Raw genomic sequence first — 72089 nt, forward strand, 5'->3', positions numbered from 1 at the left:
CTGGTAGAAATTTTGGATGGGCAACATTGCAAAGCAGTCAAATTGTGTGTCTTAAAATTAAGTTTTGAATCTAGTGTGACACCAAATTCTGACAGACATAGTTGGCTTTCCTGAAACAGCCTGAACCCATGCAGCTGTCAGAGTGAACTGGAGTATAAAGTATATACTTTTTTGATCCTGTGAGGGAAATTCGTTCTCTGCATTTATCCCAATTCGTGAATTAGTGAACACACACAGCACACAGTGAATACACAGTGAGGTGACACACTAACCCAGAGCAGTGAGCTGCCTGCCCAACAGCGGCGCTCGGGGAGAAGTAGGGGGTTAGGTGCCTTGCTCAAGGTCACTTCAGCCGTGGACTGGTCGGGGATCGAACTGGCAACCCTCAGGTTATAAGCTCGAAGCCCTAGCCAGCCCACGGCTGCCCTAGTCATTGTTTAGCTCTCCAAATAAATGCTTTACTTACTTAGCAGTAACTTATGTCTATGCTATCAGTTATAATTGCCAAAAAAAAGCACATCATTTGTGCCATCATGTTTTCAATAGCAGGACAGACACAGGGGACAATGGAAAGGCTACAGTGTCACCAAGGTTGCCGTTCCGGTGGCACAAACTTGCATGCGTGGTGTTTCCGCTCAGAGGCGCTAGGGGGAAGCGAGACAGTCGTCATTCAACCAGAAATAAGTCGAATAACCATTCCAATGACTCCAAAGCTGATTAGTTAAGGCAAATTAAGCTTAAAAAAAACTTGCACAGTTCACCTTTAAGTGGGCATGCGCCTTGTGTCCATTTGGAATTTCCAAAAAGGACGTTTCGTAACCCAAAACGCACACAAACTATATCTAAAAGCATATTCTGGTGTCAAATAAAATGTTATACTATGTTATACTCTGTGTCATGTTGCTTGAACCTGGAGTGCTTTGCAGTAGCTGTGTCATGAATTCAGATCATTCAGAGAGGTATAGCATTATTATGGTGGTTCATGATTAGGTGGCTAAAATGCATTTAGGGTTGAGGTTGAGTTAGAGGGCGCTACTGTCCTGTATTCGGACACCCGTTAGTCAGTCACCCGACTGTTAATTGGATATTAAAGTGTAACTCCGGCGAAATTTGACCCAAGGTTCTTTTTTCGGCCTGAAAAAAATAAAATAAAATAAACCGCGGTGACAATATTTTTAATGGATCGAACACTACAGAGCTTGCACCGGTGTACGCTATAGCTCAAATGGCAAACAATGGATTAGCTAAAGGCCGAGAGCCAAATACTTTCCAAATAGCATTTTTTTAATCCAGTAATATTGTTTAAAACAGCAACAAACTCATCAGTAGCTTGCTCAGGGCCCCTAAACATAAAATGAAGTACCAGCAACGTAGTTAGTGTACCCAAAGTTTATTACAGAAAACTGTAAAGACACTTATCAGCTGTCCCCCTACCAGCTCCAAGTCCATAGAAGGCGATTTTGTCACATGATATCTCGAGAGGAGAGTCGGATGTTTGGTGGTACAGTAATAGTGCTTCAGTTTTTTGTCCTTGCACAAAACAGACAAGTTGTTGCCTCATTACTGAATGACAAAGAATGAGTCATATTGTGTACTTGTCTTGACATTTGCTACCACAACTACCACATTTTTGCAATAGCTCCATACGCATCTTGATGATGCTGCGCACCAACTTGACCAAGTTGTGGGCTTTGTATGTAAAGTATGTGCAATGTACTGTATGTTATTAAAAGATGAACAGACACTCAAAGCCATTTATTGAGAGACCACCATTTACCATAATGGTACATGACGTGTTGGTTTAGGCTACATACAGTATATGAATGAAGGCATCGTGCAAAATAATAATCATTAATCAATAATGACTTACTGTTCTGAAAGAGACACTTTCACTGAAATAATATTGTCAGACTGATAGATAGGGTTGGGTATCGTTTGAATTTGAACGATTCCGATTCCGATTTCGATTCCTTGTTTCGATTCCGGTTCCTAACGATTCTCGATTCCGATTCTTGTAAGAGGCAGGGTCAAAAAAGTTTGGATATTTTAAATGAGCTAGCTGACCAACGGTTTGATCTTCTCCATCAATTTTAATTCTATGAACTTTTTACTTTTTATGAACTTTACTATACATTTCTCACAGGGCTGTTTTCAACTACAATATAAATATCAAATCTATGAACTGTCGTCTTGTTGCCTCAGCTCGGTTATGCAAACACCTTCTTCGTTGGTGTTTAGCGGCTTCTCTTTCCGGTTCACGGACTGGGAATCGATACTAGGAATTGAAATGTAAACTTTTGAACGATTCCGGGAGAATTGGAAAGCTAGTCCCGGTTCACATCGATTCTCGATTCTCGATACCTAACCCTACTGATAGACATGATGTGTGTATGTACACAAATAGTATGGGCCTATTTGGAAGACAGTCCAGGGTCTTTTTTTAGTCCAAGTCAGTCCCTGGCTGAGTGTGTGTGTGTGTGTGTGTGTGTGTGTGTGTGTGTGTGTGTGTGTGTGTGTGTGTGTGTGTGAGAGAGAGAGAGCAGGTGGTCAGAAGCATAGGACTGCACTGCACTGCAGCACTGTACTCTGTGGCATTATAGGGAACAGTAAGCTACTCTCTCCTTCACACTGTATTCGAGCAGACCTTGAAATCCTGTTTTACAGAGAGTCTGCTGTTGTGGGGTGTGTGTCAGTTGTGGGGACAAGATGGTGTGCAGAACCATGGTGAAATTCATGGATTTTTTCAGTTTGAACTTAGAGGTTTGGAAATTGTCCTTAGGCTACTGCCCATCAACATTCATGTTGTAGTGGTGGCTCTGATACAAAAAAAAGAAAAATAGGCTATAATGTTGGGCGCCAGGCAGTGATAATCTGCCTGTAGTGAAAATATGTAAATAAATACATTTAGGATAGGAATATTGTAAATATGAAAAAAATATTCTGTCACACCTTTTCACCCTTAGTAGGCCTATAAACAAATCAGAATCAACGTAAGGCGGGTCTTGGCGCCTCTAACATATCTTTCAAACACAACAGCGCCGACTCCGTCAATTAGATTTAAAACGTTCTCCTGCTTGCTAGATTTTGTTCACTGTTGATTCGCTGCTTCTTCTTGATTTTCCAAGTTAACATTAAGGCTGCTAAGTCTATCATTGTCCTATACTTGTTGCCAGGGGTTAAATTGGGATTGGTTATGTGGGGGGGCTCTGCCCTGTACCCGCCTCCGGCCTGCCCAAATATACTTTTTGTAAATTGTTTATTGTTTTGAAGAAAATTATGTGGGGGTCTGGGGGTCCTCCCCCAAATTTTTTTTACTATCATACATGTTATTTGCTACATTCTGGTGCATTCTCCCCGTCCAATGTCATTCACTGAAATGCACGAAGTTGCACATTAGAGATGACAATGAGAGGTACAATGACCCTTTCTCATATGATGGACAAATTGGTGTATTAACACAAAATGAAAGTGAAACTTGCTATGTTATCAGACCATAACCCATTCAAAGCTGATGTGGAGAGAGACTATGGGACTGATGTGCGTTGTAGGGAGTCATGCTCACATATGCATCATTTTGGCACACCGACTATGCCATTGCATGTCAATGTTGCAGCTCCCAGTACAAACCCCTTTACTACAGCTCACAGGGAGTTTCAGTCATAGCACTCCTGCCTCCTACCACCCCCCACGCCCTGCTGGCCCACAGTCACACAGCCATTATAGTAATTCACTGAGGAATGTTACTTATACTCATCCATTACAGCAAGATGATAACACTGGGATGCAATTAGGCCCCCCTCACCCAATATATGAACCGCATAAGTCACGTGCGCGTGGCCAGAATTCACGTTCTGTACACCACCAGGCTTCCTCTGGAAGTGAGGATGACTATGACTCTAGCGAACGAGTCCCCACCCTGCGTCCTGGCCAGTACGATGGCACCGCTCCGTGGAGGGAATTCCTGCATCGGTTTGAGAGCTGTGCCACAGCTAACCGTTGGACTGAGGAGACCAAGACCATTCAGCTGAAGTTCTGCCTGGTGGGTGCTGCAGGTGCAATTGTCCACAGAAATCCACGGTCAGCTCAGTGGGACTACAGTCACCTGGTGAAGGAAGTTGAAATGGCATATATGGCCCATCGTCAGAGCACGCTGCTGCGGTGGCTATTGAGTTGAGACAACGTGTCCATATGAATCTCTCCATACATTAAGAGACGACATATGAAAAAGTGTCAGTGGCATACAGTGATAGGACCGAAAGAGAGCAAGATGCGGTGCGATGAGGTGTAGAGGTCTTCACTCATGCCATGGGTGATAGAGAAATCGTGCAGAAATTATTAGAGAAGCGATTACACACATTAGCTCAAGCCTATGACATTGCCCGCCGTTATGAAACCACTAAGCGGGCAGCGTCACATGTCACCAGCCTCACACAAGCAGGGGCACGTGGGCTGTCTGAACGAAAACCCTGTAAGGCTGTTGTGAGAGAGGGCGACGAGAGAAGAGAAATGGATATTGTGAGGGCCGTCCCAGAAGTGAGTTTCACACCAACTGCAGGCGGATGTCAACGTGCATCAGCCCCAAGAGGCAATAAGGACATTAAGTGGGAAGAAATCCGCTGTCATAATTGCACAGGAATCGGCCACATGAAGAGAAATTGCCCCTCACCTAGGAAAACTACCAGAGGTCAACCTCCAGCTGTTTTCCATGACAGTCCAAAGCCCACTGTGCTTCATTTTAAAACAGTCAGGAAATGACCATTAATCTGACAATCAATGGACATGATATCTGTGCTGTGCTAGACAGTGGGGCGCGGAAGAGTGTGCTGCCTTTGAAACACTACAATGCCATCCACCCTGCCGTCCAGACGCCTCTTCAGCCGTCAGCAGTGAAGACGCTGCTTGGTGTTGGACCTGGTGACGTTCCAGTGGTCGGTAAGGTCCACATTCCGGTACAGATAAACAACCGACAGGTGAGCGTCCACTTAGTGGCTGACATTGCAAGCCCCACAAAGGGTTTCATTGAGAAACATAAAGTGTTAGTTGCTCGTGTCCTTGTGGAGGCCCGGTCTTCTAAAGGTGTGCCCCTCCGAATCTTTAACCCTGGACATATAGCCGTAACCATCAGAAGGGGAGTTATTGCAGGTTTCCTTCAGCCTGCGGAAGCCCTGGAACCGGCCGACACCACAGCCACGATCAAACTGCTGGGACAGCCTACCGTTCCCCAGCACTTGCAAGAGCTATATGACCAGAGTGCAGCTGAGCTTGACCCTGATGGACAGCTTCAGCTAGCCCAGCTGCTGTGCACTTATAGCAGTGTGTTCTCCACTGGACCTGGTGACCTGGGCCGCACCAGTCTGGTTCAACATGACATCATGACCCCGGCAGGAGCCGCTGTCAAGCAACCTCCACGTCGGATGGCGCAAGGGAAGCAGCAAGACGCTGATCAACAAGTGGAGCAGAGCCTTGAGGTTGGTTTGGCCCATCGTAGTCATAGCAGCTGGGCCTCACCCATAGTGATGGTTCATAAAAAAGATGGAACTTACCGCCTCTGTAGGAAAGGGTTGTTTGAGTGGAATGTGATGCCTTTTGGATTGTGTAACGCTCCGGTCACTTTTCAAAGGCTGATGGACCGGATGTTAGCTGGCCTTCAGTGGGAGACGTGCCTTGTGTATTTGGATGACATTATAGTGCTGGGTCGTGACGCGCCAGAGATGCTGCAACGCCTTGGTCAGGTGTTTGATAGGCTACACCATGCCAACTTGAAATTGAAGCCGGCCAAATGCTGCCTTTTACGCCGCCAGGTAGCCTATCTGGGTCACATTGTCTCGGAAGAAGGAGTGACCACAGACCCCAGGGCCGGTTCTTCCTACATCATTACAAAGTAGCCTGCAAAGCGGAGCTAGCGTCTCCAATTGTAACAAAAGTGTGGTCTCATTACTAATTATAGCCCAATAACAAAACCCATGAAGAAAGACCCGTCCGGCGTATGATTTCGACAGGCTAATGTGTGTGTGAGCGTGTGTCAGTCCATCGTAACAGTCTGCATAATCTTTGCAACGTTACATTGGTAAACATAGTTGCAATGTCATATCTGCCTCGTTTTAACGTTTAGCTATACAATGCTGAAGAGAAAGTCATTGTAGGTCCGGTTCCAATAAACAAAACTTATCTAATAGGAGTCCCATGGCTGAAGCGTATTCTTATAAAAAGTCTTGTCTTCCAGACAGTTAATGTTCGAATGTTTATTGTAACAAACAGCACAGTTCATACAATTGACACGACCAACACGGCCAGAAAAACCGTGGAACTCCTAACATCTCATGCCGTGCATCATATTCAATCACGTTCTCCAAAAACTAAAACGTCTTAAAGTGACATGCACCTGATTAAACAACATGTCACCTAGGGCCTACAGTGTAATCAGACTAACTAAAGTTACACTAAATTATATCCTGACATCAAATAAAATTAGAAAACATCAGAATTCTTTAGCATATTACATTTCAAATGAATTATTCCAAATCTTCAAACAGAGGCCTATCTGACGGTTACAGTCATCATTCTAAATAACCTGTGAGTTTTAATTGTTTTCATGCATGTCTGGAAAACAGGTGAGGAATGTTTTGGAGACATACATGTGTTTTAGGCACATCTAATCTCTGACCTAATCTCTGACTGAAAGTGTGCAGAATTTATGCATTTACATAAATGAAACTGTTTGTCTATCAACATCCATTAAACTATCTGTCAACATTCATTAAACTGTTTACCAACATCCATCAATATCTGTGTTTAATTCAATGGCAACCTCCATAGCAAGCAACCCCAAAAAGGCATCTTATAACAACATACTGTAAATTACGCTACATATAAATCCCCATTCGCTCTCTTTTACCGCATCACTTTTTTGCATTATTTGTTGTAACTATAGATTATAATTTACATTTCACTTTTAGCATTTTTTTTTTTTGCACTGTTTGATTCCTTTGAATTTAATTTTTTGTTCAATTTTCTATTTTTGTTAGGTTGAAAAGGTTGAAAACTACCACATACAGTATGCTACATGTTTTCTCCATTGTCGGTATTAATAACGTATGGAGATGTCCATGTGTAACCTGCATTGTGTTGAACCTGCGCGGGTCAGCCCTGCAGCCCCCCAGACTCAAACCCGCGAACAGCAGCACCTCAGATCGTGAGTCGAGCGTGCTAACAATCGAGCCAGAAGCCCAGGCTATGAGCTTTTATGCCAGCAGTCTTGAGGCGTTGGGGAGTGAGGTTTAGGCTACCAACATTCCACACGCACACCTAAGCTAGCTGGCATCTGACCATTACACATGTTCTGTAGCCTACCTTGTGTTTTACTTTAGTCAAGTGGTGAAATCTGGTAGCCCTGCATAGGATAATGTTGACGTGAGCCATAGTATTTATGGTAATCTAAAACTATGTTATGTTTATGCAGGGATTAAAGCAAAAAAAAATCCTGAGCCTGAACTTTTTTAGACTTTGTATGCGACTCTATACGACACTGTTGGTCGATCGATTGGAAACCGGTTTACTTTTTGGAGTGTTTGCACACGACACAGGCCTTGTTTGTGATGTTGGACCCCAAGAAAGGCAATAGTAGTCCAACACACTACAATATGCTACATGTAGCATTTAGGATTTCTTTTTATATCAAGTTTTGCTGCTAATCTTTGTCTTTGACAGGTTACAAATTCACCTACAATCATAGGTTGTCATGTTGTCAGGATATGTGAAATTGGAAGGCAGGCATTTGAAGAATAAGATTTAGTTGCAACCATTTAAGTTAAGGTATTCAAAAAAAGACAATGATTCTCTTTCTAAAGAGTAGCCTAATAACAGTGTTTCCCACAGATTAGAAGGCAATGTGTGGTGGTCGCCTCATGTCTGACTTTTTTATCACTTTGCTTTCATATAATGTGAATTTATTTATTTAATGATTTTTTAACAAGATGTAAAGCACACACAGACACACAGACACACACAGACACACAGACACACACACACACACACACACACACACACACACACACACACACACACACACATGCAATTATTTATACATTCTGTATACTGACATTTCTGATATTCATAACAGCAAACTTTATGCAGCTTATAGCCTGCTATTCATATTACAACTCCACCTCTTAAATTCAGCTGTTTGATTGAAGCCTCAAAATATTGTAAACAAAGTAGCATAGTTGGCTAGTTTATCATACTAGCTGGTTGGACTGCTCAGTGTCCCCACGTGTGTTTAAGTTTCAAGGTAAGCTCATACTTTTTCTCCTTGGGACAGGCCCTTTAAATCTTGGAGTTGAAAAACATTGGTATTGAGATGGTCAGTCAACTTGAATGCAGAGTTTTAATCAGATGTGTGCAGCATAGCCTACTAATGCTAACCGTATTTAACAATAATTCCGCTAGTCGTCTTCGGTGCGTCATTGCGTTCACGATTGTGAATGTTTTGTTTGGATTAAATGTGCATGTCGAGGGGCGGGTGTCCATTGCGCACGAGAACGGGCCAAGGAGAATTCGTTTACTTCTATACGGTTTGGTAAAGTTGCACGCATAGTCTACAAAATTTGCGGAAGAACTTATGCTTCCACCCGCAGCGTCAGGTGCATTAGAGCGACCGCGCTTCCAGGGATGATCTCGTTATGGAGACAGACGCGGTGTGCACGAAGGGAGCTGTGTCTGTCTGAATGTGTGTGTGTGTGTGTGTGTGTGTGTGTGTGTGTGTGTAAGTGTGTATTAAAGAGTGCGTGACGGGTGAGTGACAGAGAGGGAGAGCAGGGAAAGGAAATTCATCTTAACGAATGCTGCGTGCTTTTCAATAGCGTTAACAAATAAATAATATTTTAAAAAATGAACGCAGTCAATGGCCGCACGCCAGAATTCCGGCACGGTGCCGGAAAACTTTAATCCCTGTTTATGTCTCCAGAATTTGAAAAATGTCCAACCTGGTTTTAAGGGTCTAGGCCTGGGTGTGCTCAAGAGCGCAATCTCAGTTTCATCCACCCTGCTTCTCACACTTTTTTTTGTTCTTGCACAAAACAGAGGTTGTTTACGTACATTTATAGTTAGGTAACAACTACCACACATTTACAAGGAATAGCTCTGTTAGTTCCCTTTTGGTGAGAGCTTTTGATGGTTTTGGTTGGCTGACCCACAACAGTGCTAACTGATGCAATTGATGTTGGTCTGTGGCGTAGACTCTATGCAGCTGCAGTCCCAAAGCTAACGTTAGTTGAGTAGGCCAAACACATCTTGATGAGATGGTCACAGGTAAGCACATCTAGCAAATTCAACATGATGCTATTTCCTATGATGCTACAGTCCCAAAATGTAATGGTTTCTTCCTTGGGTCATGTCTGACCTTCCCTGAAAAGCTCATCGAAATTCATCCATTACTTTTTGAGTTATCTTGCTAACAGACAGACAGACAGACAGACAGACAGACAGACAGACAGACAGACAGACGCCAATGAAAACATATACCTCCTTGGTGGAGGTAAATAATGAGTTGATAATCAGTTAAAAATATTCCATATGCAGAATATACAGCCCTTGGAGTCCTTGAACTGAAGATATTTGGAAGTGAAGCGGAAGATGGAGATGCTTATAGATTTCCAAGAGTAAGTGAGTGTAGAAAGTCAGTGAATGTCATGTTGAAAAATAGTCATGTTTTAATATAAACATCACATAATATCACATATAATAAATAAATAATACTCAGGAACAGTATGGTGACATAGCACAGACAGATAATGTTTTGCTAATGATTTCAGGGGAAGAAGTTGAGATTGAGGCAATGAAAGGTCAGGATGAAGAAAACAGAGAGGATTATGAGCCTGAGGAGATAGATAGAAATGTGTTACTTGAGGATGGCCCTTTTGTAAACATCAAAAGGAATAATGATATTGAGTGGCGTCGCATCGCCTTTATCCCAGTAAACATGACATGGGAAAGTCCTGCTCCTGCTACTGAACCCCCTGAGCCACTAACACCATATGGTTCCTTCAAGCAGTATGTTCCCAGTGAGATGTTCCAGCTGATGACAACAATTACATCTATGCAGAGCCCTTGTTGGTCTACATTTGGCAATCGGGGCACTGAGTTTGCCAAGGGATATCCTCGTGCCTCGTGCCTCGTGTTTTTTACAGCTTCGTTCCAACCTGCATGTGAGACAATGAGAGGCCTTCTGAAGACACGGATGTGTTCTGCAAGATCAGACCACTCTATGATTCCATAAGGAAATGCTGTCTAGAGCTGCAAGTGGAGGAACATCTCGCTATTGATAAGCAGATGTGTCTTTCAGAGGGAAACTCTCTGCTTCAGTATAAGCCATGGGGAGTCAAGATATATTTCCTCTGCGGCAAAAGTGGCCTGGTTATGACTTCCTCATCTATCAACGTGCCACAACAGAGCTCTCTGAGCAGAGCAAGAAGGTTTTAGGACATGGGGCAGGTGTGCTTGCCCACCTGTACCAGAGAATCCAGACTCCTAACCACAAGTTATTTTTTGACAACTTCTTCATGACCTACAGTGTCCTTGAAGTGCGGACAGAACAGAAAATCCATTCGGCTAGCACAGCTAGGGATGGCCGCTTTGCAAAGCCTCCACTGAAGAGAGACAAGGAAATGACAAAGAAAGAGTGAGGGAACCTCAATGTAGTGAGGAGTAGGGATGGAGAGGTGGTTTTAGTGAAGTGGTTTGATAACCGCTCTGTTGTGCTGGCCTCCGACTTTGTTGGTGTAGGAGATGAAGATGAAGTTGCTAGGTGGGAGAAGAAAGATGGGCGGTTTGTTAAGGTCAAGCGAGGTGGTCAAGAAATACAACGAGGCCCTGGGAGGAGTGGACAAGCTTTATCAACTCATCAGTCTTTACAGGATTGCCACCCGGTCCCGCAAATGGTCACTGAGCATGATTACTCATGCCTTTGATGTTCCTGTGGTGAACATCTGGCTTGAGTATTGCAGAGACAAAGAACAGCAGGGCACCCAGCCACAGCAAGTCATGGATCTCTTTGACTTCACATTGAATGTGGCAGAAACTCTTGTGCATGTGGAGAAGCCCCACACATTGAGAAAACGAGGGAGGCCAAGCAGTTCCAACACACCCAGTCCCAGTCCATGCAGAGTCCAACTCACCATTAAGAGCCACCAAAAAAGAGAAGAGCCATGGAAAAATGGCCCATGCCAAATTATGATGCAAAAAAGAAGCAACAAGGTGCAAATTGCCAGGCTGTTCAGGAAAAACACATGTCTACTGTGACAAGTGCCAGGTGCACTTCTGTTTTGTGTCACAGAGAAACTGTTTCAAATATGCCCACAGCAAATGAGGCTAAAGTAACCAAACCAAAAAAAAGAAGAAGAAAAAAGATCTCTATGATTGTTATATTGTAAAACTGTTTGTGTAACCTGCGTTGTGTAGAAACAGTGCGGTCCAGCCCTACACACACCTGGACTTGAACCCGCGAAACAGCAGCACCTCGGATCGGGAGTCGAGCGCGCTAACAATCCAGCTAAAAGCCCAGGCTATAGCTTTCATGCCAGCAGCGCTCTTGAAGCGTCGGGGAGTGAGGTTTACTAACGTTCCACAGCACAGCTAACTAACTTGCACCCGTTACACTTAAAACATCATTTGAAATGTTCAAGTTCATTCTCTATGTGATGTCAATGTGACAATTATCAGACAAAACAATAGGTATGATGTTGGTATTTTAACAACTGTTTGGACCGGATGTTCACTGAAATGGACAAAAGAGAGGTTGAAAGAGTTAAAGTTTTGCTAAAAATATATTTTCATTGATACTAATTTCTGGTTGCATTAAGGATGGTAAAAGGTCATTATTACATTTTTTACAACCTTGGAACCTTTTTTTTATTAGTCTTATTAAGATTAGATTAGCAGAGAGTTTCCCAAAAGGCCATCCTGCGCTTTCTTGGTCACTTGCTTTGGGTGGTTGAAATGTGATGCCATAGACTGAGAATTGTCTCTGGATGGTAATGCACAGTGCCTAGACAAATAGTTAAATTTTTGTTCCATCACACCAAAGATTTAGCCTAGCTTCTCATGGTCTGAGAGTCACTCAGATGCTTTTAAGCTCTCAGTGTCTGTTGATGCATCTGAGCACTAAACTTTAAAAGCCTGAATAATGTTATATTATTGGTTGTTGTTCTGTTCTCCCTTCTCTACAAAGACTGTATCTCATGTGTAATCTTTAAATGCTATTCATAATGACCCGTGGGATCGTGGTTACATGTCAGACCAAGAGCTTCACTTATAGCTTGGTTCGGCAGTCAGAATTCTTAAAAGAGCTTTATTCACAGCACTTTGTGTGGCTAACAAACGCAATATACCGATACAATATAAAGATACACTTTTTTATACATTCTTGACTAATGATCCCCATATGTGGTATGCCACCCAGTCAACAACACTACAACAAGTAACCCCACAAGTTTGTATCACAAACAACCGCCTGTGGTGAGATGCCTTGCTGACATTGCGGCCATGGACATTCTGCCAGTCAGTCACTCATAAGTAGGCTAAAGCGCTATTGATAGTGACGGTGTAAATGTTGCTCTGTCACAGTGTCCTTCAGTTTGGCATTGGAGGATCAGTTGAAGAAGCATCTTAGCCTGGCTAACGCCACCACTTATATTGAATCTTAAATCGACCAACCTGTTTTAAGATTTGGCCTACCTGTTTTAAGATCTGCCTACCTGTTTTAAGATTCAATCTATGGTCCAAGAAAAGGTCAGCCATGTTTTTTTGCTGACCTTATGGTTTGAGCAAATTTGAATTTGCTCCTCAGGTCTGCCAGCAAATCTTAAATTCTCAGAGATTTCAGAAATCATGAAAATCCAAGAATCAATCACATCAGTTTAATCCGGCATGGGGTGGGTATGATAACAACAGACATAGGAGTATGGTTAGGAGTGCTGCCAATGTCTGCGCTGATGGCATTAGTTTATATACTGTAAACACAGACTTTAATCAAAAGAAGGAGAAAGAAGTGTTTGCTGTATTGCTGAATACATTCTGTAGGATTTTAAACAATCATTTTAAGGTTCATTTCACTGCTGGTTACATTCTCTTGAAATTGTAAATGTTTAGATTGGTCTTAGGCAGACTACTTATGACCAAGACATCTCAGATACTGAAAATAAAACTGTTTTTTTTTGCCACAGGAGGGTGCTAGTGCATAAGAAACGGGAAGGCTTTTGAAAACGTGTTGAGTCAGTATTAACCTGACTTTCGCCAGATCCTGTAGTTCGCTGTCTGCTTCACACAGGGATCTGGGACTTCTCGATAGGAGATGTATTTCTGAAGGCGGGTCCTTGTAAAACATCCTCGCATGTGATTTGATAAACCACTTGCCTGTTATCTTGAATGACGTGCTAGGCTTCTTCAAGCTCTTGCCAAACCCGGTCGGAAGAAGAGTAAAAACATCCTTGCCACCAATAAATGTCTTCAAAACTATTCTCTGTTAATCTTTTAAAGAATGAATACTCGATAGATTCGACAAAACGGTTGAAATAGCAGAATCAATGTCAGCACAAGACTCCTCGCTGCGTGCCGCCATTGTTATTTGAATCAAACACTCGCTTCGGCGCTCCTGATTGGTTGCTCATTTTTTTATCACTGGCACAGGGGTTTGGATTGCCCTCGCGTCCAGACCCTTGTGTGGAGCTCAGCGAAACGCCTCTGGTGGAGCATGGCGGAACTACAAGGGTCTGGCGAGAGTCAGGCTAAGTCAGTATAGCCAGCGGGCTGGAACCACCGGTTAGCCAGACTAATGAGATAAATTACCAAGACATGTCAGACACTGAGAAAAGAACAGTTTAATTATTCACCACAGGAGAGTGCTAGTGTATAAGAAACGGGAAGACTTTTGAAAACTTGTTGAGTCAGTAGCCAGCAGGCTCGAACCATGTTAGCCAGGTTACTGAGATAAACAACATACAGTAGTTGACAAAAATATTATATATACAGTATATTGTATTATCATTTCCATTTGATGGTGTGACATTCTGTAACATGCCTTGAGAAAATAAAATCCCCCTCTCCACGTTACACCCCCCCCCCCCCCCCCCCCTTTAAATACACCATCTGAATTGGTTAAATACTGATAAAAGCAGTTTATTTCTTCGCCAAAGGAGGGCGTTATTGCATAAGAAACTGAAAGTTGGTATGGCCAGCAGCAGCAGGATCAAACCATATGTTTTGCTTTGCTCATACAATTGTTATCTATAACGTATAAAAGGAAAAAATGCTAAGACACTGTTCAGAAATTATGTTAAGTGGTGCACAAAATCGATTAAACAATCGTTGGTTGCAAGTAGAGTCAGAAGGGGAACAGGCCTTGTACCCTTCCTGTCCATCCAACAGGGCAGATATCTGCATTATAACCCAGTGTTTTTCAACCACTGTGCCGTGGCACACTAGTGTGCCGTGACACATTGTTAGGTGTGCCATGGGAAATTATCCAATTTCACCTAAGTGGTCTAAAAAAGAGTGAATAGAAATAATTTTCTTTGTGTTCATTTGATTCCAATTCAAGACACTTTGACAAGAATGACTTGATATCATTAATGCGGGCTACAGATTTGTATTTAATTGAATTTTCCATAAAATTTCATTTTATTTAACATTTTTGGCTGGTGGTGTGCCTCAGGATTTTTTCAATGAAAAAAGTGTGCCTTGGCTCAAAAAAGGTTGAAAAACACTGTTATAACCATGGAGGTATTATATATAACTGGAGAGCGTGACTAAGTCCTGCCCTCCATACAAATGAATGGCCGATGCTAGGCTAGTAAATCCGGCCAATTTTCGTCAACGCCATATTGAACATGGAGCTCCGATCCAGCGCCAGTCGGCTTTGACCATGCGCAAAGATCCAAAGCTGGAAATGACGCATGGACCTACATTGATCTTTATTGGACATTCTGTAAAAAGAGAGCCATCCTCCAGTTCAGAGGGTGGCGATAATGCACATACCTTGCTTGCCGCGTAACAACAAGCAGAAATAGTTGCTCGGGAACGCACACCTGAGTCCAGTGGAGTGTCGCACGGAGTAATGATTGGCTGTAGGTACCCGTCCACCAACATGTACGCGCATGAGAGCTCGTGCCCAACACGGATTTTCGTGCACGGAGCTGGTTCTAAATGCTCCATGAGGCGCCATAATTGAAAATGGCGCTTGCTAACTTGCCGAAGCTAATCAACACAGCCTTGACCCCCTGGTTATAACCAAATGGACTCATTGAATCAGTAACTGTGCAGTTAGAAAACCTTCCATCCACCTTTCCCTAAGCCTGTGAACGAACAAGTTGATTCAGAACAGTAAACTCAGGACATCTTAGGAAGTCGTCAAATGGTTAGCGTTGATTCGGAAACCATTATTAAAAAGACATTTGCCACCTGAAGTAAGCATGTGGCATGTTTAAATTCAGCAGGTGAAATTATAATGCTTTTTTATGAAAAATATTATGAATTTCTGGAAACTTTGACAATAAGTTGGTTAGCAGTATATTACGGTGGCCGAGAAGGGCCAAACGCGCTCAATTAGAGAAAGCAGTTTCAAATACAAAACGGTGCAAATTAACAAAAGTACAAACAGAGAAACGTGGTACAAATGAAAAAAAACGCACTGCAAGAAACAAAAGCAAATGCATCTTCATGAAATGCGCTGCAGGAAGAGAAACGATGCAAAACACAAAACGCTGCGTCTTCATGAAATGCGCTACAAATAGAGAAACGATGCAAGATACAAAAAGCTGCATGTACAGCGCTCCTACAACGGAAGTGCTCCAAACCTCCAGAGGGCGCTCTCATAGTGACAGCGCCATGGAGAGGCAGACACACAGGAGGATGACGAGTTCTTCTAAAATGTAGTGCAACGTCACGTAATGTACAGCGTTGTACATTGACATAAACATAATATATGAATATAAACAAAGACAAGTCACATTACCTTGCTACGCTGTAATGCAACTTCTTCTTGCGATCAGTTTTTGATTGAGACGTTAGAAGAACTCGTCATCCTCCTGTGTGTCTGCCTCTCCATGGCGCTGTCACTGTGAGAGCGCCCTCTGGAGGTTTGGAGCACTTCCGTTGTATAGGAGCGCTGTACATGCAGCTTTTTGTATCTTGCATCGTTTCTCTATTTGTAGCGCATTTCATGAAGATGCAGCGTTTTGTGTTTTGCATCGTTTCTCTTCCTAAAGCCCATTTCATGAAGATGCATTTGCTTTTGTTTCTTGCAGTGCGTTTTTTTCATTTGTACCACGTTTCTCTGTTTGTACTTTTGTTAATTTACACCGTTTTGTATTTGAAACTGCTTTCTCTAATTGAGTGCGTTTGGCCCTTCTCGGCCACCGTAGTATATGGCATAGTATAGGGATTTTCAACAACACTAATATTTCAGTGTGACAAATGAATGCAAGAACAATAAAACACAAAGTCAATAAATATCACTTGATGGGTATAAAATGCCCGGCATCATTCATTCATAGAATACACGGCCAGACTTTATCTTTAGCCAAAGTTAATTGTCCCTTCATCTTCCTGTCTCTGAGAACCAAGACAATGCTGGGTGTGTCAAAAAGGCTCAAATGAATGGTGCCTTTCCCTGTTATACCGGATGCCACTTTTACACTTTTAACCTGAGAGGTTTTTGTCTGTGTGCTGACTCACCTGTGTGCGTGTGCAGTGTGGCGTTGCATTGAGTAAGCAACATGGTTTTCCCCAGTCATCAGCATTATTTCATGGTAATTAGGGTTCATAGTAAACGGATGGGTATATAGAGTGCAACACTGGGGAAAAAGGTGTTAAGGAACCAATTGAAACACAGATAGGCCAAGATTAATCTCTCTATATGCATAAGAACTCAGTACACAACCGCTAACTGCAACATTGTAACTATTTTGATTATTTTTACTCCATCCAATCTAGCTAAGCCATAGCCAAAAGCTGGCCACATACAGTATCCGTTTGAGAGCCAATGAATTCATCAGAGACCGGGAATCCATTCATCTGGCTGCAGGCCTATTATATTTCGACTGTTACTGGTTCTGTTTATTTATTTATTCATTTTTTTTTTAAACTAAAAGCATATTTCAAAACATTGCTGAGTCAGTATCTGGCACATATTTCCACAATTCACACATAATATTCACATGTGTATAATGGCCCCTTTGACACTGACAAACATAAGTGAAATGCAGAAAGACTAAGGGAGTGGCATTTCCTTACAAGGGTGTGACATAAGGTGCCCTGGTATTAAATAGTATAATCCAACATTTAACATTGTAACAACATGACACAGACGACTTTCTGGCGCAGTCTTCAAAAACATCAAACAGGGTGTGTCTCTTCCTAAAACTACTCACATTGTGAGTATTAGAGGTAAAGCTCTCTGAATCACATGTGTTTGTAAATCATATTGTTTAAAATACTGTTCATGTATTCATCAAATTTGCCATGTCCTAGACAAGAAAATATACTGTGTGTATATATATATATATATATATTTATTTATGGAGATTTTCTTTTCTTTTCTAGGCTTAATCCATGTATAGGAAAATCACATATCCAATGTGAAAATAAATCTGTGCAGTGTGATCAAGAGGGGGTAGAAACCTTGCTTATCCTCATCCTGTCTATATAGCGAGTAGTCCTGTCTATCAAGTCCTGTTCAGTCCTGTTCAGACCCCATCTCCATAAAACTGAAGGGGGACAAAGAATCAATTCATTTCAAAAGCAAATCAAATTACCCAAATCAAAACCAACTGCTCCATCTTTTTCTGCATACACATTAAACATCTACACATGAATGCTGTATAAACTCACTGTACTAGCCTACTGTTATGGTAAATAGAATATCATCTCAGTTTGTAATTGTAAATTTCATGATTTATGAAAATAAAAAATGCAAATAAATGGTTCCCTAACACTGCTTTTCTATTATTGAAATACTGACATGACTTTTAATTGGCTATAGAGGTCACTGTTGTTCAATATTTTATCATGTGTATAGAAAGATGCAGAGAGAGAGAGAGAGCGCTACTGAAGCTCTTACTGTCTATAATCTTATAGTTGTATGATATTTTTTTTGTAATAACAAAAATGCTCCAGCTATTGGAGACAACTATTTAAAGTTGAGGCTTTACATAATCATACGTTGTTCACTAATTTCTGATAGCAGCCTCATGAACAATGTCGGTGTGCATGTGTTTGTCTTATAGAGTATTTACGAACAAAGGGAAAGCCAAAGGCACTACACTATAGTCAAGGTACATGGCGATACAAGGAGTTGTATGTTTATTTGTTCAGTAATGCTTGACTTGAAGGTATACATAGTGACATGAGACTGTCACAAACACATGGCACTGTCATGAAGCATGAACCCTAACACTAACTTGTCATGACAAAAACCGAATGACACTTACTGACAGAAGCGTTTTGTCATAAACGTTTATGATTTGTTTATAATATTTGTGACACGTTTGCGACAGTGTCATGTCACTCTTTTGTTGTTACAAGGGCAAGAGAAACACAAAAAGTGCAGTGCTCCATCTAGAAATACCCATTTTGCCAGTACAGATGCAGAGGTAGCCACAGCTTCTCTTCATGTAATAAGGAATGTCATTTTCTATATATAAAAAAATGGCATTGCATTTCCGTCACCGTAATGCTGCCAGGCGTTTGTTGTTTCTTCCTTCTCCTTAGTCTTATCTATTTCTTAAGAACCAAAACAATGATGGGTGTGTATGTTCTTAAAACGTCTGCTGCGTGTTCCTGTTATGTCATGTTTACCTTTTAAGTCTGAGAGGATTTTCAAAAGTCTCTTGAAGGCCAGATAACGCCCTTAAGAAGTGTTTTGTTTTAAGGTCCGGGATGGACTACCTCACGGACACAGTATTCCCAATATGACTACAATGGCAACATAACTGCTTTATCATGCTTTAACATGCTTTGAGACATAATATAACAAGTATGATTTACCACTAAACATCAGCTTTGACCAGAATTTTAGCATGACAAGTTGAAAGAAAATGAACAGTCTGACAACCAGAGTCTGACAACTGAACCAACGTATGTCCCCTTTAAAATCATCTTATTAAACCCTCAATACACCACACGACAGTATAACAGTTGATGGCCGCGTTTCCCAGATTCGTTAAGAAGCTCTTAAGTGCTAAGAACTTCTTAGGAGCGTTCTAAGAACATTCTAAGAATGATCCTAAGAAGTTCTTAGCACTTAAGAGCTTCATAACGAATCTGGGAAATGCGGCCAATACCAGTATATCTGCATAGCAGTTTAATTGCTATATATTAGCTCAGTCTGCAAAAGAAATGTGTCAGCAGTAAAGGCCCGCAAGTAGAAGTGCACATTTGGACAGTATTACTGTTGCCTGTTGAGGAAAATGAGCTGCAAGTGGGTGAACGAATGAATAATGAACATGGATGGTCATAGTTTTCATTTGTATCAGTATGGGGATTGATGTTGGGTTTTTTTCTTTTATTAGCCTACTTGTTTACGAGACGACCACAGGTTTTGAAGCCACAACTGTTCACACAGATCTACCTCTAATGGGGAGTGTTATTTTCAAATAAACAAAAATTGCATTGCATTTGCCTCACCGATATGATTTAGTGAATGTGCAAAATAAGCTGGAAAAGAAACTTAGCTACATACAGAAAAAAATACATTTCCCACAGCAGGCTCTCGTCAGAGCAGGCTTGTGCCCCTCAAGCAGGACACAACAGCAAAGCACAACTGGCTGAAGACAGCAACAAGACAACAGATGACAAGACGATAGACAATACAATGTGCTACATGATATCTATAAACATCCTCCTTCACAGTGCAACATGGATTATCTGCAGCTTATCCAAATTTAACACAACAATACACGACTGTCTAACCAGCAGCAAAAAACTACATAGAAAAAAACAAGTACATTCCGATGTGAAGACGGCCCTATTCAGGGCCCATGGTGGCAAGAGCTGCTTCAGATTAAGATCAATGGTTCATAGAATCAGTGCCACACAACAGTCTAATGCAGCTTAAATGTAAGCTTAAATGTAAATCCTCCTCTGACTTTGACAGTTTATAACAGTTTGTAACACTTGAACACATGTTGACAAAAACAAGATAACTTAACTGGATTAAATTGAGTCAACAAATATTTTCAGAGTTGTGATCTGGAGTCCAAAGAAGATCTGAGCACTAAACGATAATAAAATCGCATGATGAGAAACAAACACAAATGCACTTTTTAAATATATGCCAAATTATTAACCATAGTCTTTACAAATGAATGCAAAAAATAATTTATACAGTCCTTTATACACATTTTGAAAAAAGGGAGTCATTTAGCTTGATACAGTTTTCACTGTCTTTTCACTGAGTCACAAATGTCTTAAATGTTGCCACTGTCAAGACTGGACAAGATATTTTGACTGTAAAGGACAAGGACTGTTTTTTTGCCCTTTGCTATTCTTAGCATGAACTGTTTTTCTTTCACTTACTTTGTCACAGACTGAACAAGTGCCACACCTGTCAGTGTCAACAAGTCTGGCATGTCTTTTGCATCACTACGTCAATGTGAATTTGGGAAATGTACATTCATAATTGAATTTGTGTCTGATGCTAGTAAAACATATCATACCTTTCATAACATTGATATTTATAACATTTGATATATTTGTGTAAATATATATTTTTATTTATAACATTTCATATATTTGTTTGAATACATTAATAACATTTAGAACACCATAACGGTCCCAATATTCAGAAACCAACATGTGATAAACTAGAAAAGCACTCTGTGAGCGCAGACCTCCGCCAAGAGTCATCATACAGTAACCGCCTCCTGGTTCCAGACGGTGATACGGATTAACTGTTCATACATGCATCACAGTATGTGATACAATTATTAAATGATTAAATGGTTAACATAATTGTTAAAAGGCAGGGCTTTGAACCAGAATTACTTTCCAATTGGTTTGTTCCGAACAGAAACAGTACTTTAACATTTCCGGTATTCGGTTCAACCCAAAAATTGATGTTCCTGAACCGGTTAGAACCAAAAAATAAAGTTCCTGAACCGGTTAAAATTATATTATTTGCATACAAAAACATAATTTTCCTGAAGTCTCTATCTTGTCACCAAATATTAAAAAGCACTAAATAAATATAAATAACACATGCATAAATCCTTTTACATCGCAACTTGGTGTAACAACCAACCAGGTCCGTGTAGATGCTTATTACATTAACAATAGCAGCAGGTTCAAAAACTCCTAGCCCCACTGGAAAGAAATGAGCTACCTGAAGAGAATTTCAGGCATTAGGCCTATTGGTGCAAATGACATAGGGTGGGCTACATAGCTGTCATTGAGAACTTCAACTGACCAAACCTGGCCAGGGTCCAATCAGTGCATTTGTTTCTCTTTTGTCATCAGACAATAAAAACACACAATGGTGTGTAGGCCTACATTATAGTCTGTCTGTCGCCATACTAAGCTCGATCTTTTAAGATTGAACATTAGTATGGGGAGTCTGCACTTTATTTCTACTGCACAGGAGGTGTGATCAATGGGCATCGTTCAAATTACTCCGTACGCTTAGATAGCCTACATAGCTGCCATTGAGAATACTAAATGTATAAACACATCACATGCCCAAAACCTTGAAACGAAAACAGATTTTGCCTGTATGGCTGGCAGCAAGTTTCTCCAATAGCCTACATTGAACCTCACTTCTTGTCAAAGAACGGAAAAAATAACGCTATTAACCGGTTACCATTATTTTAGCTAAACTTTTCTGTTCTGGAACGTAATAGTTTTTAAAAAGTGTCTGGTTTCGTTTCTGTTCCTAGCAAAACATCAAAAGTTTCTGTTTTTTCGTTTTCGTTCCGTGAACCGGTTCAAAGCCTTGTTAAAAGGTCTTTAACACGGAAAGGGAATATTGACCATGTCACATATTAAAGCATATGAAGATAGGATTCATGGATAAATAGCAAAGGTCATTGGTTTGTAGTATAGGGATCTTCAATACTTCTATCTTATTTATTGCAATACTGACGTGGTCTTTAGTTGTCCATAGAGGTCACTGTTGCTCAATACTTTATCTTGTGTATACAGTCGAATGCACATTCACATTCACACCCAAAGTTGTTTTTCTTGTTTTTCTTGTTTATTATCTGAGCTTTATTGCAGTGTACTGTGTACTTCTACATCCTTAGGCCAAAAGACGGCATAGGCCAAAATATGTCAGTTTTGTGAGTTATGTTTTCATACTAAGTTATAGCTTGAGGATGCGTTTACTTTTTTGTTTTGATTCTACATCCTTAACAGTTTTATAATCTCTATGCTCTAGCACTACCAAACAAAGTCTGATAGTGTTCTAACAAAATGAGATGAAGCTACCACAGTTGTGAAGCTGGAGGTTATACTGTCTGGCTCTTATTTTTAGTCAATGTTCTCTGTCTATTCCTCCTTTTCACCACTGTTTCAGAGAACCAATACAATGCTGGGCGTTTCAAAAGGCTTTTGTCCTGTTGTACTTAACCTGTCACCTTTTAATCTGAGAGTTTAGCAACTGTAAACTTGTAAACTATAGGTTTAAAGCAACAACATAAATCAATGTGTTTGTGTGTCATGTTTGCTTTTGTTTGCCTATGGTCATTCAATGGACAAATAAACAGCTAACATACAATGACTTTCCCCAGGCTATGCTTTATGAACACTGGTTGGCAAAACAGTAAGTGAACCATTTGAAATTGCCTACATTTATGTATAAATATATCTTAAAACATGCTCTGCTCTGAAATAATAAACCAAAGCGTCCTAAAATAATGAACAAACATAAACTGTTTTAACTAAGAATAAAACACAATTATTGTGTTTTTGTGTCCATACATCAACCACATCAACATACAAGAAGGTTTTTGACCCTACATCATTAAATAGTCACCGTGGTGGTTGGAAGAAAGTTCATGAAATCTATGACTGTGACAAAAATCAAGTCACAAGTCACAGGTTGGCATACCTGAAGTGATACAGCAGCAATGAATATGAAGGTGTGGCTCAGAGCTACGTTGACTACTGATCATGATCGTGAATCATGCTTTTCAGAAAAAAAGCTTCCAGAAGATCTACGATCACAGATTATTCAGTTGCATGAACCTGGAAAGGGTTATATACAGCATATATATATCATAATATTTATAAAATATCACCCAAAATGGTGAAGTATTCATGGGTTTCATCAACCTTTCCACCGGTGTATTAATCAAGCACCATGCAGTCTGCATTCATAATCGAAGTGCTTGATTTCATACACCTGTGGAATGGGATCTGATGAACCCCATGAATTATGAAATTAGACACATTATGAATTGCTTTGCTTCCTATGGACCAAGTCCATGACAAATGGGTGTTTAATGATGCCAAGTATTATAATGATTTGTTCGTTAATCACTTGGCAATACTTGTGAAGGAAGAATAGCTCACCATGTTAAACCAGACAATCAGATAATAGTTCACATACGTTTCATGCCACTTGTTCTACCAGTGCCATGTGATAACAAACTTGTGTCTGCCGTCTTGGTTGTTGGGGGTGTGATCCAACTTGGCCTGATTCTTATTGAAGGGCGGAAATTCAGGCCTGCTACAAACATGTTGCAGTCACTAATCTAAGTTCTTATAGCCTCCCAGAAATGGTAAAAGTGCATAAATTCCATATTCAAGTAGAAGTGATACATTTGTTAAAAAAAGACTCTAGAATAAGCATTTCACTTTTTCACTCAAGTAAAAGTAACAAAGTACAGGCTCTGAAATCTAAATTACAAAAGTGAAACATATTCTAACATTTTTAAAGTATTTGATAGTTGTTTCTGTTAGGACTGTAGCCTACAGCTGTAACTCCTTCACTGTCTCTACCAAGCCACGGATGAACTTGCAGAGAAACAAACATTCTGTTTAAGTTAAGCTCAGATTTGTTTTTGTACCGACAGTACTTGGTGACCTTTATGTGAAAATGTTAAATATTTTGAGGTAGTTTGACTGTTCGAGTTAACAGTACACAATGGGGAGATTGTTTATTTGATTTAATGCTTTGGTTAGACTGATGTCATGATAAGCAGAAATAAAATGGTAAAAGAACAGGTTGTGACCTTTGTGACAAGGGAGTGATAACTGAAACATTTTACCCCGACATAATGTGATCAAGCTTTCAGTTACAAGCGTGATAATGATACACAGTATTATCTATTGTTTTACAGGGCGTATAGAAAAATATCAGAAAATGTCAACATGTTATTAAGGCCCGTGGCCACAGTTCCTGAGAACATCAAGCCATGTTTTTTTTTTTTTTTTTTTTAAGTATATTTTTGGGCTTTTTATGCCTTTAATGACAGAGACAGTGACAGGAAGTGAATGGGAGAGAGAGTACATGGGATCCTGAAAGGACCACAGGGCGGGAATCGGCGTACGGTGCAGGTGCCCCAGCCACAGCTAGGGCCTATCAAGCCATGTTTTTTTTTCTTAGCTCTACAATGCTTTTTTAGTTTCACAATGAAAACGTGGTATGTAAAGGGTATGGCACAACAGACAGCATACATTTGAACTGAATAGGTGTGCCTCCTTTCTGTCATACTCATACAGCATCTGCCAATAAAAACTTGTTACTGGAATAAGAGGTGGATTAACTAATTGCATGGCTATAAATAGGTGTGTTGGGAACAATATGAGGTTTGTTTGCTCTGTTTTTACAAGTCAAAGTCAGATTTATTGTCAACTGCTCCACATGTATGAGATGTATAGAATTATTGAAAATAAAAATCCTCTCTATCCCACAGTGAAAGAAATTAAGGGCACAAGGGATAAATTCAAAAGTGCAAATATAAACCTCCTGACAGTCTGGCAGAGTGGGCACTGAGGCTCCAGTATCTTCTCCCAGAGGGCAGAGACTGAAGAGGGTGGCTGGAGACACCCACAATCCTGGTCGCTTTGCATATAAGTCCAGGAGTGAGGCGATGGCGATGATGATGATGATGATGATGATGATGATGATGATGATGGTGATGATGATGATGATGATGATGATGATGATGATGATGATGATGAGGAGGAGGAGGAGGAGGAGGAGGAGGAGGAGGAGGAGGAGGAGGAGGATGATGAGGAGGGTGAGTGAGGATGATGATGATGAGGATGATGATGAGGAGGAGGAGGAGGAGGAGGATGATGAGGAGGAGGAGGATGATGAGGATGATGATGAGTGAGGATGATGATGATGATGAGGATGATGATGAGGATGATGATGATGATGATGATGATGATGCCTTTGATGATGACAACCTTTATTTGCACAGCACTTTTCATACACAGCATGCAGCTTTACATTTGGAACATGCAACAAAATAATAAAAAAGAATCAGTCAGTTCTCTTTGTTGCTGTAGCCACTTGATGATGATGATTTAATAAGCAACATATCAGAATTACAGAAAAGAACATAGAACATAAAATATATACAAAATAACTCTTTATCACATGTGTCCTTTAAAGCTTTCCTCGACAACTGCACTTGCTGCTATCATGCAGGAAAATGTCCCTGTTTAATCTGACTACCAAAGCTGAAAGAATTTCCTCTAAGCAAATACCAAATCATGAACATACCAAACACGTGCAAAGATGGAAACGCAGATATCAGTATATGAGTGAGAGGATGCCCTGTTGATAGCGACAGCCGATTACGCGATTCTGATTCAGATAACATGTTCGGAGACTCAGTACAGGTGCAATTTTCAACTCTGTTAGAATGTGACTGGCACGATCGTAAATAGCATTGGCTATTTTTATAAAGTTAGAGCTACACAGAGGGCTATTGTCCAGGCTACAGGTGTACTTTTCTTTGTCAGGCCTTCCTGCCATCAGAGAGACGGTGTACAGTACTTTCCATTTGGCGTGCAAAGGTCATCTGTCCCATCAGATGTTAGGTCAACTTATGGCATAAACATTCTTCTATGAACAATACTTCAAGGTTATCATTTGAAGAGTTAAGATGCAAAACCCTCTAAATCCATCTGACCACTTTTCTTTTCAATTAGCTTTTTTTTTTTTTTTATCAAGCTCCTATAGGTTTTTGCCTACAAACTGATATTTCAGGCCATGAAGAGAGTGGTATTTTAGTGGGTTTTGAAATGTAATTATTTGATGAGGTATACTAAGTGTGGCGACCATTCACTCACCATTGTTATCTCGTTTTTGACAGGCGACATTTAGAGTGTTTTGCATCTGAACTCTTCATATATCATTTAATATTCTATGTAACTGTGGATTCACACACACAGCGCTTTGTGCTGCTGACTACTAGTCGTGAACCAAATTGCCCTCTCGGGGACATGAAAAGATTATGCAACTCAATTCACCATTAGGGTTAGACTATGGTTCGTTGCTTTATCCATAATTCCTGTAGGCCAAGGGATTGATGATATGGAGTCAAACGAAGATCTGGGGACCGTATAGGGTCATAAAATCATAAGCACATGAGATGAACCATAATCAAACCATAATCCTTGTTAAGTCATTAATAACCATACTTTAAAGTATATTTGCTTTTTGCCTGACGAGGTGAGTGGGAGGGAGATGGATGGGGTGGGATCGGGAAATAATGCGAGTCAGATTTGAACCTGAGTCCCTGGCCTGTGGACACTTGGACCCAAGGGTAGTAGAGGTGTTGTAGCCTGTTACTGTATGAAAACAGCACAATGACACCAATGCTAAGTCAGGTCAGTTTTGGGTTCTTGCTCGACACTGTTGTCAATGATTCACACGGAAGAAATGTTCATTATTAAGGCTATGCTTGTTTGTCTTTGATATTTTTGGCTTAACCACTACTAGTTACTTTCATTTCCTCTTCACTGAAACGTAACAAACAAAACTGACACACCAGTCTGGCTTGTCTTTTGCGTCAGATCAGTGTGGGCGTATGCAAATTTATTTTCAGACCTGGTGTATGAGAGGAATGAGCTGGGTTATGGAGGATATGACGTCAACAGTGCTTTTAATAGCAATACTCTTTTCCTTACCAATAAGCCTGAAGGTAAAATACGGCGTCACAGACTCCCTGTGCTGTCACTAGTGGTTAATTAGTGGTTATTGTCTTTGGCAGAGCCATAGAGAGAGAGAGTTGCGACACGCTTTGATGTCGCCGCCACGCAAAACCTGCGCTGAATGGCTGAATTGCAGGAGGGTGGGATGTACTTCTAGATGCTGGAAGGTGTAATCAATTAACTCATTAACTACTGACCAAGAGATTGGCTGTAAACAGTTCCAAAAGCCTCATAACGAGGAAATAGCCTGGAAAAAGTGCTGGCATTTTTTCCTATGGAGGTCTATGGGAGTGTCGCCACTCTGTTTTATCTACCGCTCTGGTCTTTGGGCTGTGACCTGAAACCAAGTACTTCATACAGGGTGATAGACATCCTGTACACTACTGCGGACTCTTGAAAGAATTGACTGCATCTACACAGACACACAGACACAAAGACACTCACACACATATACTCACCATGAATCCTATCCTACAGACTTGCGCCCCTTATTTCCCTCATTTCTCTCTCTCTCTCTCTCTCTTTCATACACACACGCACACGCACGCGCACGCGCGCACACACACACACACACACACACACACACACACAAACACACACAAACACACACAAACACAGTCTGTTCATGTTATTAGAGCAGATACTAAACACCAAATATCTTTTGGGATGAGGAGAAAATAGGAACCTATATGCTACAGTATGTGTTTGTTGTGCATCAGCACCTTTTCTGACAGACCAGAATCTAAGTTTTGAAAGAGTCTCAATTATATAGTTTGAAAGCACATTCAAACAACACAATTAGCATGGCAAGCAAACGATGAGGAACTAAGGTTGCCAAGCAGGTTTATCTTTCCATCGGTTGTCAAACCACATTCACAGTGTAGTCACAGCCTTTATGACAAAGCAGGAAATAACCTTGTGATCTCTGGACATCTTTAGCGGGTAATGGGAATGTTTGATATGTATGAGGTGAAGGACCTTTTGAGACATTTTGATCATATCAGTCGTGTGTCTGTTGTCGCCATGGATCATTCCAGAAGGTACGTAAAGAAGAAGAATGTGTGACTGACCTTTGCCACCCACAAAGAGTTCCTTAAGAGTATCTGATCTTGACTCTCCGTCACAAACGGCATACAGTACACTTGGGTGTAATAACGAGACTTAATAGGCTTAAAATGTGTTTATGGAACTGATTGGCAAAATAACTTTGACTTGGAAGTATTACCTACTGCTATACTGTGCATGACTAAACTTAAGTATGAATGTAAAGTCAACTAATCTTCATTTGAGCGGGTTATATAGCTGAAGCAGAAAACTATGAGTAGCCAATGCTATTCCATGCTGATCAATGGCACTGAGAGAGTTCACCAATTGTCTACTTTTTTTATAGAATAAATTACTTCTGTCTCAGACCTCCCATCCCAAACGAAGAATCGGGAGAGTTAAATCTTTGTAGATAATGTTCATACTTCAAGAGCATTGTGATTCCCTGTTGCTTTATATAAGTGTATGTTATACCACAATCAACCTGTACAAATCATGTAGGTATTGTATCACTAAGGCAAAGTTTTTTTTTTTTTTTTTAATCATGCACTCCTTTGAGTTGAAGAGTCACTCACTCACTTTTTCCACCTTTGAAAGTTTTGTCTCATGATTTTTATTTATTATTATTATCGTTTGATTTTTCATATATTAACATTCAGCATTAAACAGACATTTCCATCAGATATTTTTTCATATACTGTACTGTCTCATGGGTTTTCATGACATGTTAGCTGTGGTGAGATATGATATGTTGCTAAGGCACATACAATTACACAATCACAACATAAGGTCATACAATCAACCATTCAAGAAGTCAGAGACCGTATAGAAGAGACCGAAAGCAACACAATGTAGTTATACCTTAAAAGTCTTTTGTTGAGATCGCTTGGGTAAAAAGAGTGCAACTTACTTTTGAGGTAGAAAAGTAAACAATCAAGTAAACTACCTGAATTGCTGAAGTTTGTGTTACAATGTAAAGTTAGCTTGTTATCCTCACTTTCCCTGTTGACCTTGCTGACAGGCTACTCTGGAATAGAAATTGCCAGTTGTGCAAACAAATGCTAGTATAGTGCACTTGGTAACACTTTACTTGACGGGTTCATTCATAACACATTCATAACAGCTGTCATGAAGCATTCATGACTGATTCATGAAACATGACTCAACATTCATACCAACACTTTCATGAATGTGGAAGACAAAACGACGAAAATGTGTCAAAATAAAAGTCCAACAATCTATTAATCCATATACAGGGTATTATGAATCCTGTCCAGCGTTTGTAAACATCTCATGCATATTTTATGAAGTCTACTTCAAATGTCACTTTACTATACGAGTTGTGAAGTATTCATCATACTGAGAACCAGACCATCTGCAGACCATCTGTGGACCTCTGAATGGTTGGACATTCATGTTTTATATATCTATATATACAGTCATTGGTGTAGACAATTATGCATTCTTCAGAGGTTATATTATCATAAAATACACAAACAAACAAACAAAAAACAAATAATTCTCCTGGACACTGGACTTTCCCCTTGACTAAGATGTGAGCAGGTTGGCTAAAACAAAAAAGACAGCAATGCTACTTCGCGATTGTTGGACTTTTATTTTGACAAGTTTTTAACGTTTTGTCTTCCACATTCATGAAAGGGTTGGTATGAATGTTGAGTCATGTTTCATGAAACAGTCATGAATGCTTCATGTGCAGTTCATGACAGCTGTTATGAATGTGTTATGAACGAACCCGTCAAGTAAAGTGCTACCGTACACTTATACTACTTAGAATTCCAATTTCACATAACTTGGTCATTACAAGTAGTACAAGACAAGTATACTCTATGCTTTGAAGTTGTAACAACTACTGTTACAGTTCAGTAAGCTAACACAACGTTTCCCACAATGCATTTCCCGAATACTGCAGCCCCGGCCTACATATTTAAAGGGATCGCACATTTTTTCCTACTGAAATTCAACCTTAAAATTCAATATATAACAAAGAGACAGTGACACCAAAGGCTATATACACTGTTGTTGTGAAATGTATGCACATTTTATGTTGATTCACACCATCAAGTAGATGACTATCCAAAACACACTGATCCTGTGAGTAAAACAAGTTCTTTTTTTTTTTTTTTGAAGATTATTTTTTGGGCTTTTTATTCCTTTATTTGGACAGGACAGTAGAGAGAATGACAGGAAGTGAGTGGGAGAGAGTCGGGGTGGGATCTGGAAAGGACCACGGGGCGGGAATCGAACCCGGGTCGCCAGCGTACGGTGCAGGTGCCCCAGCCAGTTGCGCCACTGCCGGGGCCGTAAAACAAGTTCTGACAGAATTGCAGACAGATGCTAATCTGTAGCCAGCATCCATATCCGACAGATATACAAGATAACATAGCCGATACCCTTAGTGTCTGCCAAATTATTAAGACTACAAGTAGGCGTGAGCTTGTGTAGTAGCCGACTTGGATGCGAGACCTCCTTGGAAAGTTAACTGCAGGTGCTGCAATCCTTTAAAGTTAACATAGAGCCGAAGTCTTGACTCACTGTGGTTATTAAAGTGCCCATATTATAAGTCGGTAATAATGTTTTCCTACAAGCTATTTCCAGCAAACAACTGCAGGAACATGTTTTCTGGAACTCATAGACACATTTTAACTCCTGGAAAAATAGTCATAATATGGGCACTTTAAGGATTAGGGGACTCCCTCATCCTCCAAAGTAATTGGCCCAATCATTGCCTTGGACGAGACAAACCTTCTGGCGCATAATGGCTGCTGTGCATCACCCAGCATATTGGCTGCGCGTAGTCCCCCTTCACTGTGAAGCACCTTGAGAGTGGAGTATAGCACACTACTGTATGTAATGTGTTGTTCTACCCACAGCGTTAGTGTGTTTTGGGTAGTCATCCACTTGATGGTGTGATGCAGCATCACCATAAATTATACAACATAACCTTTAGTGTCACTGTCACTTTGTTTATTGTAATTCAAGATTGAATTTCAGTAAGGGTTAATAATATGTAATACATTTACAATTACTTGGGCTGGGGCTGTGGCATCCTGGAAACACATTGTGTGAAATGTAAAATTAGTTAGCACAACTTCAATACATGTGTTGTGGCTAATAAACACACTACTGTATACTAATAAACATACTATAATGACCGAGTTCAGTGAAACAAGAATAATAAGTAGTGTCATTGCACTATACTAAGTACGGTAAGCATTTGTTCACAACTTGCTCTGTAATTTAAAGGCAATAGGTCTGCATGCTTTTTAAAACTAAAGTTTAACTAACAGGTTAAGTAATGTTAACTAACTAAATTGCAGCAAAAGCTCAGCCATTCAAGTATAGTATACTTGATTGAAATATATTTTCATTTTATTTTATCATCCACAGGTCACACTCCCCTATCTCCAAAATGATTGCCAAAAGTATTGGGTCACTTGCCTTGACTCACATATAAACTTAAGTGACAACCCATTCTTAATCCAAAGGGTTTAATATGATATCAGTCCACTCTTTACAGCTATAACAGCTTCAACTCTTGGGAGGGCTTTTCATAAGGTTTAGGAGTGTGTTCATGGGAATTTTCAACCATTCTTCCAGAGGCGAATTTGTGAGGTCACACACTGATGTTGGATGAGGACACTGGCTCTCTGGCCACTTCCTGTTCCAACATGACTCTGCCCCAGAAAATAAGGTCCACCAAGACAAGGATGACGGAGTTTGGTGTGGATGAACTTGACTGGCCTGCACAGAATCCTGACCTCAAAGCAATAGAACACCTTCGGGATGAATGAGAGCGGAGTCTCCTCTACCAACATCAGTGTGTGACCGTACAAATACGCTCCTGAAAGAATGTTAAAAAAAAATCCCATAAACACACTCTTAAACCTTATGGAAAGCCTTCAGAGTTGAAGCTGTTAAAGCTGCACAGGGTGGACCAACCTCATCATAAACCCTAGAGAGTGGGATGTCACTTAAGTTCATATGCGAGTCAAGGCAAGTGACTCAATACTTTTGGCAATATAGTGTATATAACATTCTTAATGTCTGATGAGTTTGAACATTGTGTACAGTGGTCACAGCAAACCAAAAAAAAAAGCCTTTGGGTTGATTGGGCAGCCAGGAGGCAGTGTTCAATGTTTTTAGTTTCTAAATGAACCAGTCTGTCTTGCAGTCTGTGGGAACATTTGATTGTGGTCAGACTGATCTGTTGTGGGCAGCCGTGGTGTACTGGTTAGGGCTTCGGGCTTGCAACCGGAGGGTTGCTGGTTCGATCCCCGACCAGTCCACCACTGCTGAAGTGCCCTTGAGCAAGGCACCTAACCCCTCACTGCTCACCGAGCGCCGCTGGTTGGGCAGGCAGCTCACTGCTCTGGGTTAGTGTGTGATTCACCTCACTGTGTGTGTGCTGTGTGTGTTCACTAATTCGGTTAAATTGGGTTAAATGCAGAGAAATGAATTTCCCTCACAGGATCAAAAAAGTATATGTTCTATTCTATTTTCTATTCTGAATGTGGAGGCGTGGAGCTAATGCTATCTAGAGATGCATCACTGTTGATAACATTCCATTGTTTGAGAACAATGTTTTTGACTCCACCTGCTATTATTGTGTGAGAGCAAGGTGTATGGGCCAAAGACAATCAAAACAATTATACCTCATGATTATTTAAAGGTCTTTAGATGATTGCTCTGATGAATAGCGAATAGTTAGCGAAGAAAGATGAAAGATTGATCTAGTTATTCATCTTGTTAATTGCTAATTTGAATTGCGCTGAAACATCTTTTCTATTCTATTGCTGTTGTTATAGAAGTAATATAAAAATAGAAAATAAGTAATATGAATGCTTATGGCATAACAGTAGTAGTGTTGTTCAACTATTATTGTTATGCTATAAACTATGACGTAATCACATCTTGTTTACACAATTTTGATAAATTACTAGTCTTAAATGTTTCCAAAAATAAACAATTGTAGCAATTGTGGGTGCTAATAACACAGAGATATATACTGTAGGCCTAGATGTGGGTTAGCATTCACTGGCTAAAGCAAAGCCATATCCGAAATGGAATTAAGATTTACCTTATAAACCATGTGACAAACATGTGGGACTACACTACTCGAAATGGTTCTTTAGTAGATGATGGTTCCACAGGATCACGAGCCCTTTGAGCCAGAGAACCATTTTCTGCGTAGTCTACTGTCCTGTTGTTAAGATTGCCCCAGTGAGTTGTGTGGTGACAACGGCAAACCAGGTTAACTGCCATTGTGCCATACATGCAATGATCATTACACTCCTTCACTTTTTACTACCTGTGTAATAACCTACATTTGACAATATAATGTTGTGTAATAGGCAAAGGAGTTCTGGTCATAAGAAAGAAAGAGGAAAAAAAGCGGGCTAATCCAGAAACCTGCTTGTCTACTATGTGTGAAATTGTCTGCATTTGCCACTCCCAACTGGGAACAGATCCAAAATTCTTACTATTATATGTCATAAAACATCTATCACGTACTCTGTATGCTCTACTGTATGTGCTAAGCTGTGTAAAGTGGCATGTGCCTGCAACTCTTAATGCTACAGATGTACTACAGATGGGACATATGTGAAGACACGTCATGATACCGGCATCATGATAGTATCAAAAGTTAACATCTTTTTCTTGCCATCAGATCATCACTGTGAGACACGGTGTGACGAGCAGCAACCATGCAACTTCTCTTTTTTCTTCAGGGCCTTTTGGGTAAGTTGCCAGCAACGTCACAGTGCCACTGTTGTCTGTGTTTACCTGAATTGTCCCTCAACCAACACTTGACTTGGCTGACAGTAACCTCTCCCCTCTCTTGCACTGGACGGAGGAGTCAAGAGATCCTCATGGTTGCTATGTTGTTTCGTTACTATGTTGTTCTAAAAACATCTGTCAGTAAATGGCAGGCCAGCAGAGGCAGACTTCTACAATGAAACCTATTCCTTTTTTCAAGATAATATTTCATATGTGAGAGCATATTTCAGCTGAAATAGAAAATAAGTTATTGAAATAGAAAGGTGCTAAATTAATAATAATGAGGACAATAAAGGTGTTTTTTTTGCACTTACATGGTACCAATTAGTATTTTGCCTGCTAATACACTACTTTATTAATTATGGGGTAATATTTAAAGTCTCCACTATATATGAACATGAAAATATTAAAGATAAAACAAGGTGCGATTGCATTTTATGGCCCTTCTCACAGGACTAAAATGGTATGTGGGAGTAGCTAGACCTTTAGATTTATATATCTTTGATACAACACTGGCATTTTGAACACTAACCATACAATAAGAAAGAACCTATGTTTGTCTTCCGTTGTATGAAGTTTAGGCTGGCTGTGAATAATATTTGTATGCCTATATGCCTAAACATGGTCTCCGCAACAGCATGTTTTCAGGCTATAAGGGAAATGTCTGATGACATTGTACAGACATATTTTATGGGCCTTGTTTCAGCATTGGCTTTTGGCGCAGCAATAAGCTTAGCTGATTTGACACAGAATGACCCCATTTTAATGTTACTCTCTGACAACATTTGATTTGTGAGTAATTTATACAGAAACAACTAACCATAAACCTTTTGACTTTTCTTGTAGCTGTCCTGCACACCACACATGCAGTCGACTTGCAGTCGTTGATAACAACTGTGCTGCAGCCGTTCATTGACCGTAATAATGATTCAGAGGCTGCAACCACCCAACTGTCATCTACCAACAGTCCTGCACCTTCCACTTTTTCCACAGCACCCAAACTGACATCCCAGATGCCCAGCACAGTCGACCGTCCGACTACAGAGCCCAGAACAGCCTTGTCATTGCCTGACGGAAATAGCTCAAATATCACAACCGACGTAACAACTACGAAGACATCGTCATCGTCATCACCGGCGGCGCCAGAAGGCTCCACCCAGCGTGTGTTGACAGCCACCGCGACTGTGACAGAAGAACACGTGCCTGTGACGAGCACATTCCTTCCTTCTGCAGGGACAGAGAACAAAGAATTGACAGTGACCGCAGAGACAGAAAATGTAATCCAAAGCTCAGAGACTCCAGGTTACTTCTCAACTACTGTCAAAGCTAATGGACCAGCTTCAAATCAACCTGAACACACAAATACACCCTGGCCTCAATCTACTACGTCCTCCACTTCCACAATAGACATTAGCTTAAGTTCCTCCAGCAGCATTACCACTCAACAGACATCCAACAGCGAAACTCTGACCACAGAAATTGAATCTACAAACTCTCCTACACTCATAAACGACAAATTAGTGCCCGAATCAAGCCCGACAACACACCTTACCTCAGGTAAGAGGACATTATAACAGCACATCATCACATAGCTACAACCTGACAAAAAAGTGAAATCTAAATAAGATGAAAGAATCCTACTTATTTAAATTCTTGTTGTCCTGTTCTATTCACAATCATGGCAAGTGAAATACTCTTGTTTCCTTGGAAATGATACTTAAAAACAAAAAGAAAAGTATAGTTAAGCCTGTGCCACAGGAACATTTCAACTCAACAACAACAAATGGTAATAGCAACATAACAACAAGGCATATATTAATCTACTTCGACTGAAGATGGTTTAATATCCATTATTTTGATTTCACTTTTTTTGTATCGCAACCTGCTGAACCAGATTGTGTCACAGATAGGCTCACCCAGCCAGCATTTCTCACAGTCTGCTGATAGAAATGTCAGCTGTGTCCGCATTCCACACATCAGCAGACTCAATTTCTCAGAGGTAGGAGCCAGTTATTTAGAAGCCAATGCGGAAATTTTTTTTTTTTTTTTTTTTTTTAGAAATGTTGGCATTCAAAGTAAACAGACACATTAGACCTATTAGGTCATTTATACAGGCCGTGCTCCCATTACAGCACAAACAGGCACAGAACTGGCTGGCTTGGTAACAGTTCCTAAGAGGGTCAACTTTAAAAAAAAAAAAAAAAATCAGACTGTGAACAGGCCATTGTTACAGGGACTGGATTTAGGTGTGGAGGGGGGTAGATTCAGGAATCATACAGTTCAGGATAGGTGAATGTCCTTGACAAGGCTCTCTTTGTTATCAAACTAGGATGAGGCATTACCAGATTGCCCTCCTGGGGTAGAGGTTTGGATAAGCAGGGTGGGTAGCAAAATCTAACATGAATTAATCATGAACAACATGTACCACATTTAATCCAGGGTGTTCTATATGAATTTGATTACGAAATAATGATTTAAGGGAAGTGAAATACAAACTCAGCGTGCCTCCACTGATGTGATTTGATACAGTCCACTACTGCCAGACTCCTTACTTAATCAAGTGTTACTCTTCAACATCTACCTAGTCTGGTTTTCACCATACCTGTACTAAGCTCAATCTTTTAAGATTGAACATTAGTCTGGCGAGGCTGCGCTTTGTTTCTCCTGCACTTCGCGTCGCCTAAGTTTCGGTTTCGGCGCGTCACCGGCCAATAGCGTGCCAGGAAAATTCAAATTTCCCAGAAGTTCAGGCAGGGTTCACCCAGCCTAACATCTACCCCTAACCTACAGGATTACTTTTACACATGTAAAAGTCCGGCTTCAGAAAGTCCTGCCACATATTCATTCCAACCATCAACTTAATTTGCTGATTCTAAGTAGCACAACCAAGTCAGATAGATCTGCTAGGTACAACCAATACATGGTAGGTATTTTCTTAAGCCGGACTTTTACACCTCACGCCTTTACATTTCTAACTCTTACATACAGAGCACTACTCAGCCCTGATTGTGTGATTAATTCCATTCAATATGTCATCAATTCACTTCCTGAGATCAAAAAACGTGTCCAGTCCCCACCCTCTCCTCCAGAAATATCTCACTTCACTGTCAGGCACTGACATCACACTGTCACTTGTCCTCAGAAAAACACTCAATCGCATAGATTGCACGCACTGATTCAAAGACTGATTCAAAAACATGTTTTTACAAACCTCTACAAAACTCTGGCCTTGAGGCACAATACTCTATTGAGAAGTTATTTACAACCACAGGCTGTACAAGTCCTCACACAGTCACAAAAGTGCCTTAATATCTTCAAATACCATCTGCTTTTGTATTGGCAAAACACTGTCATTACTTTGGCTTTCACAACAAAGACAAATGACAATGACATCCACGGAACAATACATTTTCAAATAGATGTTGACGGAAGCCATGATGCAACACTTAACAGTCACCACAAAGTCAGAGCGCTGCTGCAGTATCTGATGCACAGGGTTTTGTGGAAATGACATGGAGATGTACTGATAACATCCATTGTTTCAACACCAGGAAAAGATGTAAGATTATGTAATCTTCGTATGCAGGCACAAAGCAGCCACAATAAAATATAGATAGATGTACTCTAATTCCACTCAAAAATGTTGGTGGTAATTGTTGACAGAGCTCAAGCCAAAAAAGGGAGACAATAAAGAAAAACTACATATAGCATAATAGCTAATAAAATTGCATAAATAGCTAATAAAATAGCATAAATAGTTCAGATCAGTTACAGTATGTTTTCAGGAGTCTGAAGCATCTGTAGCGTCTACCATGACATCTACCATGGTATCAGTGGCTATATCTTTATAGCTAACTTTCTCCTCCGCTACAGTAATTTCCTGCATATAAGCCGCATTGTGTTTAAGCCGCAGGGCAGTGTTTTATGCAAGTTAATAGAAACAAAACCATATTAATACCATATTAACTGTCCCTGTGTATTAACCTCATAGCTGAAGAAAATTTGCAAAATCAATGTATAAGCCGCGGCTAATAGTAGGGAAATTACGGTAATTCATTTCGATGGCTTATGGTCATGTGAAGGACAGACAAACCTGCCACTATAGCGACACAGGCCTTTCATTTATATGTCATCATTTCAGATGTTTGTTTCAGGAGCTCTAAAATGCTGGATTTCAAATGAAAATCAGAATGAATGTGGCCTTAGGATATATGCATTGTGATGCCTGAGTTGGAGACAACCAGCTCTCTTAGTTCATGTCAGCAACCCTTCAACACTTATTTCTGCAGTCAGACAGACATGCCAACCTGAGATTGTACTATTCATTCTTCAAATCTTAAAGTACAGACAAAATAATTTGCCATACTCTCCTCAGGAATACAGTCAGTAATAATCTTGTGTTTTAAATATACTGTGAATGTCTTTATTGGAACTGTTACTCAGCACAAGCCTGATGATTACTATCTTGATGCATCTTACATGCTGAATGTAGCTTTTTGACAATAAGGGCAGTGTCAGTTATTTTAAGAGGATCATTGCTTGGGGCTATTGCTGTAGTCGAAGGTAACATCAAATGTACCTTTCAACAACAAGAGCACTAGAGCAGTGTCATTTACTTTAACAGGATCATTGCTTGAGGCTATTGCTATTGTCAAAGGTAACACTTCAGCTGATGCCTGTCACTTACTTGATGCCGGTGAATGTGAGGGTTGACACAGTGCTGAGATGTTGAATGGTGAATGTATGTGTGGGAATGTACAGTAATCTACCTAGGGTGCCTTTAGGCTATGTAATCGCTATGCGGTGAACGATTTTCTTTACTTTTTGTTGGATGATCTGTGCCGAACCACAGCATATAGTGCATCATGGAAAGACAGTATATGTCTCCTGCACCTGGCCATACCTATTCATTTAGCGAACGCTCTCATCCCAAGCAACTTACATATGTTAGGGATAAGGTATTGTCCGCTAACTTCAACTTTCAATGAAATTCCATCACAATAAGCGAACAAACTTCTTGCGGAATGATATGAAATGACATGAATCAAAAGCACAAAACCTGTTGCCATTGACAGTGGTCATTATATACCTTGCAGTCATAATCATATAGATTTACAGTAACAGACCTCCGCATGTTGGGAAGGCCCATTCATGTGAATGGAACTTTCTGCAGCACTCTAAAGAGCCATGTACGTCAGTTATATGACAAAGGTCCCCCGAGCAACTTGAGGTTAAGTGCCTTACTCAAGGATCACAATGGTGGAGGCCAGGTATTGAATCCACATCTTTTCAAGCTACTGCACGCTAACACAGTTCCTTAGCCACTACGCTACCATTGCCCCATGCACTATGAAAACTGAATTTGAAGCTGGTGTACGGTGTACATTTTAGGACATCCTCAGACTCAGTTGTCAGACTCAGAAAAACATCCGTCATCCTCAGACAAAACTGCCTCAGCGTCAGAAAAACCTCTGTCATCTTCAGGCAAAACTGTGTCAGCGTCAGAAAAAACCTTGTCATCCTCAGACTCAGGTGTCAGACTCAGGAAAACTACCGTCATCTTCAGACAAAACTGCCTCAGCGTCAGAAAAACCTCTCTCATCCTCAGACAAAATTGCGTCAGAAAAACCTGTCAGAAAAACCTCCCTCATCCTCAGACAAAACTTTCTCAGCGTCAAAAAAACCTCTGTCATCCTCAGACAACCGTGTCAGAAAAACCTCTCTCATCCTCAGACAAAACTTTCTCAGCGTCAAAAAAACCTCTGTCATTCTCAGACAAAACCGTGTCAGAAAAACCTCTCTCATCGTCAGACAAAACTTTCTCAGCGTCGGAAAAACTTTGTCATTCTCAGACAAAACCGTGTCAGAAAAACCTCTCTCATCGTCAGACAAAACTTTCTCAGCGTCGGAAAAAACTTTGTCATTCTCAGACAAAACAGTGTCAGAAAAACCTCTCTCATCCTCAGACAAAACTTTCTCAGCGTCAGAAAAAACTCTCTCATCCTCAGACAAAACTGACAAAACATACAAACATAATTGAGATTACAGTATTTCTGTCTAAAATCATGCATGATAGGCCTACCAATGAATCATTCCATAGGGCACGGAATGAATAATTTAATTAGTCTGTGAACCGAGCTAACTAGCTAGCGGACGCTAGCTTAAAAAGCAATGGAAGTGAATGGCAGTAACCATGACAAATAGCTATGCGCTGCCAGGTCACTAACAGTTGAAAGACTCCGCTTAAACTGTATACCGTTGCAAGTTCGCTTGAGTATAAACTACCCACTTAAACTAATGTCACTAATCTTATTCAGGTAGATGTCATTTCAAAGAAATGACACAGCTCCGTTTAAAATGTTACCTAGCTAGGCGGCTAGCTAGCTAGCCAGCAACCAGACAGCTAGCCCCTCAAGGGGAGTACGCCCTCGCTGCATTAATATCAATGGGATACTTGTGGAATGTTATCAATAAATTGGTCATTATGGCTTTCTGGATTTGTTGACGGTATTTTGGAATATTTTGTCATAATCTGTAAGTTTTCCCGATCATTTCAAGCCTAATAGTGTATTTTTTAGTGTATGGATTTGTTAAGAAAATAACTTAATATCAGACCATGCTGCTGTTGGTTATGGTCTATGGTTACTGTCTGGTTGCTGGCTAGCTAGCTAGCCGCCTATCTAAGGTAACATTTTAAACGGAGCTGTGTCATTCTTTGAAATGACAACTACCTGAATAACATTAGTGACATTAGGTAAAGTGGGTAGTTTATACTCAAGTGAACTTGCAACGGTATACAGTTTAAGCGGAGTCTTTCAACTATTAGTGACCAGCGCATAGCTATATTGTCATGGTTACTGCCATTCACTTCCATTGCTTTTTAAGCTAGCGTCCGCTAGCTAGAGTTAGCTCGGTTCACAGACTAATTAAATTATTCATTCCGTGCCCTATGGAATGATTCATTGGTAGGCCTATCATGCATGATTTTAGACAGAAATACTATAATCTCAATTATGTTTGTATGTTTTGTCAGTTTTGTCTGAGGATGAGAGAGTTTTTTCTGACGCTGAGAAAGTTTTGTCTGAGGATGAGAGAGGTTTTTCTGACACGGTTTTGTCTGAGAATGACAAAGTTTTTTCCGACGCTGAGAAAGTTTTGTCTGACGATGAGAGAGGTTTTTCTGACACGGTTTTGTCTGAGAATGACAAAGTTTTTTCCGACGCTGAGAAAGTTTTGTCTGACGATGAGAGAGGTTTTTCTGACACGGTTTTGTCTGAGAATGACAAAGTTTTTTCCGACGCTGAGAAAGTTTTGTCTGACGATGAGAGAGGTTTTTCTGACGCTGACACAGTTTTGTCTGAGGATGACAGAGGTTTTTCTGAGTCTGACACCTGAGTCTGAGGATGTCCTAAAATGAACACCGTAGCCTACTGGTGGCATATTACATTGTATTCATTCTCATGGTTAAAGTGCAGTAATGCTCACAACACTCAGCTGAACCGTTGAGTTTCAGCTGAGTCACAATAGTTATCCACCTCAGTCCATTTCATGGCTAATGTAAAATGCTAAAGATATTGGCAGAGGAGTCATCTCACATTCATTAAAAACTGACTAAAGCTGGGCAGACAATGTGTGATTTTCTTTTCTTTTCTAGACTCGTTGTAGCCTACTTAGTCATTTTGATAGTAGGCTAATATAGATAATATACACGTACAGCCTGTGTTGCCTTCATATAAGGCTTACATAAGGCTTTTCATTTTTTGCGGCTCCAGACAGATTTGTTTTTTGTTTTTTTGGTCCAAAGTGGCTCTTTGAACATTTTGGGTTGCCGACCCCTGCCCTATCCGCTATTGCAGCCTTGCAGTTTGTCTAGGAAGCGATCGCTCCTTTTTTACATCTGGAAGTCTGAGACGCGTAAGGAACGAGAAGAACCACGCTTGCAATTTATAAATATATATATATAGCCTATATAAATACACACGCTAAAGCTGTAGGGGAAGCTCTGCAGAGAAATATGCAAGTATAAGGTGCTGTGTCCACCAAACGCGTTTTTTGCGCCGACGGCGACAATTTTCAATGTAAAGTCTATGTAGCTCAGCGCTCACAGCGCTCAGCGCTCCCTTGGCGGAAAAAAACGTCGGCGCCGACCGTTTTTTGTCGCAGCGCTCAGAGCGCTCAAAGTTGAAATCTGTTCAACTTTTAGAATAGCGCCGGGCTCGTCAATGGCACTTCTCGTTATAAACCGTCTCTGGATTTGGTAACTTAGCAACAATAAACACTTCGAAGCGCCGAGAGAAGGAGGTTGAGGGCGCTCTGGCTGTAAAAAACGCGTTTGGTGGACACAGCACCTAAAACAAGCCAAAACGAAAAAGCGAAACTGAAACCGGAGATGAAATCGCCAATCCTGCATAGTTTCTCTTTAACCTCAAAATCTCAACACCGTTTGTGTGAAACTGACTTTCCATTTTTACCAGAGTTACACTTTAACTTTATACTGTACACTCACAACATGACTCTTTTTTTTACATAATCCTGCTCTTGTTCATGTTGTTGCAGCTTCCGCTCCTTCAGAATCTGCAAGTGTGGAGATGCTGACCACAACCACTAAGGTACACCCTTCAACATATACTTCTGCTAGCAACACACCTCCATCCACTGCATCAGCATCAGTGTCAGCAACTCAAATTCCATCATCTTCAACGCCAACTATCAGCTTGCACACAACCACCAAATCCATAATCACAGTGTTGACCGAAAATCAATCACCAGTTGTCCCTGGAACAACAATTACTGTGACAAACTTGCCAACCCAAGTTGCAGTAGAAGGCTCAGTCCCAGCCTCAGCCCAGGTGATTACTTCTACAGCTACCCCTACAGATTTATCTGAGAGTGATCCAACTCCCTCATCCTCAGTTTCAATGACTACCTGGTCAGCTTTAAGAGCCTCCACTCTTTCAACATCTGATATGACACCAATCCCATCAACACGCCAACCACAAGCATCATCTCCCCTCCTTGCTACAACAGTCTTAGTTTCATCTACTACACCTGCACAGTCTGATGCTTCACCAGGCAACCCAATCTCAAATGAAGTGACACCCCAAATGCCAGACCCAATAACATCATCCAGATTTGACATGTTAACTTCAATAAGATATGCATCTTCTGTCAATTCTGCAATACTTGATTCAGAGCACACAACTGACCATACAATTACAACACCTGTATCAGCAAATATACTTTTAAGCTATGAAGCAAGTCAATCCACCACACCAGAGCCCAGTATAACCACAGTCTCAAAGTCTTCCCTACCATTATCAGCAACAACAGCAACAACAATACCTACTACAAAGTCTGTAACAGTGACCTCACCATCAATATCAAACACTCCAGCTTTGACATCTGCATCTACTCTTCAATCCACATCATCACTAGTACATGAAACATCCCAAAATACATTGACAAGTTCACCTGCCATACCACCTAGTACACAACTGTCATCTACAGCAACATCTTCTGCAGACACACATGCATCAACTTCATCACAATACTTAAGCAATGAGACTCAAGTAACATCCAAATCTGATTATTCTCCATTATCTAACACTCCAGCTTTGACAGCTGCATCTACTCTTCAATCCACATCATCACTAGCACATAAAAAATCCCAAGATACATTGACTTCACTGTCAATGACAAGTTCACCTGCCATACCACCTAGTACACAGCTGTCATCTACAGCAACATCATCTGCAGACACACATGCATCAACTTCATCACAATACTTCAGCAATGAGACTCAAGTAACATCCAAATCTGATTATTCTCCATTATCTAACACTCCAGCTTTGACAGCTGCATCTACTCTTCAATCCACATCATCACTAGCACATGAAACATCCCAAGATACATTGACTTCACTGTCAATGACAAGTTCACCTGCCATACCACCTAGTACACAACTGTCATCTACAGCAACATCTTCTGCAGACACACATGCATCAACTTCATCACAAGACTTAAGCAATGAGACTCAAGCAACATCCCAATCTGATTATTCTCCATTATCTAACACTACAGCTTTGACAGCTTCATCTTCTCTTCAATCCACATCATTACTAGCACATGAAACATCCCAAGATACATTGACTTCACTGTCAATGACAAGTTCACCTGCCATACCACCTAGTACACAACTGTCATCTACAGCACCATCTTCTGCAGACACACATGCATCAACTTCATCCCAATACTTAAGCAATGAGACTCAAGTAACATCCAAATCTGATTATTCTCCATTATCTAACACTACAGCTTTGACAGCTTCATCTTCTCTTCAATCCACATCATTACTAGCACATGCAACATCCCAAGATACATTGACTTCACTGTCAATGACAAGTTCACCTGCCATATCACCTAGTACACAACTGTCATCTACAGCAACATCTTCTGCAGACACACATGCATCAACTTCATCACAATACTTAAGCAATGACACTCAAGTAACAGCCACATCTGATTATTCTCCATTATCTAACACAACACCTACCACTAGTTACAAGGAAACGTCACCCAGGCAAACCTTGACATCAGTCTCTGGAGATTCACAATCCACAGGCATAAAACTGACATCAACCTCTCAAGTGTCATCAGTATCAGCAGCTAGTACCAAACCTTCCATAACAGATGCTTTTTCAACTGATTTTCCTATCACAACAACAAGATCCACCGCAGCTTCATACTCCTCTTCTCCATCACTGATAGTAACACATTCCACCACCAACACTGCTGGAGTAAACACTCTCAGCACATCATACCCACCTCACCACTTTCCTCAAACAAGTGCTACTACTACTACTACTACTACTACTACAACATCATACATATCAAAAGCTTCCACTGCAGATGGAGCAGGTGAAATAACTATACCAGCAACAACTACAACTTTACAACCTGCCTTACCTGACACAACATCTACCACCAGCCCCATAACAACTTCCACACACCTAACCCCATCTGACTTTCAATTCAGCACATCCCAAGAGAGTGTTTCATCAGGCCAAAGCCTTGAAACATCATCAGACAATGGGGGGCACACTATGAATTTTTCATCTCCCTCATCTCTATTTTCTACTCCGGTACCATCGGTATTGTCATCCACAACACTTGGAAGTGACACTCACAATTCACAATTGCCCTCCACAAGTACATTTTCTTCACTAAGGTCAAACTCAACGTCAACATCTGCATTTGAATACAAGGCCACACCAACACTGCAGCTAGGTTTAACATCAAGTGACAAGTCCACTAATGGCAATATAGATTCACTACAGCTTACTACAATCTCACACACTGCTGAGGAAATGCCATCTTCCTCACAATTACCACCAACAGCATCGCCAACAATACATATCACAAAGTCTACATCTACAGTAACATCACCACCAATGTCATCCAATTTAACATTGACATACACATCTGTTCCACAGGTATCCACAGCAGCAGCAGTTACCGACCATTCAACTATCACCAAAACTACATCAACAACTAAAACAGCTGCTTCACTTGCAACATCTGTACTTACCCAAACAACTGCCCAGATTCCAGCAACCGACAACAGCATTGCACCCTCCACAGGTGCTGCATCATCTGCAATGACAACCGTGCCATATCAATCCATGGCACAGCTGACATCAGGCGTGACATTTTCAAAATCTCAATACAAAACAACTGCTTCTATACACACAAATGGTTCTCCACTGGAGTCAAACACACACATATCTACCACCCAAACAAAAACAACCATAACCCCATCTCAACTGAAAACATCCCCAGATGCTGCTCACATGTCAGGTTCTTCTGAAGGCACAATCACAAATATACCAGTATCCTCTCCAACATTATCTCAACTAACAACATCTACTGCGGTGGACGTTGTAACTGACTCAACAAGTACGTCTGTGACTACATTCACAACACAACCAACAACCGCAACACCAACATCTGTCCCTCCAGCTTCAGCATCTACAACTGTATCAACCGCACCCCAGCTTACTACTCTGACACAAGAAAAACATACAACTAAGAACTCTCTTTCAAAATCTGCAACATCAACTTCTAACTCAAATGCCCCTGTTGCAGGCAATTATACCTCTGGGGCATCTGAAGAACCATTCACACCAACAGCTTTCTCACCACCTGATGGAACAACTATTTCATCACAGCCAAGCACAGCCTCAGTTGCTGCAAATATGGCTGTATCCTCAGAGGAAACAAGTAAATCAATATCTGTGACCTCTACAGAATCGCCAGTGATGTCTACAGATTCCTTAATTACAACATCTTCAAATTCCCCTGCAGCCTACACATCTAATTTTCAACCCTCACCATCTCAAGCACATGAATCGTCTCAATATACTCGGACTTCAGCCCAAATGGTTTCTCTACAACCTACAGCAATACTAACCCAGGCAGCCCCCCAGGATTCCTCCACTGACAATGTCATTACATCATCCACAAGTGCAGCATCAGCGGCAATAAAAACTGCATATCAATCCACAACTCCGCAGACATCAACAGATACACGTACACAAGCCCGATCTACAGCAACTGTTTCTGCACATGCAAATGATTCTCCTATGGACTCAACCACAAAAACACCTGCCACCCAAACATTATCATCCAAAACCCCATCACAATTAACAACACCCCTAGGCACTGCTAACATAACAGGTTCTTCTGAAGGTGGAAACACAAATGTTCCAGAATCCACTACAACACCACTCCCATTAACAACATCTACTCCAGGTGAAGTTATAATGGACTCACCAAGTACATCTGTGCTTACATCAACAAAGCAACCAACAACAGTAATGTCACCATCTGCTGTATCACATACCACTCCAGCTTCAGCATCTACAACTGTATCAACCACACCCCAGCTTAACACTCACTCCACAGATGCAGCATCAGATGCAATGACAACACACATCAATCCACATCAATCCATGACTCAGCTGACATCAACAGTCCCATTTACAAAATCCCAATTTACAACAACTGTTTCTACACACACAAATGATTCTCCCATGGACTCAACCACACAAACATCTACCTTCCAAACAAAAACTTCAAACACCCCATCACAACTAACAACAGCAATAGACACTGCTCACATAACAGGCTCTTCTGAAGTCACAAACACAAACTCACCAGTATCCTTTTCAATATTCTCTCAAACCTCACCTGGCTCAACAAAGAATTCCCCAATTGAATCTGTGCTTACATCCACAAAGCGATCAACAACAGTGATATCACCATCTACTGTATCACATATCGCTCCAGCTTCTGCAACTACAACTATATCAACCACACCCCAGCTTACCCCTCTGACACAAGAACATCCTACATCAATGCTAACCCAGGCAGACTCCCAAGACTCCTCCACTGCCAATACAATAGTATCATCCACAGATGCAGCATCAGCTGTAATGACAACTGTGCAACATCAATCTATGACTCAGCTGACATCAACAGTTACATTTTCAAAATCCCAATTTACAACAGCTGTTTCTGCACACACAAATGATTCTCCAAAGGACTCAACCACACAAACATCTACCACCCACACAAAAACTTCTAACACCCCATCACAACTAACAACAACAGTAGACACTGCTCACATAACAGGCTCTTCTGAAGTCACAATCACAAACCTACCAGTATCCTCTCAAACATCCCCTGGCTCAGCAATGGATTCCCCAAGTACATCTATGCCTACATCCACAAAACAATCAACAACATCACTATCTGCTGTATCACATACCACTCCAGCTTCAGCAACTACAACTGTATCAACCACACCCCAGCTTACCCCTCTCACACAAGAACAACCTACATCAATGCTAACCCAGGCAGACACCCAGGATTCCTCCACTGGCAATACCATTATATCATCCACAGGTGCAGCATCAGCTGTAATAACAACTGTGCCACAACAATCCATGACTCAGCTGACATCAACAGTCCCATTTACAAAATCCCAATCTACAACGGTTTCTGCAAAAAGTATTTCTGATTCTCCAATGGACTCAACCACACAAACATCTACCACCCACACAAAAACGTCTAACACTCCATCACAACTAACAACAACAGTAGACACTGGTCCCACAACAGGCTCTTCTGAAGTCAAAATCACAAACCTACCAGTATCTTCTTCAATATTCTCTCAAACATCACCTGGCTCAGCAATGGATTCCCCAAGTACATCTATGCCTACATCCACAAAGCAATCAACATCACCATCTGCTGTACCACATACCACTCCAGCTTCAGCAACTACAACTGTATCAACCCCACCCCAGCTTACCCCTCTCACACAAGAACATCCTACATCAATGCTAACCCAGGCAGACCCCCAAGATTTCTCCACTGACAATACTACAGTATCATCCACAGATGCAGCATCAGCTGTAATGACCACTGTGCAACATCAATCTATGACTCAGCTGGCATCAACAGTCCCATTTACAAAATCCCAATCTACAACGTCTGCTTCTGCACACACAAATGATTCTCCAAAGGACTCAACCACACAAACATCTACCACCCACACAAAAACTTCTAACACCCCATCACAACTAACAACAACAGTAGACACTGCTCACATAACAGGCTCTTCTGAAGTCACAATCACAAACCTACCAGTATCCTCTCAAACATCACCTGGCTCAGCAATGGATTCCCCAAGTACATCTATGCCTACATCCACAAAACAATCAACAACATCACCATCTGCTGTATCACATACCACTCCAGCTTCAGCAACTACAACTGTATCAACCCCACCCCAGCTTACCCCTCTCACACAAGAACAACCTACATCAATGCTAACCCAGGCAGACACCCAGGATTCCTCCACTGGCAATACTATAGTATCATCCACAGATGCAGCATCAGCTGTAATAACAACTGTGCCACAACAATCCATGACTCAGATGACATCAACAGTCTCATTTACAAAATCCCAATCTACAACCGTTTCTTCAAAAACTATTTCTGATTCTCCAATGGACTCAACCACACAAACATCTACCACCCACACAAAAACGTCTAACACTCCATCACAACTAACAACAACAGTAGACACTGGTCCCACAACAGGCTCTTCTGAAGTCAAAATCACAAACCTACCAGTATCTTCTTCAATATTCTCTCAAACATCACCTGGCTCAGCAATGGATTCCCCAAGTACATCTATGCCTACATCCACAAAGCAATCAACAACATCACCATCTGCTGTGCCACATACCACTCCAGTTTCAGCAACTACAACTGCATCAACCACACCCCAGCTTACCCCTCTCACACAAGAACAACCTACATCAATGCTAACCCAGGCAGACCCCCAAGATTTCTCCACTGACAATACTACAGTATCATCCACAGATGCAGCATCAGCTGTAATAACAACTGTGCCACAACAATCCATGACTCAGCTGACATCAACAGTCTCATTTACAAAATCCCAATCTACAACTGTTTCTGCAAAAACTATTTCTGATTCTCCAATGGACTCAACCACACAAACATCTACCACCCAAACAAAAACTTCTAACACCCCATCTCAACAAACACCACCACTAGGCACTGCTCACATAACAGGTAATTCTGAAGGCACAAACACAAATCCACCAGGATCCTCTCCAACATCACTCCCATTAACAGCAACTACTCCAGTTGAGTTTGCAATGGACTCACCAAGTACATCTGTGCTTATACCCACAAAGCAGTCAACAACAATAACACCAACATCTGCTGTATCCCCTATCACTCCAGCTTCAGTATCTACAACTGTATCGACCACAACCCAGCTTACCACTCTTACACAAGAACAACAAACAACCAAGTCCTCTCTTTCAACATCTGCAAAATCAACTTCTAACTCAAATGCCACTGTAGAAGGCAACTATACCCCTGGAACACCTGCAGAATCATCCACAATAAACATGTTCACATCACTTGAAACAACGACTACTTCAACACAGCCAACCACAGGATCAGTTTCTGAAAACATAGCTGCATCTTCAGAAGAAACAAGCAACCCAATTTCTGTTGTCTCTTCAAAATCACCAGCAACAACAAAACCAAGTATGTCAATGTTAACAGAGAAAAGTCTAACCACGTCACAGTTGATGACAATCCCGCTCTCTACAACTTCAAATAGTTTAGCCACACAAATGCCCACCAAGACAAAACCATTCTCCATGGCTACTACTACAAGTCACATTGCACTGCCTACATCAAAACCAACAGTGCATTCTACATCAAGTATTTCAAATGCTGCTGCAGGAAACACAGTGCAGCAAAGTTCAAGTCCTATACAACAACCAACAAATAACACAACTCAAATGACAACCACTGAAGCTCTATCCAAAGCTGTGACACCAATACAGACAACAGCGAGTTCCTCTTCAAAATATGCAATTTCTGAAACAGGCCAAGCTCATTCCAGCAAAGTCAGCAAACAGACTTGGGCCACATCTATGTCATCCATCTCTGGGACGACCACGTCAGCAATGAGCCAAACGGCTCAATCACTCCCCACAGCATTACAGATCACCACTGAAGAGAACATAAATAGACAAACTGTAACCACACTATCAACAATTATGCCAAGCAGCTCAGCCAATGCACAACAGTCAGCAGAGCTGTCTCCCAAAACTACTTCTGTTTCAGTTTCATCATCATTACCTATGTCCACTACGTTTTTGCAAACATCAGAACCAACTAAAGCACAATCATCAGGTACAGCTCAAACATCTACAGAGGCATTTTCTGGTGCCATCAACACAGTTTCACAACCGTCATCCCAATCAGCTAAATCAGATCTCACTGTGAAAATAACAGCAGTACACATTCAATCACACGAAGTTTCTCAGCCAAGTACAGCATTAATGACCACAAGTGAAGCAACCAAATTAAAACCTATGACATCAGAGAACACTGCAGTGTCATTGCCTACTAAACTTACTGCAACACCAATGACTGTAGATGCCTCAATCACCTCACCAACACATGGCCTTACCATCCCAGACTCTGCATCAAGTGTAACTCCAACATATGACCAAACGTTATCACAGTCAACCACAACACAAACAATATTGACCACCACGACCACTCCTATACAATTAAAATCTACAACTACACAATCAGCAACTAGAACTTCCACTAATATATTCGACAGCAGTACATCAACACAACATGTATCTACAACTGGGTCAACTATTCCAGATTCTGCATCAAGTGTACCTCTAACATCTGACCAAAAGTCATCAGAGTCGACCACAACCCAAAGAGTACTCACTACCACGATCACTTCAACACAGTTCACAACAGCGACTACATCATCAGCAAATACTGTAGACAATAGTGCAAACAACAGCTCAGACAGCCCCACACAATCAACACCTGAAACAACACAAGTTTCAACTGCAGCTTCAAAAAACACTTCAGTTACCAATACCTCCCCTTTCTTACCAAATCCTCTCACTGAACAGTTGGTCACTAGTGTAAGACCTCAACCTACATCTTCATCAGTGAATAAAACCTCGGATCCTTCAAAAGAACCATCAGCCACGCCGTTACTTACAACTGCTCCCCCAGAACTTTCAACAGTGACCACACCCATAGTTTCATCAGTTCGGTCACCAATAACAGCAACAACAGTGCTAGACCCTACAGACGTGACCACAGCTAAATCCATCAATATAAACACCACGTCACTTCCTGCAGGACCAACAGGGTCTGCAGCAGCAGCTACAGATGGGGGTTCAACCTCTCAAACTCAGCAAGGAGCTATAAATGGATCACCTGCCTCGATGGTGGCCACCACTGTTGGGCCAGGAACAACATCAATGTCCATAGCAGGAGCTTTCAGTAGCACCATGCAGCACCCAGAACTTGAGTCTACAAGTGTCACCAAGAAGCCTGGTGTCAGTTCTGTACCAAGTCCACTTCCACAAACAGGGGACTCTTCTTCACAGTCAACAACTACAACCACTTCTTCACCACCAACAGCCACAGCAACCACCAGCCCTTTGCTTTCACGTTCGACATCTTCCACTGAAGGGTCACAGGTGTTTACAACAAAGCCCACAGAACCCCTGACAACCAGCAGCATGTCAGCATACACATCCCCTCCTAATGTGGTCCCATCAACCGCAGGCACAGACTCAGCAGCATCATTCTCGTTCACAAATGCAGCTTCAGTCAACAGAACAACACCAAAATCAAGTGATATATCTCTGTCAAAAAGACCTACTAGTTCTATCTCAACAGCAGTTACATACAACACAACCCACACCTCAACTGAGCCCGTCACATCATCATCATCATCATCATCATCCTCATCCTCATCATCATCATCATCATCGTCAACAACAACATTATCCTCCTCCTCCTTCTCCTCCTCCTCTTCTATGCATTATGAGTCATCCACTACAAGCCAGAATGTCGGATTGTCTTTTACACAAGAAACCACAATCCAAATGCACAATACCAGCCAATCAGAACTCAATACAACATCCCAAAATTCCATGCAAACAACAATCACTGGTGGTCCTGACGTTGAAAATCAAACAAACACAATCACAAACCCCATTAAAGTATTCTCCTCATCAGGGACATCCTCACCACCCCAGGATTCAGTCACATCTTCAACTGGGAACATAAACGAATCACAGAACACTGTAGTCACCGAACATATAACACCTCCCCATGCTACTGCCACCTTAACTCAAAAATCCACAACAGGCATGACTGCTTCAGTTGTTCCAACATCAGCCCTGCCATTCGTTGCCACGTCCACATCTAACAGCTCATCACTGTCCAGCACAGGAACATTAAGTCTGTCACTAACACTTACAACCAATGCGCCAACAGAAAACAGTGCACCTGGCTTAACGACAACACCGCTAGTACAACCTATCAGCACAGCGACAACTGAGAATAGCAAAGCAACATCAAATATCAGCAGTTCGACCCACTCTTCTGGGCCATGGACTCAAAATACACCGCAAATGAATGTTACAGAATTCCAGGCCAACATTACAGTAGACCCTGACCTCACAACTGCAGCTAATTCCTCCTCACAATTCACTGCATCTCCCACGTTCGAATTGTCTGCTGTTGTGGACAGATCTTCTGTCAGTCCTACCACAGAGGGTGATTTCAGTCACACTACAGATCAAAACCCAGAAACTATCACTCTACCAGAGTCCTCAGAAAGCCCTCCTCCTACTCCATCTGTAAAACGAGCCATTGTGTTCATCAGTCTGGAACCTATGATCAAGCCCATAACATTTGAGAACCCAACAGTGTCCAAGTCTACATTTATTATTCCCCAGGATAACCAACATAATAGCCAACAGGCTGCAACAAGCAGCTCCTCAACATAAACCTGTGGTATATGAAAGCAGCTCTGAGATAATAACGAGATATTATCTCATAATTACGAGATATTGTATATTACATATTGTAAAAACATTTTTTGGAAGATATTTTTTTTATTCTTATTCTTTTAACATACTGTATGTGTATTATCTTGAAATAATGAGATATTGTCTTGAAATAATGAGATATTATCTTGAAATAATGAGATATGATCTTGACATAACAAGATAATATCTAAAAAATGTTATTCACTTGCGGTTCAGGGCTTCCGAAGCATTTACTGTATTTTAAACAATAAATATTTCTCCAGGAGATATATAGCCTGCCCTGAGCACTTTTCTTTTTTTTTATGTAGTGTGTATTGTGTAATGAATGCTCAGTAGTGTAAAAATTGTTTTTAACAATTGTGAAAAACTGTAATGATGTGTGTTTGTCTGCAAGCACATCCTTGACTGAGATGGCTTTCAGAAATGAAGATACATAAATGTAGATAACTGTACGTGTAGAGGTACAAAGGTGTGTCACTGGGACAGTAGGCCTACCCTCAGAAGTACAAAATGGTGCCCCTAACGAAGATGCACATTTGTACCATTATAGTTTGTACCCTTTGATGGCAAAAAGGTACAACCTAAGGTGGAAATCATTTTTCATTAACCCATTCCAAATATCACTAAAATATCTTAAATGACAAACACATGACACACAAACACATGACTTTATGTTCTATGCATCACAGACCACAGTAGACAGTGGTACATAAACCAGTCAGTTTTGCCTTAGGCACAACCAGTTATCAACACTGTTTTTTTCAGGAGCTGGTATCTCATCTGGCTTTATTGTGGGTTTGACACAACTTCTGATATGAGTAATTTTACAGATATTCACTACACGCCTCTTCAGAGTGCTGCATAAATTTCTTATATAATTACCACTACAAGGTATAATGACCGTTGTCAATGGCAATACGTTTTGTGCTTTTGATTAACCTCTTTCATACCATTCCACAAGAAGTCATTTCACTTACTGCAATGTGATTTCATTGAAAGTGAAAGTCAGTTGGTAAGATGTTGCCACGCCACACCTGGCTGAAACTGTCAAGTTCTACAGTATCTGTGTGGCAAACTATTTATTTTGTCGGTGGAAGCCACGAAACGGTAGCCAAGTCATTTTTAAAGACATATTGTGTCAAGTTTCTTTCACCAATGCGCAGCGAGTTGGACAATACATGTAAATGTAGAAGATTGATCCTAGTTAGTTCAGACTGAGGCAAAATGCCAAGTCTAATGTAATATATTGGTAAAATCTATTCTCTAATCAAATACCAAGAGCGAGATCTTTGCTTGTTGTTATTTAAGTTGGACTTTGTGTTGATCTTACAAGCTGATGGAAACATAAACTCAGTTAATATGTTTCTATTTGTGCGGTGCACAATATGTACAGAACAGAAGATATTCCATGTTAAAACTGATCAATCAAATAAGTGGAGTCAAATCCTTTGTTAGTTTACGCAAACCTGGCAAATAAAGCTGATTCTGATTCTGATATATCAAATAAGCAAAATTAACATATCTCTGGTATGTGTGTCTGTTTCCAAGTCAGAAGGAAGTACAAACAGTCCTTGTTACACACCTACTGTATGCCAAGCTGATCACAGTGTAGCAACTGTGTGCCACAAGGGGAAAAGAAACCATGAATGTTATCTCTTTATGCAATGTTTGCTACTTTCTCAAGTCACATTCCAATTTGTTATTACATAGGTAGAAAGAAAAAAAACTGGGGCAAACTATCTTTATGTATGGGGTCAGTGTATTTCAGGACTTGTGCCAGGCCATTTTGTTGCTGACACTGCCCATTCTTGCATTTTTACCACCATTAACCACTGTCTTGTGAATTTAAAATGTAATCTGTATTTCCTAATATTTGCTTCATCTGGAATAAAATGCTAAATGTCATATCCTTGTTTCTTTGTTTCAAACCTGTTCGACTATCAGAATTGGGCTACTAGGAAGTGACTACTGTCATCAAGGTGTGAACAGTCACATCCAATTCAGATTGTAAAATAATTATATGGGGATAATGGGAACATAGTAACCAAGCTCAATCTTTTAAGATTGAACATTAGTATGGGGAGGCTGCGCTTTGTTTCTACTGCATAAGAGGCGTGCTCAATGGGCATCATTCAAATGACTCAGTACGCTGGGATAGTCCATCAAACAATCAGACCAACAATCCGGTGCGTCTTTTAGCCTTTAAAGGTGAGGGTTTTGAACATTCTAACAAAAGATTCCATTCCGCAAAAATTCAAGGTTCTAAAATTGCAGATTCTATGTATCCTTAAGAGTTAGATAAGCTAGTTTCTGATTGGAGCCAAAGGTTCTGGCAGGGAACAGAGGAGATAGATGTGCAGGTTTCCAGCCTGAGCTGCTGGGCGAAATCCAAATTCGCCACAAGTTCAGGCAGGGTTCACCCAGCCTAGGAACAGAGGCTATAGGCTATAGTGCTATCATCTAAGTGGAATCATCTAATTACATGTACAGTGTCCTAGGCATGAATACATCTAGACATCAAGATAAATGGCAAACTATTATTTTTTAAGTCCCTTTCTACTCAAATTCATCAGGGGTACCACGAAATGCGGTGTTGAATGATAATGATAATTGTAACAGAATTATGGTTCAAGGCACTGTGGAGATCCAGTCAAGGTACAATGGTGGTTCAAAAACTCAGCTTGAGGAGGTAAATGTCCTATACTGTATGCCTACAGTGTGCTCGGGGCTTAGTGGATACACCACAGCACAGTTCACAGTGATTAACCCCCACACTGTCCCTTTTGGACCGAATTTAATTCTGAGATGACAACCAGGACTCCCCCACCACAACATTGTAATTCTAAGGCTAGAAAACCTTCCAGACTCAAACTTCCAGATTTCAAACACAGCATTGGTGTTAATCAGGTTAATAGATTTTCCAATAGGCCTACTGCATGCTTGGGTGGTTGTGGTTAGCCCTACCTTGTTTGTTTCAGTGCTTATATGATTTGATTGATGCTCACTGTCATATTGATTTGCATATTGACTATGAAATTGACATTGCAATGTGGGGTGTGTGGATTTTATGTCTTTGTCTCTCTCTCTCTCTGTGTGTGTGTGTGTGTGTGTGTGTGTGTGTGTGTGTGTGTGTGTGTGTGTGTGTGTGTGTGTGTGTGAGAGAGAGAGAGAATGTCTATATATTTCACTTTCAAAAGTAAATCAGTCTCAGGTGTGATAGGGATACATAGGACTGCAGAACTGTGATTCTATGGAGCTAAAACAAAGAGTGCATCGTTCACATAGGGTAAGTCCTAATATGGCCATTGACCTCTTTAGACTTTTGTATTTCCTTGTATTTATCTTAAATTGCTGGCCACCGATTCCCATTTTTTGGATAGACATAGACATAGACAAAAAATGGCATTATCTCAAAGACTGCACTGTGACTAGTGGTGGGCATAGATTTGTTTCTAGATCTAGATTAACCTCACTGTACTCTTGGAATTAGATGCATTAGGTGCACCAGCACAAAATTTAGGTGCACCCAAATTTTTCATTGCATTGCCTTTAACGCCAAAAGGTCACCTTTTTTTCGCTGTCCTTTCATATAATGATTTTTTTAACAAGAAAAAGCCATAGAAAAAGCTTGAAACACAGTAAAAGAATACACACACACACACACACACACATACTGTATATATGTACACACACACACACACACACACACACACACACACACACACATATATATATATATATACATGTGTATATATATATATATATATATATATATATATATATATATATATATATATATATATATATATATATGTATGTATGTATGTATGTATGTATATATATATATATATATATATATATATACAGTATATATAAATATACAGTATATATTCTTTAAATAAATATTTATATATTCTATATACTGACATTTCTGATATTCATGACAGCACACCTTATGCAGAGTGTAGCCTACCATTCACATTACAACTCCGCCTCTTTAATTCAGCTGTCTGCTTGAAGACTCAAAATATTGTAAACAAAGTAGCATAGTTGGCTAGCTTATCATAGTTTACTGGTTGGACTGTTCCGTTTCCCCACGTGTGTTTACTCTAAGTTTCAATGTAGGTTAATAGGCTACTTTTTCTCCTTGGGACAGGCGGGACAGAGTTTTGGAAAACATTGGTATTGAGATTATCAGTCAACTCAAGAGTTTTAATGAAATTTCTGCAGCAATGATGCTAACCGGATTTAATAATAATTTAGCTTGTCGTCTTCTATGCATCATTGCTTTCACGGTTGTGAATGTTTTATTTGGATTAAATGTGCATATTGAGGGACGGGTGTCCATTGAGCGCGCACGGGAGAGCGAGGGAGAGGGAGAGCAAGAGAAAGTGGGCCAAGGAGAGGAGGGTTATTTCTATACTGTTTGGTAAAGTTGCACGCATAGTCTACAATAAAAACCTTGTGAAAGAAAGCAGCCGAGCAGCGTCAGGTGCACCAGTGCGACCAAGATTTTTTTTCAGGCGCACTCTTAAACATTTTGGCCTTTCGCGCTAAAATATTAAGGTGAAAGTGATCATAGCTTGCGTGGTATAGACCCAGCTCCCAACCCAACTTTGAGAATAGATTAACACCGATATTTTGTTATCACCCGATAAGAGTAGCACATTAACACAGCACGTTAACGCAGATAACGCCCCACCACTATTTTTTTACATTCCATTTCTTCATACAATCAATTATAGTGTCACTTTTGGATAACAGTTAGTTATTCTGAAATAAGGAAATGATCTTATGTGCACACATATTACTAAATAGGGTAAATAGTGTGCTGTGAATTCGTTTTTTAAGTGATGATGTAATAATGGGATAATAAATAGTTTTCCGGGTCCAACGGCTTTCAAACTCACATGTTATTCTCCATAGACAGTAAAATAAACTATTATTTTCCGCTATTCTGACTAGCCTTTAAGAAAATTGTCATCTTATATGGACTTGTTGCCTCAACCTAATCAAATCTATATTTTTCGCGGAAGCCTGGACCTTACCCATTCATATATCATCTAGCTGCATAGCTACAGTGATTACTTTGTTAAAGTTTAGCAATTTTGTTTTAAAACCGCTAAAACGAAGGTGGTGATGACAAAGTCAACAAGTAGCAAAAAAAAAAGTAGTCTTTTCACAAAATAGCTGCTGGGTCCGTGACGTCGGACTTAACAACCGAATAGTAGAAAATGTATACGAGTATACAGTATGTGTCTATGATTGGCTATATATTATGAATGGAGAGTTTGTGTTGCTGTGCCATATTTGTGGTGTCTCTAGGCCTAGGGAGATGTCCCCCGAGACCTTTGGTCAGTCTTCTTGTGTCCTTATGTCTGCTGTAAGAACACAGACTTATATTTTCAATTTTAGGGCATTCAACATGCACAATCATGTCTCAGTCATGACAGCCACCTTACTGTACTGACTACTGACTAGCTCTATGATCTGGTTAACAATTAGTTGTAACCAAACTCCTCACTTCCCAGTCTTTCTTGTGGTCGCTGGAGTCATAACACTATAAAGCTTGAGGAGTCATAGAGCATTTTCACAGTGACAGCCTACATTTAAGCCTACCTTACACTGACAGACTTTGACAAGATTTGGAAAAGATTCTTGAAAGATTGCAGTCTTTTGAGTAAATTAGTTAAAAGACTACAATCTTTCAAGAATCTTTCCCAAATGTGACCCTGTAAAGCGGAACCAGTCGTTTCGGTAAAATTAATTAAATTAAGTTATTGTGCTCACGTGAACGGCCATAAACTAAGCTTTCCAACGATATGTATATCGAGGGTATTACACAAACTATCGCTAAAATGACAGCATCCAAAGTTGACATGGTTCTCCTGTCACGATATGCCAGAAGAGGAGAAATCACCTTTTTAAGCAGCGCGTGCACAACGGGAATGACAGCAAATGTGTTGAATCTTCGCCGGGTTTAACAGTCAAAACGTATGTTTTTCCGTGAAATGCGTTCACGATATGAAACTGTAGACTGTATACAGTCGAATAAGGCGAAAACGTGAAATTCAACATTTTAACCCGGAAGTTTGTTATTGTTGATTTTCTCAAAATAACGTTGTGCGCAAAACGACTGATTTCGCTATGAATGGTCACAAATCATGCCAACGTCTGTCTGTGTAAGGTAGGCTTTAATTGATTTGTTTCTGTTTGCTTGTGTAAGTTGGAATGCAACAATAGAGGGTTTTCTCCAAGATCAATACCCACTGAGCAAAAACTGGTCCAAAATATGTCCAGAAGACGTGGTCGCCGAACTCCTAGTCTTCAGACTAGCCAGAATTTCCTGGACGTTGAATAGATGTGTTGTTCTGGGTGTGATATAGGCGTCACTTGAAGACATCTGAAAGACTTAATTAGACATCCAGAAGACGTCCTCAGAGTAGCCAGAATGGCAGAACGTCTATTTGCAACTAATTTTGGCTGTCTATAGACGTCCCAAATGGGGACAGGCTGGACTATTGTCCCAATGTCATTTATTAACTGATTCAAATAGACGTTCAGATTATGACCTAACAGAATGATTATTTGCAACTAATGTTGGTTGTCTATAGACGTCCTGAACCGGGTCAGGCTGGACTATTGTCCCAGTGTCATTTATCAACTCATTTTGACTGTAAAAAAGACGTCCAGATCACAGACCACTGTTTTTTGGACGTCCATAGACATTGCTTGCTCAGTGGGTAAGCTTTAAAGCAGAAATGGGGTGACACCAGGGCTACTTACATCTGTATGTTTTTTTACAGGCCAAAATGTGGCAAAGGGTAACCATTGCAGGTGTGCTTATTCTTGGTGAGTTGGGTGCGCCAGACAAAACAATAATAATAATAATAATAATAATAATAATAAGGCAATGTAGGTAACATAAGGTAATATAAACTGATAAATTACATTTTCGATTCATATTTCACACTAAGCCATGGCACAATCAGCCTCAACGTCAACACCTGTCCCTGGCCTTGGCCCTGTCTCTGGCCCTGGCCCTGTAGAATTGGCCCCTACTACTACTACAACTACAACTGGAGCAACACAATCAACTATGACTGTAGTAACACAAACAGCTGCAACTGGAACACAAACGACTGCAACTGAAGCAACACAAACGACTACAACTGGTGCAACACAATCAACACCAACTGGAGCAACAGAGTCAAGTGCAACACAGTCAACTACAACTGGAGCAATACAATCAACTACAACTAGAGCAACACCATCAACTGCAACACAAGCAGCTACAACTGGAGCAACACAATCAACAGCTCTTGGAGAAACACAATCAACTAAAACTGAAGCAACACAATCAACTACAACTGGAGCAACACAATCAACTACAACTGGAGCGACACGATCAACTCCAACTGGAGCAACACAGTCAAGTGCAACACAGTCAACTACAACTGGAGCAATACAATCAACTATGACTGTAGAAACACCAGCAGTTACTGCTGGAGAAACACAATCAACTGCAACTGGAGCAACAAAATCAACTACAACTGAAGCAACACAATCAACTCCAACTGGAGCAACACAGCCAAGTGCAACACAGTCCACTACAACTGGAGCAATACAATCAACTATGAATGTAGGAACACCAGCAGCTACTGCTGGAGAAACACAATCAACTGCAAATGGAGCAACACAATCAACTACAACTGGAGCAACACAATCAACTACAACTGGAGCAACACAATCCACTACAACTGGAGCAACAAAATCAACTACAACTGGAGCAACAAAATCAACTACAACTGGAGCAACACAATCAACTACAACTGGAGCAACACAATCCACTACAACTGGAGCAACAGAGTCAAGTGCAACACAGTCAACTACAACTGGAGCATTACAATCAACTATGACTGTAGGAACTCAAGCAGCTACTTCAGGAGAAACACAATCAACTGCAACTGGAGCAACAAAATCAACTGCAACTGGAGCAACACAATCAACTGCAAGAAAGTCAACTGCAACTGGAGAAACACAATCAACTACAACTAGAGCAACACAATCAACTGTAACACAAGCAGCTACAACTGGAGCAACACAAACAACAGTTCTTGGAGCAACACAATCAACTACAACTGGAAAAACACAATCAACTATGACTGGAGCAACAGAATCAACAGTAACTGGAACAACGCGATCAACTACAACTGGAGCAACACAATCAACTCCAACCGGAGCAACACAGTCAAGTGCAACACAGTCAACTACAACTAGAGCAATACAATCAACTATGACTGTAGGAACACCAGCAGCTACTGCTGGAGAAACACAATCAACTGCAACTGAAGCAACACAATCAACTACAACTGGAACGACACAATCAACTCCAACTGGAGCAACACAGTCAAGTGCAACACAGTCAACTACAACTGGAGCAATACAATCAACTATGACTGTAGGAACACCAGCTGTTACTGCTGGAGAAACACAATCAACTGCAACTGGAGCAACACAATCAACAGCAATTGGAGGAACAAAATCAACTGCAACTGGTGCGACACAATCAACTGCAACTGGAGCAACACAATCAACTGCAACACAGTCAACTGCAACTGGAGAAACACAATCAACTACAACTGGAGCAACAAAGTCAAGTGAAACACAGTCAACTACAACTGGAGCAATACAATCAACTATGACTGTAGGAACACAAGCAGCTACTGCTGGAGAACCACAATCAACTACAACTGGAGCAACACAATCAACTATGACTGGAGCAACACAATCAACTACAACTGGAGCAACACAATCAACTACAACTGGAGCAACACAATCAACTGCAACTGGAGCAACACAATCAACTGCAACACAGTCAACTGCAACTCGAGAAACACAATCAACTACAACTAGAGCAACACAATCAACTGCAACACAAGCAACTACAACTGGAGCAACACAATCTACAGCTCTTGGAGCAACACAATCAACTACAACTGGAGCAACACAATCAACTGCAACTGAAGCTACACAATCAACTACAACTCGAGCAACACAATCAACTACAACTGGAGCAACACAATCCACTACAACTGGAGCAACACAATCAACTGCAACTGGAGCAAAACAATCAACTGCAAGTGGAGCAACACAATCCACTACAAATGGAGCAACACAGTCAAGTGCAATACAGTCAACTACAACTGGAGCAATACAATCAACTATGACTGTAGGAACACAAGCAGCTACTTCTGGAGAAACACATTCAACTGCAACTGGAGCAACACAATCAACTACAAATGGAGCAACACAATCAACTGCAACTGGGGCAACACAATCAACTGCAACACAGTCAACTGCAACTCGAGAAACACAATCAACTACAAATAGAGCAACACAATCAACTGCAACACAAGCAACTACAACTGGAGCAACACAATCTACAGCTCTTAGAGCAACACAATCAACTACAACTGAAGCAACACAATCAACTGCAACTGGAGCAATACAATCAACTACAACTGAAGCTACACAAACAACTACAACTGGAGCAACACAATCAACTACAACTGGAGCAACACAATCAACTGCAACTGGAGCAACACAATCAACTACAACTGGAGCAACACAATCCACTACAACTGGAGCAACACAATCAACTGCAACTGGAGCAATACAGCCAAGTGCAACACAGTCAACTATAACTGGAGCAATACAATCGACTGCAACACAGTCAACTGCAGCTGGAGCAACACAATCAACTATGACCGGAGCAACAGAATCAACTGCAACTGAAGCAACACAATCAACTACAACAGGAGCAACACAATCAACTACAACTGGAGCAACACAATCAACTGCAACTGGAGCAACACAGTCAAGTGCAACACAGTCAATCACAACTGGAGCAACACAATCAACTACAACTGGAGCAACACAGTCAAGTGCAACAGGAGCAACCCAATCAACTGCCACAGAGTCAACTGAAACTGGAGTGACACAATCAACTACAACTGGAGCAACACAGTCAAGTGCAACACAGCCAATCACAACAGGAGCAATACAATCACTTATGACTGTAAGAACACCAGCAGCTACTGCTGGAGAAACAAAATCAACTACAACTAGAGCAACACAATCAACTGCAACACAAGCAACTACAACTGGAGCAACACAATCTACAGCTCTTGGAGCAACACAATCAACTACAACTGGAGCAACACAATCAACTGCAACTGGAGCAATACAATCAACTACAACTGGAGCAACACAATCAACTACAACTGGAGCAACACAATCAACTGCAACACAGTCAACTGCAAGTCGAGAAACACAATCAACTACAACTAGAGCAACACAATCAACTGTAATACAAGCAACTACAACTGGAGCAACACAATCTACAGCTCTTGGAGCAACACAATCAACTACAACTGAAGCTACACAATCAACTACAACTGGAGCAACACAATCAACTACAACTGGAGCAACACAATCAACTACAACTGGAGCAACACAATCCACTACAAATGGAGCAACACAATCAACTGCAAGTGGAGCAACACAATCCACTACAAATGGAGCAACACAGTCAAGTGCAACACAGTCAACTACAACTGGAGCAATACAATCAACTATGACTGTAGGAACACAAGCAGCTACTTCTGGAGAAACACAATCAACTGCAACTGGAGCAACACAATCAACTACAAATGGAGCAACACAATCAACTGCAACTGGGGCAACACAATCAACTGCAACACAGTCAACTGCAACTCGAGAAACACAATCAACTACAAATAGAGCAACACAATTAACTGCAACACAAGCAACTACAACTGGAGCAACACAATCTACAGCTCTTAGAGCAACACAATCAACTACAACTGGAGCAACACAATCAACTGCAACTGGAGCAATACAATCAACTACAACTGAAGCTACACAATCAACTACAACTGGAGCAACACAATCCACTACAACTGGAGCAACACAATCAACTGCAACTGGAGCAACACAGCCAAGTGCAACAGAGTCAACTATAACTGGAGCAATACAATCGACTGCAACACAGTCAACTGCAGCTGGAGCAACACAATCAACTATGACCGGAGCAACAGAATCAACTGCAACTGAAGCAACACAATCAACTACAACAGGAGCAACACAATCAACTACAACTGGAGCAACACAATCAACTGCAACTGGAGCAACACAGTCAAGTGCAACACAGTCAATCACAACTGGAGCAACACAATCAACTGCAACTGGAGCAACACAGTCAAGTGCAACACAGTCAATCACAACTGGAGCAACACAATCAACTATGACCGGAGCAACAGAATCAACTGCAACTGAAGCAACACAATCAACTACAACAGGAGCAACACAATCAACTACAACTGGAGCAACACAATCAACTGCAACTGGAGCAACACAGTCAAGTGCAACACAGTCAATCACAACTGGAGCAATACAATCAACTATGACTGTAGGAACACCAGCAGCTACTGCTGGAGAAACAAAATCAACTATAACTGGAGCAACACAATCAACTACAACTGGAGCAACACAGTCAAGTGCAACTGGAGCAACCCAATCAACTGCCACACAGTCAACTGAAACTGGAGTGACACAATCAACTACAACTGGAGCAACACAATCAACTGCAACTGGAGCAACACAGTCAAGTGCAACACAGCCAATCACAACTGGAGCAATACAATCAACTATGACTGTAAGAACACCAGCAGCTACTGCTGGAGAAACAAAATCAACTACAACTAGAGCAACACAATCAACTGCAACACAAGCAACTACAACTGGAGCAACACAATCTACAGCTCTTGGAGCAACACAATCAACTACAACTGGAGCAACACAATCAACTGCAACTGGAGCAATACAATCAACTACAACTGGAGCAACACAATCAACTACAACTGGAGAAACAAAATCCACTACAGCTGGAGCAACACAATCAACTGCAACTGGAGCAACACAATCAACTGCAACACAGTCAACTGCAAGTCGAGAAACACAATCAACTACAACTAGAGCAACACAATCAACTGTAACACAAGCAACTACAACTGGAGCAACACAATCTACAGCTCTCGGAGCAACACAATCAACTGCAACTGGAGCAATACAATCAACTACAAATGGAGCAACACAATCTACAGCTCTTGGAGCAACACAATCAACTACAACTGGAGCAACACAATCAACTGCAACTGGAGCAATACAATCAACTACAACTGAAGCTACACAATCAACTACAACTGGAGCAACACAATCAACTACAACTGGAGCAACAAAATCAACTACAACACAGTCAACTGCAACTGGAGAAACACAATCAACTACAACTAGAGCAACACAATCAACTGCAACAAAAGCAACTACAACTGGAGCAACACAATCTACAGCTCTTGGAGCAACACAATCAACTACAACTGGAGCAACAAAATCAACTGCAACTGGGGCAATACAATCAAGTACAACTGGAGCAACACAATCAACTGCAACTAGACCAACACAGTCAAGTGCAACACAGTTAACTACAACTGGAGCTATACAATCAATTATGACTGTAGGAACACAAGGAGCTACTTCTGGAGAAACACAATCAACTGCAACTGGAGCAACACAATCAACAGCAATTGTAGGAACACAATCAACTGCAACTGGACCAACACAGTCAAGTGCAACACAGTCAACTGAAGCTGGAGCAATACAATCAACTCCAACTGGAGCAATACAATCAACTATGACTGTAGGAACACAAGCAGCTACTTCTGGAGCAATACAATCAACTACAACTGAAGCAACACAATCAACTACAACTGGAGCAACACAATCAACTACAACTGGAGCAACACAATCAACTCCAACTGGAGCAACACAGTCAAGTGCAAAACAGTCAACTACAACTGGAGCAATACAATCAACTATGACTGTAGGAACACAAGGTGCCACTGCTGAAGAAACACAATCAACTGCAACTGTAGCAACACAATCAACTGTTACAAAGTCAACTGCAACTGGAGAAACAAAATCAACTACAACTGGAGAAATACAATCAACTACAACTGAAGCAACACAATCAACTGCAACTGGAGCAATACAATCAACTACAACTGAAGCTACACAATCAACTACAACTGGAGCAACACAATCAACTACAACTGGAGCAACACAATCCACTACAACTGGAGCAACACAATCAACTGCAACTGGAGCAAGACAGCCAAGTGCAACACAGTCAACTATAACTGGAGCAATACAATCGACTGCAACACAATCAACTACAAATGGAGCAACACAATCAACTATGACTGGAGCAACAGAATCAACTGCAACTGAAGCAACACAATCAACTACAACTGGAGCAACACAATCAACTACAACTGGAGCAATACAATCAACTGCAACTGGAGCAACACAGTCAAGTGCAACACAGCCAATCACAACTGGAGCAATACAATCAACTATGACTGTAAGAACACCAGCAGCTACTGCTGGAGAAACAAAATCAACTACAACTAGAGCAACACAATCAACTGCAACACAAGCAACTACAACTGGAGCAACACAATCTACAGCTCTTGGAGCAACACAATCAACTACAACTGGAGCAACACAATCAACTGCAACTGGAGCAATACAATCAACTACAACTGGAGCAACACAATCTACAGCTCTTGGAGCAACACAATCAACTACAACTGGAGAAACACAATCAACTGCAACTGGAGCAATACAATCAACTACAACTGGAGCAACACAATCAACTACATTTGGAGCAACAAAATCCACTACAGCTGGAGCGACACAATCAACTGCAACTGGAGCAACACAATCAACTGCAACACAGTCAACTGCAACTCGAGAAACACAATCAACTACAACTAGAGCAACACAATCAACTGCAACACAAGCAACTACAACTGGAGCAACACAATCTACAGCTCTTGGAGCAACACAATCAACTACAACTGGAGCAACACAACCAACTGCAACTGGAGCAATACAATCAACTACAACTGGAGCAACACAATCTACAGCTCTTGGAGCAACACAATCAACTACAACTGGAGCAACACAATCAACTGCAACTGGAGCAATACAATCAACTACAACTGGAGCTACACTATCAACTACAACTGGAGCAACACAATCAACTACAACTGGAGCAACACAATCAACTACAACTCGAGCAACACAATCAACTGCAACTGGAGCAACACAATCAACTGCAACTGGAGCAACACAGTCAAGTGCAACACAGTCAACTATAAATGGAGCAATACAATCGACTGCAACACAGTCAACTGCAGCTGGAGAAACACAATCAACTATGACTGGAGCAACAGAATCAACTGCAACTGAAGCAACACAATCAACTACAACTGGAGCAACACAATCGACTACAACTGGAGCAACACAATCAACTGTCACTGGAGCAACACAGTCAATCACAACTGGAGCAATTCAATCAACTATGACTGTAGGAACACCAGCAGCTACTGCTGGAGAAACAAAATCAACTACAACTGGAGCAACACAATCAACTACAACTGGAACAACACAGTCAAGTGCAACTGGAGCAACCCAATCAACTGCAACACAATCAACTGAAACTGGAGTGACACAATCAACTACAACTGGAGCAACACAATCAACTGCAACTGGAGCAACACAATCAACTGCAACACAGTCAACTGCAACTGGAGAAACACAATCAACTACAACTAGAGCAACACAATCAACTGCAACACAAGCAACTACAACTGGAGCAACACAGTCTACATCTCTTGGAGCAACACAATCAACTACAACTGGAGCAACACAGTCAACTGCAACTGGAGCAATACAATCAACTACAACTGAAGCTACACAATCAACTACAACTGGAGCAACACAATCAACTACAACTGGAACAACACAATCCACTACAACTGGAGCAATACAATCAACTATGACTGTAGGAACACAAGCAGTTACTGCTGGAGAAACACAATCAACTGCAACTGGAGAAAAACAATCAACTACAACTGGTGCAACACAATCAACTGCAACACAAGCAACTACAACTGGAGCAACACAATCTACAGCACTTGGAGCAACACAATCAACTACAACTGGAGCAACACAATCAACTGCAACTGGAGCAATTCAATCAACTACAACTGGAGCAACACAATCAACTACAACTGGAGCAACACAATCCACTACAGCTGGAGCAACACAATCAACTGCACTTGGAGCAACACAATCCACTACAACTGGAGCAACACAATCAACTGCAACTGGAGCAACACAATCAACTGCAACACAGTCAACTGCAACTGGAGAAACACAATCAACTACAACTAGAGCAACACAATCAACTGCAACACAAGCAACTACAACTGGAGCAACACAATCAACTGCAACTGGAGCAATACAATCAACTACAACTGAAGCTACACAATCAACTACAACTGGAGCAACACAATCAACTACAACTGGAGCAACACAATCGACTACAACTGGAGCAACACAATCAACTGCAACTGGAGCAACACAGTCAAGTGCAACACAGTCAATCACAACTGGAGCAATACAATCAACTATGACTGTAGGAACACCAGCAGCTACTGCTGGAGAAACAAAATCAACTACAACTGGAGCAACACAAGCAACTACAACTGGAGCAACACAGTCTACATCTCTTGGAGCAACACAATCAACTACAACTGGAGCAACACAATCAACTGCAACTGGAGCAATACAATCAACTACAACTGAAGCTACACAATCAACTACAACTGGAGCAACACAATCAACTACAACTGGAACAACACAATCCACTACAACTGGAGCAATACAATCAACTATGACTGTAGGAACACAAGCAGTTACTGCTGGAGAAACACAATCAACTGCAACTGGAGAAAAACAATCAACCACAACTGGTGCAACACAATCAACTCCAACTGAAGCAACACAATCAACTGCAACACAGTCAACTGCAACTGGAGAAACACAATCAACTACAACTAGAGAAACACAATCAACTGCAACACAAGCAACTACAACTGGAGCAACACAATCTACAGCACTTGGAGCAACACAATCAACTACAACTGGAGCAACACAATCAACTGCAACTGGAGCAATTCAATCAACTACAACTGAAGCTACACAATCAACTACAACTGGAGCAACACAATCAACTACAAATGGAGCAACACAATCCACTACAACTGGAGCAACACAATCAACTGCAAATGGAGCAACACAATCAACTGCAACACAGTCAACTGCAACTGGAGAAACACAATCAACTACAACTAGAGCAACACAATCAACTGCAACACAAGCAACTACAACTGGAGCAACACAATCTACAGCACTTGGAGCAACACAATCAACTACAACTGGAGCAACACAATCAACTGCAACTGGAGCAATACAATCAACTACAACTGAAGCTACACAATCAACTACAACTGGAGCAACACAATCAACTGCAACTGGAGCAACACAATCAACTGCAACACAGTCAACTGCAACTGGAGAAACACAATCAACTACAACTAGAGCAACACAATCAACTGCAACACAAGCAACTACAACTGGGTCAACACAATCTACAGCACTTGGAGCAACACAATCAACTACAACTGGAGCAACACAATCAACTGCAACTGGAGCAATACAATCAACTACAACTGAAGCTACACAATCAACTACAACTGGAGCAACACAATCAACTACAACTGGAGCAACACAATCCACTACAGCTGGAGCAACACAATCAACTGCAACTGGACCAACACAGTCAAGTGCAACACAGTTAACTACAACTGGAGCTATACAATCAACTATGACTGTAGGAACACAAGGAGCTACTGCTAGAGAAACACAATCAACTGCAACTGGAGCAACACAATCAACAGCAATTGTAGGAACACAATCAACTGCAACTGGACCAACACAGTCAAGTGCAACACAGTCAACTGAAGCTGGAGCTACAAAATCAACTACAACTGGAGAAAGACAAACAACTGCAACTGGAGCAACACAATCAACTGCAACACAGTCAACTGCAACTGGAGAAAAACAATCAACTACAACTAGAGCAACACAATCTACAGCTCTTGGAGCAACACAATCAACTACAACTGGAGCAACACAATCAACTGCAACTGGAGCAATACAATCAACTACAACTGGAGCAACACAATCAACTACAACTGGAGCAACACAATCCACTACAGCTGGAGCAACACAATCAACTGCAACACAAGCAACTACAACTGGAGCAACACAATCTACAGCTCTTGGAGCAACACAATCAACTACAACTGGAGCAACACAATCAACTGCAACTGGAGCAATACAATCAACTACAACTGAAGCTACACAATCAACTACAACTGGAGCAACACAATCAACTACAACTGGAGCAACACAATCCTTTACAACTGGAGCAACACAATCAACTGCAACTGGAGCAACACAGTCAAGTGCAACACAGTCAACTATAACTGGAGCAATACAATCGACTGCAACACAGTCAACTGCAGCGGGAGAAACACAATTAACTATGACGGGAGCAACAGAATCAACTGCAACTGAAGCAACACAATCAACTACAACTGGAGCAACACAATCAACTACAACTGGAGCAACACAATCAACTGCAACTGGAGCAACACAGTCAAGTGCAACAGAGTCAATCACAACTGGAGCAATACAATCAACTATGACTGTAGGAACACCAGCAGCTACTGCTGGAGCAACACAGTCAAGTGCAACTGGAGCAACCCAATCAACTGCAACACAGTCAACTGAAACTGGAGTGACACAATCAACTACAACTGGAGCAACACAATCAACTGCAACTGGAGCAACACAGTCAAGTGCAACACAGTCAATCACAACTGGAGCAATACAATCAACTATGACTGTAGGAACACCAGCAGCTACTGCTGGAGAAACAAAATCAACTACAACTGGAGCTACACAATCAACTACAACTGGAGCAAGACAAACAACTGCAACTGGAGCAACACAATCAACTGCAACACAGTCAACTGCAACTGGAGAAACACAATCAACTACAACTAGAGCAACACAATCAACTGCAACACAAGCAACTACAACTGGGTCAACACAATCTACAGCACTTGGAGCAACACAATCAACTACAACGGGAGCAACACAATCAACTGCAACTGGAGAAATACAATCAACTACAACTGAAGCTACACAATCAACTACAACTGGAGCAACACAATCAACTACAACTGAAGCTACACAATCAACTACAACTGGAGCAACACAATCAACTGCAACTGGAGCAACACAATCAACTGCAACACAGTCAACTGCAACTGGAGAAACACAATCAACTGCAACACAAGCAACTACAACTGGAGCAACACAATCTACAGCACTTGGAGCAACACAATCAACTACAACTGGAGCAACACAATCAACTGCAACTGGAACAATTCAATCAACTACAACTGAAGCTACACAATCAACTACAACTGGAGCAACACAATCGACTACAACTGGAGCAAC

At 41.0% G+C, this 72089-nt stretch overlaps 1 protein-coding gene across 2 annotated transcripts; it reads left to right on the plus strand.

Annotated features, from left to right (window-relative positions):
• Positions 1–28060: 28060 nt before the first annotated feature.
• On the plus strand, positions 28061–55409 carry LOC134060050 (mucin-2-like). 2 transcript variants are annotated; one of them, XM_062516620.1, is made up of 5 exons: positions 28061–28196; positions 33890–33960; positions 34846–35556; positions 42556–42848; positions 45492–55409. In XM_062516620.1, the coding sequence occupies exons 2-5, from the start codon at positions 33927–33929 to the stop codon at positions 53460–53462; spliced, it is 9009 nt and encodes a 3002-aa protein (XP_062372604.1). In that variant the 5' UTR covers positions 28061–28196; positions 33890–33926; the 3' UTR covers positions 53463–55409. The 2 variants fall into 2 exon arrangements, with proteins under 2 accessions (XP_062372604.1, XP_062372606.1); XM_062516622.1 differs by having other exon boundaries at positions 42556–42608.
• Positions 55410–72089: the final 16680 nt, after the last annotated feature.

Source organism: Sardina pilchardus, chromosome 16 (genome assembly GCF_963854185.1).
Source record: "Sardina pilchardus chromosome 16, fSarPil1.1, whole genome shotgun sequence".
Taxonomy (NCBI): Eukaryota; Metazoa; Chordata; class Actinopteri; order Clupeiformes; family Clupeidae; genus Sardina; species Sardina pilchardus.

Excerpts from the sequence above, each read along its gene's own strand:
- LOC134060050 (XM_062516620.1), top strand. The coding sequence starts at position 33,927 with ATGCAACTTCTCTTTTTTCTTCAGGGCCTTTTGG. Across the intron at positions 33,961-34,845 it reads TTTTCTTCAGGGCCTTTTGG|CTGTCCTGCACACCACACAT; the intron begins GTAAGTTGCCAG and ends CTTTTCTTGTAG. Across the intron at positions 42,849-45,491 it reads CAGTCCCAGCCTCAGCCCAG|GTATCCACAGCAGCAGCAGT; the intron begins GTGATTACTTCT and ends TCTGTTCCACAG.